We start from the raw sequence: 72,089 nt of genomic DNA, 5'->3' as shown, positions 1-72,089 counted from the left end.
TATTCATATTTGTCATGCAAATAATGAAACTATTTGGCACTTATGACTTGGCCACATTTCGATATCTCGAATGAAAATGCTTTCTTTTTTTATCTCATGATTTTAATACGCCTCATTGTGATGTTTGTTCAAAATCTAAGCACACTCGACTGCCATTTCCTTTGAAAAGATCATTTGATTCGAGTCATATTTTCCAATTACTTCACTTGGATGTATAGGGGCCATATAACACACCAATATACAATGGAGAACGTTAATTTCTTACCATAGTGGACGATTTTTCAAGAGCCACTTGGGTATACCTCCTACACTCAAAACTTGATGTGCTTCCTACCTTCAAAGTTTTTTTGCTTCTCATCCAAAATCAGTTCTCTGCCACTGACAAATTCATTCGCACTGAAAATGCCACTGAATTTTTCCAGGTTGAGTGCACTGCTCTTCTCAATTCATTTGGAATTATTCACCAATCTTCGTGTCCATACATTCCACAGCAGAATGGCCTTGTGGAACGTAAACACAGGCACATTTTGGAAGTGGCTCGTGCCTTGAAACTTCAGGCTTCACTCGCACACAAATATTGGGGTGATTGTGTTCTCACAGCAGTGTACCTTATTAACCGTATTCCTACCCCTCTTCTTGCAAATCAATCCCCTTGTGAAGTCTTATTTCATCGCACCCCATCCTATTCCCATTTGCGGGTGCTAGGTTGTTTATGCTATGCCTCGGTGCTACCTCGTGGTGACAAGTTTGTTCCTCGAGAAAATGCATGCGTTTTCCTTGGCTATTCATCTACTCAAAAAGGCTATCGAGTTCAAGATCTTGCCACTCTTAAATTCTTTATTTCTCGCGATGTTAGGTTCCATGAATCTATATTTCATTTTTCTCATACCTCAGCTCCTCCACCTATTTTTGATTTTTTGCCAACCTTTCCTCTTGCTGAGGATCTATCTTCTCCCACTTCCCTCATCCCTGAACACACAACTTCCCAAGTTGCCCCCTTGTCGCCACCTATCCGCAAATCATCCCGTGAATCTCGTCTTCCCATTTAGACTCAAGATTTTGTATGTACTTCCTCACACAACAAGCATCCTTCTCACCATTCCATATTAAATTCTATTAGTTACTCCAATATTTCTCCTTCCTATAGCACTTTTCTGTCCCACTTCTCTTCTGTCAAGGAACCTCACACCTACCAAGAGGCAATGCTTGACTCCCGTTGGCAAGAGGCTATGGCCCAAGAATTAGCGGCTTTGGATGCCAACCATACATGGGATCTTGTTCCACTGCCTCCTGGCAAACTTCCTATTGGCAACAAATGGGTTTATAATATCAATTATCATGCTGATGGATGTGTTGACCGGTTTAAATCAATCCTTGTTGCAAAGTGGTATACACAACTCCATGGGATTGATTACCATGATACATTCTCTCCGGTTGCTAAGATTACCACTGTCCGTTGTTTGCTCAGTATTGCTGATATTTGTAATTGGTCTCTTTATCAAATGGACGTTACAAATGCTTTCTCCAAAGGGATCTCGACGAAGAGATTTATATGGTCCTGCCTGAGGGTCTTCGAATTCTGTGGGGGGAGACTAGTAGCCTTCGAAGTGAGAGGGAGAGGTAAGTGAGGGGGAGACAGTATGACGGTTCACAAAGTCTTTGTATGGCCTCAAGAAAGCTTCGAGACAATGGAATATGAAGTTTGCTCAACACATGAGGTTCGCTGGTTTTAAACAGTCACAACACGAGCATTCCTTGTTTGTGAAATAGGAACATGATTTTATAACCATTTTATTGGTATATGTTGATGATACAGTTATCACCGGGAATCTTGAGCCTTTAATCTCGAGCCTAAAAGAGTACTTGCATTCTAAAATAAAGATAAAAGACTTGGGAACCTTGAAGTATTTTCTGGGGATTGAAGTTGCACGGTCGAAGGATGGAATCTGTTTGAGTCAAAGGAAATATACTTTGGAACTCATTTCGGAAGCAGGGCTTGCTAGTGCTAAGATCTTTGACACACCTATGGAGCAAAATCAGAAATTGACTACAAAAGAATATGATGATGTCATTGGACAAAAGAGTTCACTTGACCCTCTACTTGATGACCCTTTTTATACTGTAGGTTGATTGGGAGGCTGATATATCTTACAGTCACACACCCAGACATATGTTTTGCAGTGCAGTTGCTAAGTCAATTCATGCATAGTCCCAAAACATCTCACATGGAAGCAGCCCTAAGAGTTTTGAGGTACTTGAAGGCTGCACCAGGGCAAGGAATCTTGCTTTTTTCACAGAGCTCACTCGCATTGACTGCATTTTGTGATTCTGATTGGGGCACGTCCTATAAGTGGAATGTCGGTAACTGGCTATTGTGTTAAGTTGGGTGACTCTCTAATATCTTGGAAAACCAAGAAACAATCCACGGTTTCAAGGTCTTCGGCAGAGGCCGAGTACAGGGCAATGGCAAATACGACGTGTGAAGTGGTTTGGATTGTTGAGATTTTAAGAGACATGAGAATGAAGTTCAAGCTGCCAGTTATGCTTGAAACGTCCTCTACTTCTTTTTTTTTATATATATAAATCATAAACTCAAAAATTACTAATAAAAGTAACTTAACATTTCCATAAATTATAATAATTTAACATTTAAAATCTCAAGTGCCCAAAACCTCTAAATCGTCAACTAACAAAAAATCCTACATCAACCTTTAAAAAGATAAAATAACAATAAAATAAAGCATAAAAATCACTAATAAAATCATTAACAATAATCTTTTAAATATTTTATCTAACAAGCTAGTGCGGAATATAAATGTCCCTCGGGAATATACTGCCGCACTCGATCCACTCAAGCGTCAACGCCTCCTCAAATCATCAAATCCTGCAACATTCAAACCTAGTGAGTCTAATGACTCAACACGTTCTAAACATGAGTAGCAAATAATACATATACAATCACATGCAATAAAATCATACTTTTATTTAAAATAAATTTTTTTAACATAATTGAATCGTGAATCGTAAAATCATATAATCGTAAAGCTTTCAATCTTTTATCATTTTGGGTGAAGTTTGATCCTTGAAAGTGACTAGCTTTTATCTTCTGGTCGACTGATCAGTCTTCAGCTCCACATGGCCCATGGGGGCAGGCACTAGGCTCCGCCATGGAAATATGATCGCCGAGCTTCCTTTGGAGCCTTTTCCCGTAAACAGGCTCCCTCTGGGCCTTTCCCTCACAACGTCCCCACAAAACTGTAAGTTCACCGTTCCTTCTTAAAACGGATCCCCCACATATCATTTATCGTTTGTCACAGTCAATTCACATCCCTCAAAATATTTTTTTTACTTTCTTTTAAAAGCATAAAATATCATAAGCATTTTAACAGTAAAAATTGCACAGCTTTACCATAAATCATAAAATATCATATTTTCATAAAAATCATCATAATAAATCATTTAACAAGCATTATGACCCCTTCGGGACGCAGCCAAGCTTTTACGTATTACCCACATGTAAAATGACCGTTTTTTCTCCTAGATGTAAAATTTCTCGATTTAGACTTTTTCTTACTTTTAATTATATGGGCTTATCCCAAATAATTATTTAAGCTTGAATCTTATTTTCCATAATTTTACCCATCTTAATTCGAGGCTTTTCAATTAATTTCTCATTTAATAATTCGTGAGGCAATTAATTCCTGAATAAAATCAAACTTTAATATTTTCTTCCCAAACTTTAAATATAGACTTTTTATTACTTAAACTACCCTTGTGAGTCATGAACCACCCCCGTGGACCCATGGTTCCAATTTTTATTCAATAAATTTGAGATTTTGACCCTTAATCAAGACCACCGAGCCATCTCCTAATTTTGTCGAGCCACGGTCAAGCCACCTCAAGCCATACCCTAGCCAACCAATCTAGGTACCCTCTTGACCAGACCTAACCCCTTGAACCAGCCCCTAGCTCGTGCACGAGCCCTGCAACATGGACAGAAAAGCTGCGCGTGAGCTTCCTACATTCGCTAGGACTCTTAGCCATCTAGGACTCTCCTACTCGAGCCAACACAGAGTCCACATGACCCTCACCAACCTTTTACCACGCCCAGACCCAACTGAATCCAGCCCAAGCCCTGGACCAGCGCCGCGAGCCACCTGCACATGAAACAGCAGCCGCGCGCATGTGAAGTTTCCTCACGCTGTGGTCGAGCCAACAGCGAACCAAACTGTACCAACCCATGGCCCAACACCTGACCATCCTCCCTAGACCTTATTGGACCAACCCTGAGCCACCTAGCCCTAGTCGCGAGCCCCCTTGGCCGCTGCTGCCCTTACGCGCCTTGGAAGAGTCCTAGAACCAGTAGACTCTTCCTTGCACGCTACTCCTCGAGTCCTAGCCATGCTAGGAACCTTCCTAGCCCTAACCCACATCTAGCACAGGCCCCAACCCAAGCCCTAGCCAAGCCGTGAGCCTCCATGCACAAATCCGAGCCACTTGAATCATGTGAACCATTCCAAACCCTCGAACACCTTAGGTGCCTCTCTCCCTTGCTTATGCGTGATTCCAGCCTTGTTTTCTTTCAAATTTATTCATATTCTCTTCATATTTCATCCTAAGTTTGGCAGTGTACTCGTTGGAAATCATATCATGATCACATATACGTAAAAACGTTCAAAAATTTTGAAAATATTTTACAAACGTTTAACCATCGAACGTAAATATTTTTCATGCAAAAACAATTGAAACATGCATATTATGATTTGAATGATGCGTAAAGAGTTTATAAAACGTGCCTTTGTGTTTAAAACGCTCGAATATTCAATCGTCGACGAGGGTACGAAGTTGGACGAGCGGACGACGAAGAACCCTAGATTTTCCTTCCTTCAAATTTTTGAATTGCGTGTGTGAAGTGTGTTTAAAAATTTGGCTGGTTGTGTTGCTTGGGAAGCCTAGGTAGCATATTTATAGATTTTAAATTTGCATGTTAATGGGTTTTGGTTTTGGGCCTTCAAGTATGAGAGCAATTGGGCCTACTCAATTTGGTTAAATTGGGCCCAATAACATTTATTTAATTAAAACATAAAAGTTTATAAAATTTAGTTTTCAAAAATAATATTTTTAATCTTTAAAAACTCCTCGTTTGCCGAAAACCAGCTTTCCGAGAAAATCGAGCTCGACTCATAAAATAATTCGAACTCTAACATTTTTAGAAAAATTAAATTATTAGTTTTAGCAAACCCGTCGCTAAAGTTAGCGACAGTTTCAGCAAACCCGTCGCTAAATACGTTGTAAATCTCATCTTTCGACAACGGTTGTAGAAAACCGTTGTCGATTGTCCAAAAAAACACGCTAATTGACAACAGTTCTATAAACCGTTGTCTTTGACCCTAAATCAAAGACAACGGTTTTATAAAACCTTTGTCAATTACCCTAAAAACCATTGTCTTTGACCCCCAAAAGACAACGGTTTTCATAAAACCGTTGTCTTTTGATTAAAAAATACACCTACGACAACGGTTTTCACTAAAACCGTTGTTAAAAAGCATACGACAACGGTTTTAGTTAAAACCGTTGTCGTAGGTACGTTGTTGATTTTAATTTTTCTTTTAGTGAACTCTATTACTTCTTGAAGAACGCCATAAAAGTTTTTCCCTTCTAGCTACATCGGGAACAAGAATACAACTATTTTTTGGTGTTCGTCTCACATCTCGTTGTTCCTTAAGAAACTTAACGCCATTGATAATAGCACTGAAGCATGAGTACACAATGAAATTGGATCTATTAGGTAATGCATACAATTCATCTGTGGCCTCATATGACCCAGCTTCTCGCATTTCATTAACCTAAAAAATGTAGAGAAGTATGATACAAATATATCATTTGATTTGAAATGACTCAATTCAAATGCAACCTAATATTATTTAGGATTGAACAATTTATCATATTGACTTGAACATGTTATTTTACTTAACTTATCTCTAAACCACAATGAAAACTCAACTTCTTATTGTTGTTCCACATTCCGCACTCCCCTAGCTATTAGATTATTTCGATGTTTCCTACATGATATTTAAAATATTATTATTATTTGCATAATATTTAAAATAATAATATTAACTAACAATATGCATTTATATAAAATAATTAATTGAAAGAGTTATAGATGATTTAGTCAAGGTATTTCTCAATTTCTTGGCAATTATATAGAACATACCACTCTGCCTTACTTCGTAAAGAAGGTTCAAGAAATTTGGCCTCTTTCTTTCCTAAGGGGTCGACCAACATGCTTGAATATGGAAAGACCTCGAGACGGGTATGTGTTCACCCTTTCATCATTTCTTTCTGGTCGATTATATCAGGTTTCAATATCTCGAAAATACATAGTAAAGCCTCATTAACAATATAAGCTTCAGCAATCGACCCCTTTGGACATGCTCTATTGTTAACATATTGCTTGTAAAAACCCATAGCTCTCTCAATGCAATACATACATCTAAAATACAGAGGATCACCCATTATCGCCTCTTGTGGTAAATGAAGTATCAAGTGGACCATAATATCAAAGAATGCTAAATGGAATGTTCTTTCCAACTTGCACAAAATAAGAACAACATTTGTCTCCATTTAAGATCACTGACGTTCAAAGTCTTGGCACATATTTGTTGGAAGAAATTACACAACTCAATGATAGATCCACGAACTCCTTTCTTCAAGTATGACCTGATTCCTGCTTGCAATAAACGCTGGAGCAAAATATGACAATCAAGATACTTAAGTCCCAATATTTTACCAGTGATTTCATTGATGTTTTTTGATAAGTTGGCGGAAAAACCATCCGGAAACTTCACCGATTTGATAAATTGACAAAATAAGTGTCTCTCTTCATCACTGAATATATATGTTGTGTAACGTACCGTACTTTGAACATACTTTTAAAATTTGCGGAAAAATAAAAAAAAATTTAAATAAGAAATCAATTTTCAAATTGCCATAACACTAAACCGTTCATCCAAAATATTTGCAACAAAAGATCACAAATAAAGTTTGCTAAAAAAATACTTGTTTAAACATCGTAAACAAAAACGTGAAATCATAATATTAAAATTTTCATGCATAAAATCTTAAAACATGGGCGGTCCTCGGGTTTAGCCTCTTGCTCAGTCCAAGCCGGCTCATTGGTCCCCACCCCTCGTCTCCTCAAAGTCATCATCACCTGCATCGATCAAGTCTAATGAATCTAAAAACTCAACATGTTTAAACTGGAGATAACAAGTACTACATAATAAAACCACATGCATCTTTAAAGTAGGGCTTACATACTTGAAACTTGAACATAATAACATAAACATACTTGAAACATGAACGTAGTAGCATAAGCGTAGACGTGCCATCATCATAAAACTTTTCTTAAACATACTTGGATCAAACATACTTGATCATACATAACATCGTTTTTGATAAAACCGTCGCTAATATTTAGATGTTCAAAGAATATTAACGGCGTACATTGCACGCCGCGGATAGTTGTATTAACGGCATACATATGCACACCGTGAATAATAGTATTAACAGCGTGCACATGTACGCCGTGGATAATCTTGAACTTTCAACAGATTGCACGCTGCGGAAAGCCCATATGCGCGCTTGCACGCTGCGGAAAGCCATTTTTGTTGTAGTGGTAGTAGCATAAGTGTAGACGTGCTATCATCATAAAACTTTTCTTAAACATACTTGCATCATACATACTTGAGCATACATAACATCATTTTGCGTAGAGATATGTTTCAAAGCAAGAGACTCATACATAAATGTACCTGATCAGACAAAACAACAGTAATGGGCTGACAGAGAAAATCCACTACCACATACATGAGATCCCCGGTCATGCTTTACCGGGTGGATTGGTCCCTGGGCATGCTTTATCGCTTTCCAATCCTGATCTAAACCCGGTCATGCTTTACCGGGGTGGAGAGGTCCTCGGCCACGTTCACCAACTTCCAAACTCGTTCATAATTTGGTCACAAGACATTTAGCATACCTCAAAAACATAAACATATTTTCTTTTGCACGTCGAACATACTTACCTAGCATTGAGGGATTCGTTGGATCTCGCTTGGAGCCACTACTGCACATACTAACATGAGTTAGAACACTTATCTTTCATAGCTTAGACGTATAGTCATGCTCACACCCAAAAATGACAAATTTCCTTATGACGTTCTAAATCTCTCAGGACTTGACCTCGTTTAATCTTCGTACTTAATCATGACATCAAACCCCAAAAACAATCCCTAAAAAAAAAAAAATTTTAAAGGGGTACACGGACCCCATGTAAGGGTCCGAGTAGGGGTCCGGGTACATGCTGTTACATTGATTCAAACCCGTAAAAACACCCCAAACGTCCCCAAGCATCGACAAGCAACTTCAATACAACAATAACCTATAATTCGACATCATTTCGCTTCGTACGACTTCTATCACATCCCAAGCCATTCCCGATCCAAACGAACCACCAAATAACACCTAAATACATCCCAAAACATATCTAAATGCAGTAGAACAAGCCCGGCGGTGCCCAACGAAGCGTGCAACTCAAAAATTCAAGAACGCATTTTTAAAAAAACCCAATTTGAGCAGTCCCACGAAAACAATCATAAATCACTCATTTCTTATTCAAATATTTCAAATTTACTGTCAAATCGACGATATCAAAAAGTTCTATGATTTATATGTTGAAAGTTTTTCCAAAAAATAGAAAAAAAACCGCAGTATTAAAAATGACAGTAAATTTCAAGCTTTGAGATCCAAAAACGTTTCAAAATCGATCCAACACATTTCTGCTCAAACTTTGCATAACATACATGAATTTTCACGCATAATAAACAACAACACGAATAATATGACAAGATCGATGCAAGAATGAAAGAATATACATGCTTTTCTATATTTAAAATTACCGAACCGATGATATCGAAGCGGGAACGGTGCGAGGGTTGATCCGGGACGATCGTGCAACGATTTTCTTGAAGAAAACTTAACGAAAATATGCTGTAAAATTGAAGAAGGAGGGGGGCGGCTGCACTCTTGTTCTGAGAACCCTAATTTTCTCTTCAAAAATGAAATGAAATAGAAGGCCATCAATAGTGTGTGTATCTAATGTGTGTGAGTGTGTGTAAATGTGGGTGTGTGCGTGAGTTTGCAGTTAGATTTAGGAAAATAAAATGCTTAATTAAATAATTAACATACTAATAAAATGCTAAATCATCTTTACTTTACTAACAAATCCCAAATTAAAATTTAAAACACAACATTGCTAAATTTTGAAGGTTTTAAATTCCTAAATAACGAAATAAATAAATTTGAATTTAAAATGCTAAAAACTAAATAATTCATTTAAAATGCCCCTTTCTAACTTAAAATAAAATACCACATTTTAAAATTGCCAAAATCGTCGCCAATCTCTATTCCTCGATTCCGCATCGAATAATCGCGTGAAACGTAAAACTCAAGAGAACGTTTTAACGTGCATCACATAAACATAAATAATTTAAAATAATGCATCTGAATAAATCAAGCATCGTTAAAAATATATTTAAACTTGAATAAATAATTTAACAATTAAATAAATGCATGGGTTTTACGTGTACTGAATTTGGACTCTACAGTTCCTCCCCCCCTTAAATAAATTTCGCCCTCGAAATTAAACTTACCAAACTGTTCCAGGTAGCGAATTCTCATATCTGCTTCAGTCTGCCAAGTGGCCTCCTCCACTGCTTGATTCCGCCACGGGACTTTGACCAGCTTGGTCACTTTGTTCCGAAGTCTTCGTTCTTGTCGGTCTAGGATTTGGATAGGTCTTTCTTCATACGACAGATATGGAGCAAAGTGCAACGGCTCATAGCTCAAAACATGCGAAGGATTAGCTAGGTACTTCATCATCATCGAGACGTGGAACACATTATGTACACCGACCAAATTCGACGGTAGGGCTACACGATAAGCTAGTGTCCCAACTCTGTCAAGAATTTCGAACGGTCCAATAAACCTCGGACTAAGCTTGCCTCTCTTCCCAAATCTCATGACACCCTTCGTTGGTGCTATCTTCACGAAAACGTGATCACCTACGGCAAACTCAAGATTCCTTCTCCTCTTGTCAGCATAACTCTTTTGACGACTCTGTGCGGTCTTCATCCTGTCTCGGATCTTGACCACCACATCTGCAGTCTGCTGAGCATTCTCTGGACCAAGTTCTGATCGCTCACCGACTTCATCCCAATGAATCGGCGATCTGCACTTCCTTCCATACAGTGCCTCGTAGAGAGCCATACCTATGGATGATTGGAAACTGTTGTTGTAGGTAAACTCCACTAGAGGTAGCTTCAATTCCCAATTCCCATGAAAATCGATCACACAGGCTCGCAACAAATCCTCCAACATCTAAATCACTCGCTCAGACTGGCCATCTGTCTGCGGGTGAAAAACTGTATTAAATAGCAACTTCGTCCCCATGGCTGCATGTAAACTCTTTCAGAAGGACGATGTAAATCTCGGGTCCCTGTCGGACAACTTCGTCCCCATGGCTCTGCATACTGCGTCATGGAGAAAGTTTTCTTCACTTGCAAGAAGTGTGCCGACTTAGTAAGTCGATCCACTATAACCCAAATAGCATTGGATCCCCTTACTAACCTCGGCAACCCAACAACGAAGTTCATGGTGATATTCTCCCACTTCCACTCGGGGATAGGGAGTGGCTTAAGCTACCCTGCTGGTCTCTAATGCTCTGCCTTCACCAGCTGACAAGTGAGACATTCAGACACAAATCTACGGATGTCTTGCTTCATACCTGGCCACCAATTCAGAATCTACAAATCCTTGTACATCTTGGTACCTCCTGGATGGATGGAATACGGAGATGTATGTGCCTCTGTCAGAATATCTTCTCTGATCGAATCAACACTAGGCACTCACATTCTCCCTTTGTATCTCACAATACCATCGGACACTGTGTAGAGTACACTGCCCTTGGCCTCGTCCTTCAGTCTCCATTTCTGCAACTACTCATCCGAAGGCTGGCCCTTATGGATTCGGTCTAGCAAATAAGATTGGACTGTCAGATTAGACAGATTAGGAGCTCTGTCCTTAGGATAAACCTCTAACCAAATCTCTGAATCTCTTACTGAAGGGATCTCTGCACTGACAGCTGTGCTACGACTACAACTTTTCTGTTCAAGGCGTCTGCCACAACATTAACTTTCCCTGGATGGTTGCTAATTTCACAATCGCAGTCTTTCACTAACTCCGACCACCGTCTTTGTCTCATATTCAACTCTTTCTGCGTGAAGAAATACTTGAGACTCTTGTGATCGGTAAATATCTGGCATTTCTCGTCGTACAAATAATGTATCCAAATCTTCAACGCGAAGACAACGGCAGACAACTCAAGATCATGAGTCGGATAATTCTTCTTATGCACCTTCAACTGTCTGGAGACATAATCTATGACCCGACCATGCTGCATCAAAACTGCGCCTAAACCAATCTTAGAAGCATCGATGTATAGCACAAAATTGCCTTGCCCTGCTGGCATGGCTAACACTGGCACTAAAATAAGATCTTGCTTCAAAGTATCGAAGCTCTTCTGGCACTCAACGCTCCAAACGAATTTAGCATTCTTCTTGGTCATTGAAGTGAGTGGCACTATTATCGAAGAAAATCCCTGAATAAATTTCCTGTAGTAGCCTGCTAAGCTTAGGAAACTGCGGATCTCTGATGCATTCTGTTGGAAACTTAATTTCAGATGTTTGACAAACCGATTATTTATTGGATCTAACTGATCAAATATTCGATCTATACAGCTTGCCTAACTGAAGAGTATCGCGCATATTATCTAAGGCAACCGAACCCAGCTGAACTGAACTTTCGAAGAAAACCAACTGATCAGTTGAACTTAATTGAATTCTCGAAGACAGCTGACTGAGCAGTTGGAAACCGATCAGTTGATATATTCAGCCGTATGCTTCCTTCAACTAAACATGTCTCGGGAAAGAACGATCAACCGACAAAGAGACATAGAAGATTGCAACGCCGCACCTAAATCAATACAGCTTAGAACAACGCATTTCGGTGAAAGCAGTTAAGACGCCGCATCACAATAAATGAAGGAAACAATATCCAAAGAATAATCAAGTAAAAAATCAACGGATACAAAGATTCAAATTACTCTCAAGTTACCGTTGGAAAGGAAGCATATAAATAAGTGAACAAAGCAGCTGAGAAGATGAACCATCAACGCATTATTGAAGCTTGCTGTTACGCTGCTAAAATCACAATTCACAGCTCACGTATATCAGATATATCAATAGCATCTAAAGCTACACTTTGAGCGTGTTAGCACTTTGTAATTCAATCAAGAATATATCAGTTGTGCTAAGATCAGTCACGAACTGATAAAAGCTGTTGTATGCTAAGAGTTTAAGTTTTGGCAGTGTTAAGTCCAAACTGAAGTGGGTCAGTACAAGTCTTGCATTCGATCTAAGTCTTTTATTGGAAATCCTATCCTTGCAATAGAAAGGGTGACGTAGGAGTGATTGAAATCTCCGAACATCTAGAAACAATCCTTGCGTACTTTATTTCAGTTTTGTATTCTATCTTTCAGTCAGTTATTTTCCGCAACTACTCTTAGTTTAACTGATTGTCATTGATCAACAAGATTCCGAGAATCAGTTTGTCACCAAACTGAATTCAAAATTCGAAAAGATTCATTTTAATTGTTAGTGTTTATTCAACCCCCCCTTCTAAACACTCTTGATACGTTAATCGATCCTATCAAGTGGTATCAGAGCAGTTGAATCTTGTTCTTGAATACTTTTGATCTATAAACTTGCTAGCATGACTTCATTCAACTAAATTGACAACTGAAGATAAAAGAAAAGCCAATCTTGATAATGTGGCTAAAGACATTCTGCACAAGACGCTGGACAAAATAACTTTCAGCAAAATAAAGATGTGTAAGACAGCCAAAGAAATTTGGGAAAAGCTGATCCAGCTTTGTGAAGGAAATGATCAAACCAAGGAAAATAAACTTTCAGTTGCAGTTCAGAAGTTTGATAATATCAAAATGAAAGCAGGAGAATCAATGCACGAGTATGATGAAAGAGTAAGCAGTATCATCAATGAGTTAAATGCACTTGGAAAAGTGTATACAAACAAAGAGGTTGCACTGAAGGTAATGAGAGGTCTTCCCAAAGAATGGGATGTCAAAACTATGGCAATGAGAGAATCCAAAGACCTGAACCAGATTGAACTTCATGATCTATTTGCTGATCTTAAAGCTTATGAGTTCGAACAGCAAACCAGAGAAGGAGAACCATCCACACCAGCAGCCACAACTGCTCTAGCTGCTGTCAGAACAGAACCAACTAGTTCAGTTGAGAAATCTGCTGATCAGTTAAGCAATGATGCTGTCACTATTCATCGAAAAGTTTGGAAGGTTCATGAGAAAGAATCAAGGAAACTTTCTAAAGTCATACCAAAGAAACAACTCCAAAGATGAAACAAATGCTTGTTACAATTGTGGCAAATCAGGTCACTTCATTGCTGACTGTCCTAAACCCATGAAGGACAGTCAAGGCTCAACTGATGGAAGAAAAAAATCATATGAAAACAAAAGAAAACCCAAGGATGATAAGAAGTCCTTCAGAAAGAAACATGAGGTACTCTTAGCCGAAAAAAGCAAATCTAAATGGGCAGAAACTGACAGTGAGGAGTCATAACCAGAAAGCTCATGCAGCTCTAGTGATGATGAGGCAGACAAGTGCCTGATGGCTAATGATGCAGAAGAAGAATCATCTAGTCAACAAGTATTTGATTTCAGCTCAACTGACTTTACACGAGAAGAACTCATTCTAACACTACATGATATGGTAAATGAATATCAAAAGCTTGCATCATTATTCGAAAAAATCAAAGCAAAGCAAACTGATCCCACAGAAAATAAAACAAAAACTGATGAATCAGTTGACGGGTTGAGTCTGAAAAAGGAAATTGCTGAGTTAAAAGCAGAAAGAAACAAAGATCAGTTATTAATCCAAAAGTTGATTCTTGAAAACTCAAAACAGACTGAGCTCATTCAATCTTGCAACAAGTTATCTACTGCACTAAATGAAATGCAGAATTCACAAAAATCAGTTTCTGATAAAACTGGTTTAGGGTTCAACACTCAAGGAGAAATGTGTCTGACACTCAACCAAAGCTAAAAATAGACAAAGGGAAATATATTCACTTTGTTAAATCAGCAGTAGTACAAGAACAAATTGAGCCTAGTAAGCTGATTGAGCAACCAACTGTAAATATGAACAAGGCTAGAAGATATGGGATTGGTTATAGTCAAAAATCCTCAACTGATTCACAAAGTCAGTCATCAAAGAGGTTTCACAAAAACTATTCAAATAGCTACTTCAATTACTATAACTGCAAGCCAGTTCAGAAGAGATACAGACTAAACAATCAGTTGAATAAACCTAAAATACATAATGTATCATCTGTACACTACACACCATGCACACAAAAGCCGAGAAAAACAATTTGGAATACAACTACTGGAAAGTCTGTTAGACTAATCCAAGTGTGGGTTCCTAAGGGACTAATCAGCTCAGGACCCAAATAAGTATGGGTACCAAGTTTTATTATGTGTGTGATTGCAGATAACAGGTACAAACAAGAACTCAATATGGTATTTGGACAGTGGATGTTCGCGACACATGACAGGAGATGCAAGTGTGCTATCTCAACTGACCAAATACAGTGGTCCAAACATCAGTTTCGGGGACAATTCCAAAGGTAGAACTGTGGGTAAGGGTAAGCTTATCCATAGAAACTTTACTTTTAAAGATGTTCTATTAGTAGAAAACCTGAAGTATAACTTGATTAGTATCAGTCAGTTATGCGACAGTGGATTCTCAGTACAATTTGACAAAAATTCATGTTCAGTCAAAACTTCAACTGATGAAATCATACTAACTAGCAAACGTTGTGGAAACACATATAAAGTCAGTTGGAATGATCAAACTTATGCACCAGTTTGTTTTATTGCTTCCAAGTCATCTAAAAATTGGTTGTGGCATAAGAGACTAAATCATTTAAACTTTAAAACCATTGCCTATCTGAGTAAACATGAACTTGTAACTGGTCTGCCCAAAATAGCTTTTTCAAAAGAAAAACTTTGCTCAGCATGTCAGTATGGTAAACAAGTACGATCCTCTTTTAAAAACAAGGGTTGTAAATCTTCATCCCGATGCTTAGAACTGTTGCACATGGATCTTTTTGGTCCTATACCAGTCATGAGCTTAGGGGTAATGAAATACACCTTGGTGTNGATCGAGGAACTGAATTCATCAATAAAACTCTTTCAAATTTTCTAGAAAATGCTGGAATTAAGCATGAGCTCTCAGCAGCCAGAACTCCTCAGCAAAATGGTGTAGCTGAGAGAAGAAATCGGACCCTTAAAGAAACTGCTAGAACAATGCTTGCTGATTCTGGTATTTCTCAAAGGTTTTGGGCAGAGGCAGTAAACACTGCGTGTTATACTCAGAACAGATCAATGATTAATAAGAATCATATGAAAACACCATATGAGATCTGGCATGGAAGAAAAAGTGTAATTACTTATTTCAAAATATTCGGCTGAAGATGTTTTATCCTTGATAATGGTAAAATTTATTTAAAAGCGTTTGATGCTAAATCTGGAGAGGGAATATTTCTTGGATACTCATCAGTTAGTATAGCTTATAGAGTCTTCAACAAAAAAACCGTAAATGTTGAAGAATCAGCTCATGTTGATTTCGATGAAAATGAAATAACTGATAAGCCAACTGATCAAGTTGAGCTAGCTGATCGATTTACAGATATCAGTTTGGAAGATGATAGCAAAAATGAAAGTCACAGCAATCAAAACAGATTTCAAACACCTGAACCAGAAGTACTGGACCAATCAGATGTATATGAGTCGTTGCTGATGATCAGTTGTTAGAGCATAATGATAACACTCAAATACCAGTTGACGAAGCACCAACTGAGACTGAAAATTGTGTTCAGTTACCAACTGAAGAAATTGCTGATACAACAAATACTGAGTACAGATGGAAAAAATCACACCCACCTGAACTGGTAATAGGAAATCCATCAGATCCAGTAAGAACTCGAAATCAAATGCTAAATTTATTTATCCATTCAGCTTTTGTTTCACAACTAGAACCGAAGAAAACTGATGAAGCTCTTGCTGATCCTAACTGGGTAAATGCAATGCAAGAAGAGCTAAATCAGTTCACTCATAACAATGTCTGGAACTTAGTTCCAAGACCAATTTCAAAAACTATTATAGGTACAAAATGAGTGTACAGGAACAAACTGAACGAGGATGGTTCAGTTGTACGCAACAAAGCAAGATTAGTGGCACAGGGGTATAGGCAAGAAGAAGGAATTGACTATGATGAGACGTATGCTCCAGTTGCAAGACTGGAAGCAATCAGAATTTTCCTTGCTTATGCATCACACAAGAAATTCAAGGTATATCAGATGGATGTAAAGAGTGCATTTCTGAACGGTCAACTGCAGGAAGAAGTATATGTTGAACAACCTCCAGGTTTTGTAAATCATAGTTTACCTGATTATGTTTATCATTTGAACAAAGCCATGTATGGTCTTAAACAAGCTCCCAGAGCTTGGTATGAAACCCTTTCAAAATTTCTAACTGATCATGATTTTCCGTAGGATCAGTTGATAAGACTTTGCTTAAATTTTCTAAAAATAATCATATCTTACTTGTTCAAATTTATGTTGATGACATTATATTTGGGTCAACTAAACCTAAATTGTGCGAAAAGTTTGCTAAGTTAATGCAGGACAAGTTTGAAATGAGCATGATGGGTGAACTGACATTCTTTCTTGGACTGCAAGTGAAGCAACTGGAGACTGGTATATTCATCAGTCAGACTAAATATACAAAAGAATTGCTAAAGAAATTTGGAATGGAATCATGTTCAGCTGCAACCACTCCCATGAGCTCATCAGTTAACATGGACACTGATCAAGGGGGAATATCAGTTGAGGCGACGCTGTACCGAGGTTTAATTGGTTCATTATTATACCTAACTGCCAGTCGTCCTGATATTGTTCTTGCAGTTTGTATGTGTGCCAGATTTCAAGCAAATTCTAAGCAATCACATTTCTCAGCTACCAAAAGAATTTTGAAATATCTTAAGGGCACACAAAATGTCGGATTATGGTATCCTAAATATTCTTCTTTCAATTTAGTTGGATATTCAGATGCAGATTATGCAAGATGTAAGCTAGATCGTAAAAGCACAAGTGGATCTTGTCAGTTTCTAGGAGACAGACTGATCTCTTGGTTCAGCAAGAAGCAGACATCTATAGCTACCTCAACAACTGAAGCAGAATATCTAGCTGCTGGTAGTTGCTGTGCACAACTGATCTAGATCCAGCAACAACTGAGAGATTATGGAGTAATTACAAATGAATCGCCCATATTTTGTGACAATACGAGCACAATTGCCATTACCTATAATCAAGTTCTTCACTCAAGGACAAAGCATATAGATGTCAGACACCACTTGATTAGAGATCATGCTTTGAAGAAGGACATTCGACTGGAGTATATATCCACTGAGCAACAAGCAGCTGACATCTTCACCAAACCATTACCCGAGACTAAGTTTTCTTACTTTCGCAATATTCTTGGTTTAATTGATTTATCATAAGAAAATTGTTAATGTTAATTTACTAATGAAATTGTCTGCAGAAAATAAGGACACAACAATAAACTGAAAATGATATGTTATTAAGAATAGAAACGATTCCATCTTACAGTAGACAATTCAAAACCAACTGAATCCTGCCATTCTGTAATAAATTGTTCAATTCATAAATTCGGATTCTAGAGAATGATTTAGTTATAGAAATCTTCTTAATCACATGCCACTCCTTCCACAACATTGCTTGTAACAGAACCTTGTGATCGACAAGCTCTGTAACATGTCTCACTTCAAATCGTTCCAAGTATANAATGTCAAAGAAGTTGAAGAGTCTCAAGCCAACAAAGCTTTTTCTCAATTACCCAGGCTTCTTATCTATCAGTTGCTTATTTGATATCAGTTTGTTAATTACCAGTTGATTCATTTTTTCAACTGATATCAGTCTGGTTTTTAAATCTTAACTGATTTTAGTTTACAGTCAACTAATATTAGTTCTTTAATAGTTCATTTGTTCAGTTAGTAATTCATTTACAATAACTAATGAAACTACCAATTTGCAAGAAAGAAAAAGACAAAATTAACTCAGATAAATATTTTATTCAAGCATAAACATTAGCTCGCATTACAGCATAATATTTTTCCTCTACATCAATTATCTGCATCTTCAACCAAGTGGATAAAGGTGGAGTGGACGTCTTGGCAAAGCTGTGTGAATAAGCTATGCGCCTCAAGATCTTCAATTCCTTCCGGAGCATCAGCTGATGATTATGACCATCCTTAAAGACGTCAATCCACTCAGCTATGTGCAATTGCTCCCGCACCTTCCTCAGCTCTGCCACCCATTCAAGAGTGGTAGCCTCTCCAGTGTTATACAAGAACTCAAGTTCTTGTAACTTCTCCCAGTACTGAAGATTCTCATAGAAGACTTCATCTTCTATCTCAGCCTTCCTGGCCTCCAGAGAAAACGGCGAAGCACTCGAGCTACTCGCACCAGCCATTTCTTTTATCTTAAATTTTTCACTAATATGACTGAAACTAACTGTGTTACTTCTATTTATAGCCGAGAGTTATGGAAGCTGAAGGGCCGTGCACGTTCCAACAAACAATAAATTCCTTAAACTTTAAATTTTTTTTTATTGTCATTTTTAATTATTTTGCGCACCCATTAAGGGGGAATATCAGTTTTTGAAAATGTTAACTAAGAGGACAATTGTTTGTGAATTCTCAACTGAAATAAATCAGTATCCCAACTGATTGTTCAGCTGGATGTTTTACAAATCTTCCCACATAAGTTAACAAATTAAAAACTTATTATATTCCAAATCAACTGACGTGACTGCAGTTTCATAACGTGGCCTATTTTAAAACCACTCACTTTTTGCACACACGCTTATAGCACACGTACACATATTATTATTCAAATTTTTTTTGGACTGACACGTGTCCTATAATTCAAACAGTCACGAACATAAGTACTTTACCCGCCCCATTTCAGTTCTTCTTCTTTACGCTTATCCAAATTTCTCAGAGCAAAAACAAATTCAAGCATTCTCTTTCGCAATAAATCATTCAGTTCAAATGGCAAACCAGATCCCAGCTCACATGTTGAATGCTATGGCCATTGATTTTGACTCAGTTTTATCAGTTCAGGAAGCTGATGTTAAGAACGTTTTTCTGAAGATTGAATCTGTTGGTCTCAGAATGTTTTTGGGACAATCTTCCCAGGAGATCTATCCGAAGGAACTTCTTGATTTCTACTCCAATGGTTCTGTCAATCCCGATGGTATCATCACCTCTACTGTTAATGGTCAATTGTAGACCTTATTTGAAAACTCTTTTGGAGAAACATTTTTGTTGCCGTCTGATGGATTGGCACACCTTGTTGAAGTCAAAGCATCAGATGTTGAAGCTATGCAAACTCTTCTTTCTGTTGATGGACGCAAAATCAAGGTCTCTGATCCAAAGAAAGAACTGAAACATGAAGTTCAGTTACTGGCTGATATTGTAGCCAAAGGGCTATTGGCAAAGGTAGGATCCTTTGCTGCTTTAACCTTGGAAAAATTTCAGGCCCTTGCTGTTATTATGGCCGACCGACGACTCAACTGGAAGCACCTCATCTTCAACACTTTGAAGAACATGTTTCAATCCAACAAGCAGTCCAAGGGATTCCCTGTTCAGTTAAGCTACCTGATGAAAGTTAAAGGATTGGTGGCTGATGATTCAGAGAGATCATCTAAATTCAAAATTTTCAATGCCAAAAATTNTCTCCGATTCTGATTCACTTATAATCAACTTTCTCTTTGTAGTCTTCAGTTGAGTCAGCGCTTTTGCCCTTTTTACAGACTTGGGAGCAGCCTGTTGAGCTCCAATTANCCTCGAACAACTGACCCATCAAAGAAGGAGTCAGTTAGGATCATGTCCTCTCTGAAAACAGTTAATCGCCCTATTTTCTTTGCTCCTGCTCGACCAAAGGGAATCTCTATTCGGGAGACAGTGGAAACTACTCGTTTAGGATTGAACATTCCAAACATTCTCACCGACAAGAAAGGGAAGGGCAAGTTGATTGAAGAGCCCAGGACAACATATGCAGTTCAAACCCATATCGACCTCATTTGGGAACAGGTAAATGCATTTGCCACAACCAAACTGAAAACTTATGACGCCTGAACTATGTACAGAACTCATACTTTTGCAAAACAATTAAAGAGAAAGTCCCAGCTTAAGAAGTTTATCAGGCTGGAAGAAATTGTCTTGAGGATAGTCAAAGCTGCCACTATCGTGCAGGCCTTGCAAAGAAAAAATTATTTCTTTGATCTAATAAGATCCAAAAAGTTGGCACAACTGGTTGAAGAGCTGAAAACCAACTACATTCCTACGAATCCAACTGCCTACAATGATCGAGCAGTGCTTACTCAATTGGATTCAGATCTTACCTCTTTGCACTTACAGATAAAATTCTGGGAAAGAGATCAGGAATTGATCATTCATGGAGGGCCTTCCGAAGAAAAAGAAGAAGAAGAATCCACATCACCGAATAAAGAACAAGCTCAGGATATGCCTCGATCCTCTGTTGCTGATCCTCAAATGTACTCAGAAGCTGACTTGACACTTGTCAATATTGATGAAATTATTCAGTCAGTGATTCAAGAATCTCAAACAGAGGAACTTGTTTCTGTCTCAGTTGATCACTCAACTGATCGAGCAGTTCTAGAGGATCCCGTCTTACCTGAAGAGCTTGTTCAGCCTACTGATGTGCCAGCTCAGTCACCTGGTCAAGAAACTACTGAAAATGTGGAGGCTCAGTTGCTACATTCTGAAAATATTCCAACTGACGAGCCAGTCCTCGTTTCAGCTGAATCTCCAGCAGAAGCACCAGTTCTTGATGCTCCGACTGAAGATACCACAAATTTGCCTATTCAGCCGGACAATTCAGTTGCTACTCAGGATCTATCTTCTCCTCCCCCAGATCAAATTGGAGTTGCTGAAATAATTGTTCCAGAACAGACCATTGCAGAGACAGTTATAACTGACAGGACCTTAGTGGTCTTTGATCCAGTCTCCGAAGGACAAGCACCTGGAACTTCTGGACATTCACCACCTCATTCATCTAATGATCTTGAATTAGTTCTTGACGAAATTCAAGATATTCATAATAATATGCATAAAATTCTCTCTGCCATCTCTAACATTCAGCATACTCAACTCGTCCATTCTCTGAAACTGGAACATGCAGAAGTATTTAACTCAGAGAAACTGAAGGCAGTTCAAGCTACCGTGACCTCTCTTTCCTTTGCAATTGCTGAAATAAAAAAGAATAGAAGTATAGAAAAAAGTCTCTCAGCGACTCAAGACACTATCACCAAAAGAGTTGATGCGGTGGAGACACTCGTATCAAGAAAGATAGACTTCATGCAAACCACTGTGCTCAATACAGTCGCAGACGTAGCCACTTCTGTCAAGATTCTTTCAACCGATGTTAAGAGATTATCTGTCAGAATGGAGGCGTTTGACAAAAAGAGGGGAATAGATCATCAGATCAGCAGTTCAATGGAGATCAGCTCAATAGATTTGATACAATGTAGCTACAGATTATTTCATTCAGATTATTTCATTCTTTCATTGTACGAATCTGTACACAACAGTTGATTATTTTATCTACAACGAACTTGAAGATCATATAAGCTTCATTGATCAGTTATTTGTTGCTTAGTTTTGTCAAACACCAAAAAGGGGGAAATTGGTGGAAACTTAATTTCGGATGTTTGACAAACCGATTATTTATTGGAACTAACTGATCAAATATTCGATCTATACAGCTTGCCTAACTGAAGAGTATCGCGCATATTATCTAAGGCAACCGAACCAAGCTGAACTGAACTTTCAAAGAAAACCAACTGATCAGTTGGAAACTGATCAGTTGAACTTAATTGAATTCTCGAAGACAGCTGACTGATCAGTTGGAAACCAATCAGTTGATATATTCAGCCGTATGCTTCCTTCAACTAAACATGTCTCGGGAAAGAACGATCAACCGACAAAGAGACATAGAAGATTGCAACGCCGCACTTAAATCAATACAGCTTAGAACAACGCATTTCGGCGAAAGCAGTTAAGACGCAGCATCACAATAAATGAAGGAAACAATATCCAAAGAATAATCAAGTAAAAAATCAACGGATACAAAGATTCAAATTCATCTCAAGTTACCGTTGGAAAGGAATCATATAAATAAGTGAACAAAGCAGCTGAGAAGAAGAACCATCAACGCATTATTGAAGCTTGCTGTTACGCTGCTAAAATCACAATTCACAGCTCACGTATATCAGATATATCAGTAGCATCTAAAGCTAAACTTTGAGCGTGTTAGCACTTTGTAATTCAATCAAGAATATATCAGTTGTGCTAAGATCAGTCACGAACTGATAAAAGCTGTTGTATGCTAAGAGTTTCAGTTTTGGCAATGTTAAGTCCAAACTGAAGTGGGTCAGTACAAATCTTGTATTCGATCAAAGTCTTTTAGTGGAAATCCTATCCTTGCGATAGAAGGGGTGACGTAGGAGTTATTGAAATCTCCGAACATCCAGAAACAATCCTTGCGTACTTTATTTCAGTTTTGTATTCTATCTTTCAGTCAGTTATTTTCCGCAACTACTGTTAGTTTAACTGATTGTCATTGACCAACAAGATTCCGAGAATCAGTTAGTCACCGAACTGAATTCAAAATTCGAAAAGATTCATTTTAATTGTGAGTGTTTATTCAACCCCCCCTTCTAAACACTCTTGATACGTTAATCGATCCTATCACATTCTTCGGCTCAATCCATTCTTTAACTGCTGCCACCTTGGCTGGATCCACATCAATGCCAATGCTAAAAATTATATGACCCAAAAACGCTATTTTCTACAACCAGAATTCACACTTACTAAATTTTGCAAACAACTTGCGACTCTACAAGACCTGCAAAACTGTACCCAAATGCTAACAGTGCTCCTCATGGGTCTTCGAGTATATGATAACTCTGTTCTTCGTCAGTAAGAACTCTGTTCATGAGGTCCATAAATTTCGCCGGAGCATTCGTCAGTCCAAACGGCATCACTAAAAACTCGTAATGACCATACCTGGTTCTGAAGGCTGTCTTATGAACATCTGTATCTTTTACCTTCAGCTGATGATACCCCGATCGAAGATCTATCTTATAGAACATTGTAGCTCCCTACAACTGATCAAACAAGTCCTCGATCCGTGGTAGTGGGTATTTATTCTTGATCTTTACCTTGTTCAGTTCTCGGTAATCCATACACAGCCTCATGCTCCTATCTTTCTTCTTTACGAAGAGTACTGGTGCCCCATGGTAAGAAACTAGAGCGGATTAATTCTTTGTCTAGAAGCTCTTGAATCTGCTGTTTGAGTTCTAACATCTCAACTGGATCTAACCGGTACGGTGCCTTAGAGATTGGCACGGTGCCTGGCACAAGGTCAATGGACAACTCCACCTCTCTCTCTGGTGGAAGGCCTGTGACGTCATCCGGAAAGACTTCAGGAAAATCTCTGACTACTGGTACATCAGATACTGACGGAGTGGGTGCGTCAGGCGCTGAAACAATAATGGCTAAGAAAACCTGACAACCCTTGTGAATAAGTCTCTGTGCCTGCATACAAGAGATAATGCGAGGGAAACTTCTCCATCTATCCGGCTCAAAGAGAAACTGCTCCATGCCTAACGGTCTTACCAACACTGACCATTTCTGAAAGTCAATAAGAACTATGTTCTTCGTCAGCCAGTCCATTCCCAAAATGATATCAAACTCTGGCATCGGCAAAACAATCAAATCGGTGTACACTAGGTGGCCCTGTAGTTCAAGATCGATGTCTCTGACCACACTTGTAGCTGATAACTCTTCCACTGATGGGACTGTCACTGAATAACTCACGTCGAGCCCAATGGAATTGATGTCCAAATGATTAGCAAATGTCTCCGAAATAAAAGAGTGTGTGGCCCCTGAATCTATCAGGGCCTTCGTGACTACTCTCTTTATTAAAATATTTTCTGAGAGACGTTGGCACAACACACAAAACTTATATCCCAAAAATTCTAATTTTAACCTCAAGCGTAGTAGAAATTTATATCCCAAGTCACCAAAATATTAACTAACGCACTACTAATCCCAAAAAAAATTCAAAACATGCATAGCAAGAATAATGCGGTGCTAAAATAAATAAGTTACCAGTCAGCAGGGTCGTGTCTGGGTTTGCCTCCTCTGCCTGCATGGCGAACACTCTACCCTGGGTCGGCTGCCTCCACTGTGGGCAGTCCTTCAACATATGATCGCTGGCTCCGCACTTGAAGCATTTGCCCGATCCAAATAAACATTGTCTCGGATACTGACGGTTGCACTTCGGGCACACTGGGTACTCAAAGGGTCTCTGAGGAGCCTTCTGTTGAGGAATAGGACCTTGCCTTTTGGCGGTCACTGAAATGGCCACTTCCCCTACTGCCCCTGGAAAGGCCTCTTAAACTGGGGTCGCTGCTGTTGAGGTGCCTAATAGGGCCTCTTGCCCTGCCTATCGACCTCAATGTTCATCTGGTCATGCTCTGCCGCCAAAGCTCTCGATATGACAACTGCATAAGTAGTGGGACCAGTAACTCAAACGTCACGGCGCAAGATCGGTCACAACCCATCCATAAAATGCCTCAACTTCTCCCAGGCATCATTCGCAATCAGGGGTACAAAGTGACACCCCCTCTCGAACTTCCTCACGAACTCAGCTACGCTGCTGTCTCTTTGACGCAATGTCATGAACTCTCTGGTCAGGCGAGAGCGTACTTCTTCAGTGAAGTACTTGGAGTAGAAAACCTCCTCGAACCCATCCCAAGTCAGTGTTCGCAAGTTCACTGACACTGATGCGCTCTCCCACCACAGTCTGACGTCCCTTATCAGTAGAAATATGGCACACCTGACGTTGTCTGCATCCTGCAGCTCCATGAAAGCGAAAATCACCTTGATGGACTTAATCCATCCTTCAGCTATCATCGGGTCAGTAGTCCCGAGAACTCCTTAGGATCCATCCTCCTAAACCTCTCATAAACCACCTCCGGTCTGGGCCTCGCCCCTGTATTCACTACAGACTGGTTCCCCGCAAACTGTGCGAAGAACTGAGTCATCCTTGCAAGCATCTGAGCCTACATATCTGTGGACGGACGAGAAGGAGTGACCCTCTCCCCATCCTGGGCTTCCCTATTCTCATCGCCTGCTTCACGCACAATCCTGCGTCTGGGAGGCATACTGTTCCAAAATTTTCCCAACACGTAAACCCAACATGCATGAACATAATATCATAACATAAGATGCACGCAATTCGGATTTAAATAAGCACATGTTGAAATCATGACTCGATGCTTATTACATGAAATAATTTAAAATCTTAAAACTAACAGACTTGAGGTGTGGCTTCGTGAGCTTCTCGCAACTGGCAGTAGGCATAACTTTGACGAACCGTATCTTAACATACTAGTACTTTAACATTTGCGGAAAAATTAAAGATTTTCTTATTAAATGATTTATTAAAAATATTGCTCTTAAAATAAATTAACAGTCAGCACTCATACTAAAATAAAATTAATATTAAAACTCCATCATTTAAAATAAATCACCAACATCCAATTAATACTAAAATCAAAAAACTATACTAATTAAATTTAAAAATAGTCTAACAAATTATAAATTTAATTTGCTTATCACCAATCCTAATAAATCAAAGGTCGGAGTAAATAATTTAAAAGAACGTGCGAAATAATATAACTTAAACTAAAAGGTCCTCGGGTTTGCCCTGCCACTGGCCCGAGCCTGCTCATTGGTCATCGCCTCTTGTCTCCTCAACTACATCATCTGCATCGATCAAGTCTAGTGAGTCTAATAACTCAGCATGCATAAACCGTAAATAACGAATAATACGTAATAAAAATCCATGCAATTTAAACTTAGCTTGTACATAAAATATTATAGGCATAAATATGTATAACGTGACTTGCTTGCATAAACAATTTCATAAAATCATAAAATCATATTTTTCATACTTGTTATGCATAATCATAAACATAAATAATTTTACGTAGAGTTCTGTTCAATGCAAGTGGCCCATACACATAAATCGTTTGATCAAACTTAAACCACAGTACTGGGTCGGCAGGGATCACCACAGCCTTTCGACTAGATGTCCACTCCCACATACATAAATCCCCGGTCATACTTTACCGAGTGGAGAGGTCTCCGGTCATACTTTACCGCTTTCCAATCTCGTAACATAATTTGGCCACAAGACAAATCGCATAGCTCAAAAATAATTATTTTGCACGTGATACATATTTACAAACATCTTGACTTCGTTGGAACACCCTGGACTTGCTGCCGTAACCTTAAAATTTAAATCGCTAAACTTAGCACAAAACCCAAACGTACACATACGACTCCCAAATTAATTAAAACAGCCTACGACTTACCGAACGAATCGGGGCTCGAACCATACTTAGATGACATCCTAACCTACTGTACAATAGCGTAAACTATCCCCAAACAATAATCGAACCAACTTAACACAACCTACGATCCATAGAAACCAAGCTGCCCCAAGGAAACACGCTATGACCTTTATACGCTTCTAAAGACTTCACGCTTAAACCGACTCGAATCGAACCCGAACCAGGCCCTAGACTCAACCCTTAGACATAACTTAAGACCATAGTTAAGCCCTTTTTAACTCAGGACCAGCGCCCAAGCCTAAAAACATCAGAATCTTGACAGCAGCTACATGAGACTCAAACTGTGTAGCTTTCATGTTTCTGGTCCTACAGCTTTCTCTAGCCAACCAAGCCACAAAACACCTTAATTAGGCTTATCCTAGGACCCTTAGAGGCTGCCTAAACCATAGCCAAGAGCCCCAACCAGCCCCTGACCGAAACCATAAGGTCAAACACCTACAGCCCCTAAATGCACCCCAATTATGTGCAGTTGTATTTTTTTTTCCTAGTTCCAGCAACCTAGCTGCCACTCCGGCCATGAACCATCCTAACAAGACTCATATTAGGACCCTAATACATGTCCCAAACCGTATCCAAGAGCCCTGGTCCAGCCCTTGACTGAATCCCAAGGCCGAACGGCTACAACCCTTCCATGAGACCACTTCTGTACAGCTATGTGTTTCTGGTTTTAGTGCTCTACCCAACCATCCAGCCCATGAACCACCACTACAATACTCATCCTAGGACTCTAACTCACGTCCCTCACCATAGCTACGAACCCCAAACCAGGCCCTGCATGGAACCGTTCGACAAAACACAAGAATATCCCTACCCGATAGCATGACAGCAGCGGCGCCTTTTCTTAACCCATGCCATACCAGACCTTGTCTAGCCCTTACCAGCCATCAACCATGACCCAAAACACACCCCAAATCCTAGCCATACAGCCGCAGCCATGTCTAGAGGGGTCCATCCGAAGTATTGATCAAGAAAACCATGAAACGTATGAAACATGCCAAAAATTTTCAGAAAACGGTTTCGATTGTTTTAATATCATGTTTGCATATAAAAATTAATTTTCATGCATAATTTGTATCAACATACATTATATGACAAGATCGATGCGTAAAAGAAGGATTAAAACATGCCTTTGCATTTTTTAAACGCTCGAACCGTCGAATATCGTCGCGGGGAAAGCGGTGGGCGATCGAAGGGCGTTGTGCTGCGTTTTTCTTGCTAGAAAGTGGCTAAAATAATCAAGTAATATTGTGGGAGTGATCAGTTGGAGGTTCTGATGGAAGAAGAAGAAAAATCTCCCTACCCAAGCCTTGGAAGCTCACGGCAAAAGTGTGTGTAAATTGTGTGTGATGAGTGTGTTTACGTGAATTGTGACGGAGAGGGCTAGGACTCTTTATTAATTTACTTAGGATATTAAATAAGTCTTTTAGTTTTCAAAGCAAGCGACCCATACATAAATGTGCCTGATCAGACTAAACCACAATACTAGGCTTGCATGGAAAATCCACTACCACATACATGAGATCCCCAGTCATGCTTTACCAGGTGGATTGGTCCCTGGTCATGCATTACCGCTTTCCAATCCTGATCTAAACCCAGTCATGCTTTACCGGGGTGGAGAGGTCATCGGCCACGTTCACCGACTTCTAAACCCGTTCATCATTTGGTCACAAGACATTTAGCATATCTCAAAAACATAAACATATTTTCTTTTTCACGTCGATCATACTTACGTAGCGTTGAGGGATTCGTTGGATCTCGCTTGGGGCCACTGCTGCACATACTAACATGAGTTCGAGCACTTATCTTTCATAGCTTATACGTATAGTCATGCTCACACCAAAAAATGACAAATTTCCTTGTGACGTTCTAAATCTCTCGGGACTTGACCTCGTTTAATCATCGTACTTAATCATGACATCAAACCACAAAAACAATCCCTAAAAAAAATATTTTTTTTTTTAAAAGGGGTACACGGACCCCGTTTAAGGGTCCGGGTAGGGGTCGGGTACATGCTGAAATTTCGCATTTTGAAGGAAAAAGAGCACGGACTCTGTGTCCGGGTCCGGAAAGGGGTTCGGGTGGCCTCTGAACTTGCAAACTCGCGAAAATTCACTAACTTATTGATTCATTCTTCCAATTCAAGCCTAGGGACCATGAACCAACACCTCGAGACTCATCCTAGGATGCTATTACACTGATTCAAACCTGTACAAACACCCCAAACGTCCCCAAGCATCGACAAGCAACTTAAATACAACAATAACCCGTAATTCGATATCATTTCACTTCCTACGACTTCTATTACATCCAAAGCCATTCCCAACCCAAACGAACGTTCAAATAACACCTAAATACATCCCACAACATATCTAAATGTATTACAACAAGCCCGGCGGTGCCCAATGATAAACATAAAAATTGTACAGTAATTAAATGTTTTATAATATAAATATATAGTTTTTGTTTTATTAAATGTTTAAATATTATATGTTTTATAATAAATTGTATAAAATATAAGTTGTTGTGTAATTACAAGTTTTTAATATTTTTTACAAGTTCGATAGAACAAGAATAAACTTGGCGTTGCAAATGGGATTAAGATGATTCTTGGACCTGTAGAAAGTTGATTGTAATATCTACAATATTGTTGACAAGCATGAGATAAAAATCCTCTCACAATTGGGATCAAATTAAGCAACAAATAAAGTTATCAAAGGAGTGGCAGTTTTATCATGCTCTAGTATTTTGACCATATCTCTCAAATTACTTGGTCAAATGGTTTGAAAAAAATACCACAACTAAACAACTCAATTATCCACATGTTTCTTTTTATGTGAAAAAGCAGATTCGGAGAATAAAATTTTCAAAAGTGATGTGTAATATAATATAATATCTTGGAACACCAATGAAGACTTATGTGTAAAAAAATAATATTTTATTTGTGATTGTCTCCCTAAATTTGGCTATAAATAGGGGTGCATTGTAATGTATTGAGATATCCCTCATTCTATGAATAAACCTTTGAGTTCATAATATTTCTCTCTATATTTTTCTTTTATTTCTTCATTTAAATACAATTAGCATGTTAATTTCATATTCAAAGTTTTACACTTTGAATAATGAATAGCTAACTTCCTAAAGTTGAGATGATAAGGTGAAACTCTTGGCATGATAATAAGGTTATTAAAAGGTAAGAATCTATGTTTTATATTATTTAATCATTATTTATTGTTTATGTTATATTTATTTCTTTAAGCATTTTTATACCCTACTTATAAGTGGGAGTTTTGATTTATTGTTGCTATATGTTACACTAAATTCTTGGAACCATTTAAATGTTAGTTTGGTATTATCAACCATTTAAAGTGGATGCCTTGATTTATTATATATAAATATATTATAATATTAAATTCTTGGAACCATTTAAATGTTAGTTTGGTTTTACCAACCATTTAAATTGGATTCCTTGATTTATTATATATGAATATATCATAGTATTAATTTATTGGTACCATTTAAATGTTTGTTTGGTTTTACCAACCATTTAAAGTGGGAACCTTGATTTAGTGTTTACAAATATATATAGCACAATAAATACTTGACCACATTTATAAGTTTTGGTATATATTATATACTTATAAGATAATAATTTATAACATAATATAAATATGATTATTTAATATATTGGAACCATTTTATTAAGTGGATTTCAATATTGTTCGTTAATGTTAACTTTATTAAAATACCAAGAGTGGATCCTTTAATCTCAACTACTTAAATTAAAATTTGAACAATTAAAATTTACCCATTAAAGATTCAAACAATTAAAATTAAAAAGAAACAAAAACAAAAACAAAACAAAAAGACATTGTAGTGGACTTGTAATTACCTTAGCTTCCCTGTGGATACGATATCGGACTCACCGAATTATACTACTTGTGGACAACCTGCTCTTGGGAGTGCAACAATCAAAGTGACAACAAGTTTTTGGCGCCGTTGCCGGGGAAGTATAATTTAATTTCAAGTCTATTTAATTTTGTTTATAGTTTATTTTTCTTTATTTGAATTTTTATTGCTTTTGTGTGTTTTTATTCTTTTGCATTTGCATTTGCATGAGCATTATTTGGTCACGTACACTTAGTGGTCGACTCATTCGAAATAACCCTTTATTTTCACAAAACATGGCGGAAGAACCCATCCAAGAAAATGAAGATGAAATTCAATCTCAACATGATCATGATAGACGAAGAACACTTAGAGATCACATGAATCCTACACGTACTAGTGCACCTTCATGTCTAGTTTTTCCCCCCGATGCATCTCATTTCAATTTTAAGCCTGGTATTATCCAACTTTTACCCAATTTTCATGGCTTAGATTCTGAAAATCCATACATGCATTTACGAGAGTTTGAAGAAGTGTGCAACACATATAATGATCTAAATTGTAGCATGAACACCATTCGACTTAAGCTTTTTCCTTTTTCTTTAAAAGATAAAGCTAAAACTTGGCTACAAAATCTTAGATCGGGATCCATTCGAACTTGGGATGAATTGCAACAACAATTTTTGAAAAAGTTTTTTCCATCTCATAGAACAAATTCTTTCAAAAGGCAAATCATCACTTTCACTCAAAAACAAGGAGAAACTTTTTATCAGTGTTGGGATAGATATAAAGAATTGCTTAATCTTTGTCCACATCATGGTTTTGAAATTTGGAGAGTTGTTTCTCAATTTTATGAAGGCTTAACACCTAAAGATAGGCAAATGGTTGAATTTATGTGTAATGGAACATTTGAAGATAAAGATCCAAACGAGGCAATTGAGTATCTCGATTCATTAGCTGAAAATGCTCAAAATTGGGACACTATAGGTACAATCGAACCATCAAACAAGATTCAATCTCCCACATCTGGTGGAGGTATGTATACCCTCAAAGATGAACATGATCTGCAAGCTAGATTTACCTCTTTGGCAAGAAAAGTTGAAGCACTTGAATTGAAAAAGAATGGTCAATTAAAATCTGTTCAAGAAATTGCGTGTCACATCTGTGATACAAGTGATCATTCTACAAAAGATTGTCCCACTTTGCCCTCTTTTAAAGAATGTCTCCATGAACAAGCCAATGTTTTGAACAATTTCAAAAGGCCAAATTTTGAACCATTTTCTCAAAATTACAATCCAGGTTGGCGAAATCATCCAAATTTTAGTTGGAGGAATGATAATGCTGCACAATTTTCACAACCACATTTCCAAAATCAACAAAATTTTCAAAATTATGCACCTTATGTTCCTCCACCTAAAAGGAATTTGGAAGATATATTGAATTCTTTCATTGCAAAGCAAGAGTCTATCAATACTCAAACTGCTCAAACCATGACAGATTTGAAAGATACTCTTGCTAAATTTGCATCTGCACTTAATGTTCATGAAAAAGGTAAATTTCCTTCACAACCTCTGCCTAATCCCAAGGATCATCATTCACAAACTGGAACTTCTGGAACTCAACCGATGGATCAGGTAAAATCTGTTATTACCCTTCGAAGTGGTAAGGTTGTGGAAAAATCCATTCTTGAACCTTGTGAAGATGATGATAAATCAACTCCAAAGGGTAAGGAAGTGGAACCCATAACTTGCGAAGAGGAGGTTCAACAGACAGTGTCACCACCATTCCCTCATGCATTGAAAAATACAAAAAAATCAAATTTGAATTCTGATATATATGATATTTTTAAACAAGTAAAAGTTAATATTCCTTTATTAGATGCAATAAAACAGGTACCATCATATGCCAAATTTTTGAAAGACTTGTGCACTGTGAAAAGAAAATTGAATGTGAAAAAGAAAGCATTTTTAGCCGAACAAGTAAGTGCAATCATTCAAAATAATAATGCTTTGAAATACAAAGACCCTGGTTGTCCTACTATTTCTTGTATTATTGGAGAACGAAAGATTAAAAAAGCCTTGCTTGACCTTGGAGCTAGTGTGAATTTACTTCCATATTCAGTTTATCAAGAACTCAATCTAGGCGAGTTAAAACCTACTTCGGTAACACTTTTACTTGCTGATAGATCTGTTAAAGTGCCAAGAGGTATGGTAGAAGACGTGTTGGTCCAAGTTGATAACTTTGTATATCCTGTCGATTTCATAGTTTTAGATACACAACCTATCGAAGCTTGTAATGCAATTCCTGTAATTTTAGGTCGTCCATTTTTAGCAACTTCTAATGCTCTTATAAATTGCAGGAATGGAATAATGAAGTTGTCATTTGGTAACATGACCTTGGAGCTTAATGTGTTTAATCTTTGTAAGCAACCACATGACAAAGGAGATGAAAGTGAAGATGAAAATCTTATTGAAACTCTTGTGGAAGAAAACATTCAAGAAGGGAGTACTCGTGATCAATTAGATATTTGTTCAATTGAAACTGTTAAAGAAAATATTGAAATTGATCTTGATGATTTTATCAGGTATCACTCGTTACCAGGATCAGAGAAAGAATTTGATGCAAAATATGAGAACAAAGACGAACCACCCATATTGGAGTTAAAACCCTTGCCAGAAGAATTGAAGTATGCATTTCTTGGAGAAGATGAAACATATCCGGTGGTAATTTCTTCCAAACTAGCAAGTGATGAAGAAGGTAAATTAGTTGATATGCTTAAAAGACATAAAAATGCAATTGGTTGGACACTAAAAGATCTCAAGGGCATTAATCCACTAATTTGCACTCACAAAATTCACTTAGAAGAAAATGCAAAAACATCTCAACAACCACAAAGGAGATTAAATCCACACATGAAAGATGTTGTGAAAACTGAAGTTCTCAAACTACTTGATGTTGGGATTATCTACCCTATTTCTGATAGTAAGTGGGTAAGCCCAACACAAGTAGTTCCGAAAAAATCTGGCATCACAGTGATAAAAAATGAAAAAGGTGAATTGTTAACAAGTCGAGTCCCATCTAGTTGGCGGATGTGTATTGATTATAGAAAATTAAATGACGCCACTAGAAAAGATCATTTTCCATTACCATTTTTGGATCAAATTTTAGAAAGAGTAGCAGGTCATCCATACTACTGTTTTCTTGATGGATATTCAGGTTATTATCAAATTCCCATTGCACTCGAAGATCAAGATAAAACTACATTCACATGTCCTTTTGGAACATTTGCATTTAGAAGGATGCCATTTGGATTATGCAATGCCCCAGCAACATTTCAAAGATGTATGCTAAGCATTTTTTGCGACATGGTTGAAAATTATTTGGAAATTTTCATGGATGATTTAACTGTCTTTGGGAATACATTTGATAATTGTCTTGAAAATTTGGAAAAAGTTTTAAAAAGATGCGAGGAAAAAGGTCTTATTTTAAATTGGGAAAAATGTCATTACATGATTACTTCTGGAATTGTTTTGGGACATGTCGTGTCATCTCATGGAATTGAAGTTGATAAAGCAAAAGTTGATGTCATTGCCAATTTACCCCCTCCAAAAACCATTAAAGAAATTCGCTCATTTTTGGGACATGCTGGATTTTATAGGAGGTTTATAAAGGACTTTAGTTTAATCTCTAAACCCATTTGTAACCTCTTAACAAAAGACAGTGCATTTGAGTGGACTCAAGAATGTCAAAATGCTTTTGATAAAATCATTCGACATTTAACATCAGCTCCTATCATGCAACCTCCTGATTGGTCTTTACCATTTGAAATCATGTGCGATGCGAGTGATTATGCAGTCGGTGCAGTATTGGGTCAAAGAAGAAACGGTAAGCCTTATGTGATATATTATGCAAGTAGAACTTTAAACAATGCTCAAATGAATTACTCCACAACTGAAAAAGAACTACTTGCTGTAATATTTGCATTAGATAAATTTCGTTCTTATTTGATTGGATCAACAACTATCGTGTTTACTGATCATTCTGCTATTAGATATTTGTTGACCAAACAGGATGCAAAGCCACGACTGATACGATGGATTTTGTTGCTCCAAGAATTTGACATTGTGATCAAAGATAAAAAAAGAACCGAGAATGTCGTAGCCGATCATTTATCGAGACTAGTAACAGGATCATCTTGTGAAATGACACCAATTAACGATAATTTTCCTGATGAACATCTATTTTCAGTTACTACTACACCTTGGTTTGCTAACATAGTAAATTTTCTTGTGACAGGAAAAATGCCACCGCAATGGAGTTCTCAAGATAAAAGAAAATTTTTGAATGAGGTAAAAAACTTTTATTGGGATGATCCGTATCTGTTCAAGTATTGTCCGGATCAAATTTTTCGACGTTGCATACCCGACAATGAGGTAAGTAGTGTCATTAAATTTTGTCATTCAGAAGCATGCGGAGGACATTTTTCTTCAAAGAAAACAGCTGCAAAAATCTTGCAGTGTGGATTTTATTGGCCCACTTTGTTTAAAGACACCCACGAAATCTGCAAGATCTGTGAAAATTGTCAAAAATTGGGTGCGATTTCAAAAAGAAACATGATGCCTTTGAATCCTATTATTGAAATTGAAATCTTTGATTGTTGGGGAATAGATTTTATGGGACCTTTTCCACCGTCGTTTGGATACTTGTATATTTTAGTTGCAGTTGATTATGTTTCCAAATGGATAGAGGCAATTCCATGTCGAACAAATGATCATAAAATCGTCATCAAATTTTTAAAAGAAAATATTTTTAGTAGATTTGGAATTTCTCGAGCCATGATAAGTGATGGGGGAACTCACTTTGTTAATAAACAATTTGCTTCATTAATGAAAAAATATGGTATTACTCACAAAGTAACTACTCTTTATCATCCTCAAACAAATGGACAAGTTGAATTAGCTAATAGGGGGATAAAGCAAATTTTGGAAAAAACTGTTAACTCAAATAGAAATGATTGGTCTCTGCGACTTAATGATGCACTTTGGGCATATCGAACAGCTTTTAAAACATCATTGAATATGTCTCCCTATAGGTTGGTTTATGGAAAACATTGTCATTTGCCTGTGGAATTGGAACATAAAGCTTATTGAGCGATCAAAACTTTAAATTCAAGCATGGATGATGCCAACAAATTGCGTAAATTGCAACTTAATGAACTTGATGAACTCAGAAATTACGCGTATGAGAATTCAAGGATTTATAAAGCAAAAATCAAATCATTTCATGATAAAATAATTTTTAGAAAATCTTTTGAGATTGGTAAAAAAGTTTTGCTTTATAATTCTCGACTTCACATATTTCCAGGAAAATTACGATCAAGATGGACAGGCCCATATGTTGTAAAACATGTGTATACTTATGGAGCTGTGGATATTGAAAATCCTAAAAATGGTGATGTTTTTAAAGTGAATGGACAAAGGCTTAAACCATTTTTGGAAAATGAAATCTTTCAAGAAGAGTTTATTTCCCTTTCTGATCCTTGATTTTTTTTGTGTTGATGAAACGTCCTGCCCTTTTTATTGCTTGATTAACCCTTAATGACATGGCTGCCCCTTCACGCAATAGAGCAAGTTTTCGAACCCAAAAATCATGAATACAAAACATGCATGGACAATTTTCGATATGCAACATAAACATTAAGCTATTCATAATACAATTTTCTTTTAAACGATAATATGGTGTGATAGAAGAGAAAAAGAAGAATCATGGCATGCCTTTGCGTTATTTACGCTCGAATATACGTTGACGACGAAGAACGGGACAAGGAGACGATGGATAGGAGGCTACCCCCTTGAATGCCGGAAGTTCTTCTTCAAAATATGAGTATGTGTGGCCGTGTGTGTGTGTGTGGTTGGGAGGGTTTTTTCTGAATTCTGAAGTGGGAGGCGTGAGTTGGATGCAAGGTGTAGGGTTTTAGGAGCTTTAATATAGTTAAATAGCTAATTAATTTGCTAACTAAGCTTAGGCCTATCAAGCTATTAAATTAAGCCCATTAGTCTAATTAGGATTTAAATAAAATATTAACAAAGTTTTTGTTAAAATAAATTTGTGAATTTATTAGCCGGGTTGCCAAAAAGCTCGTATTTTAGTTGAAAACCATCACCGATAAAATTTACGTCCCGACGTATAAAATCACCTCAAAACCCCTTATTTTCAAAAATATGAAAAATCATCAACCATATTTTAAATAACTAAAATTAATTATTTAATAAAAATATTTTACGTTTTTCAGCCCTCGGTCTCCGTTCCTCGATCGCAACTTGAATATTCCTTAAAAATATAATTTTATGCATGATGATAATAAAATCATTTTTAACATGTAAGCATGTATGTCACATTATCAATTAGCAATCAAAATCAGTTAATTACTCATTTTTCATATTTCCTAGATTTGCATGCAGTTGGATTACGTTGTCTTAATTTTGGACCTTACAATTCCTCCCCCCCTTAAATAAAATTTCGTCCTCGAAATTAGAACTTACTGAATAGTTCTGGATAGCGACCCTTCAAGTCCCTCTCGGTTTCCCAAGTAGCTTCCTCTTCCGAGTGATTCAGCCACTTGACCTTGACCATTGGAATGACTTTGTTTCGCAATCTTCTTTCTTGTCTTGCTAAGATCTGGACAGGTCTTTCTTCATATGTCATATTTGGAGTTAATTGAAGAGGTTCATAATTTAGCACATGTGACGGATTCGACATGTACTTCCGCAACGTTGAAATGTGGAACACATTGTGAACTCCTGCAAGTGCTGGTGGCAAAGCCACTCTATAAGCTAGCGTACCAATCCTCTCCAAAATCTCAAATGGACCAATAAATCTTGGGCTTAGTTTCCCCTTTTTGCCAAAACGCATAACACCTTTCATGGGTGCTATTTCACAAATACGTGATCTCACACTGCAAACTCTAAGTCCCTACGTCGTTTGTCTGCATAACTCTTTTGTCGGCTTTGCGCCGTCTTCATTCTATCGCGAATTTTGACTATAAGCTCGGTAGTCTCTTCAATCACATCTGGATCGATCTCTCTTCTTTCACCCACTTCGTCCCAATAAATAGGAGATCTACATTTCCTTCCGTAAAGTGCCTCAAAAGGAGCCATCCCGATTGATGATTGATAGCTATTATTGTAGGTGAACTCCACTAGAGGTAATTTTGATTCCCAACTGCCTTGGAAATCAATAACACGTGCTCGAAGTAGATCTTCCAAAATCTGTATAACTCTTTCTGACTGTCCATCGGTTTGAGGATGAAATGATGTACTGAATAATAATTTGGTCCCCATCGCTGCATGTAGACTTTTCCAGAAAGATGACGTGAATCTCGGATCTCTGTCAGAAACAATGGATACAGGAATCCCATGCAGACGAACTATCTCTTGAATATACAAGTCGGCGTACTGAATCATGGTGAAGGTCGTCTTGATAGGTAGAAAATGCGCTGATTTAGTAAGACGATCAACTATCACCCATATAGCATTAAATCCCTTAACTGTCTTCGGCAATCCCACGACGAAGTCCATGGTGACATTTTCCCATTTCCACTCGGGAATAGGGAGTGACTTCAATTTACCTGCTGGTCTTTGATGCTCTGCTTTAACTTGTTGACAAGTCAAACACTAGGATACAAATCTCAGAATGTCCCTCTTCATGCCTGGCCACCAATATAACTGCTGCAGATCTCTATACATTTTCGTGCTGCCCAGATGAATGGAACATGACGTGTCACTAAAAACCCATAGACGGTCTCGATAACGGACCAAGCCATCCACTACTGAATATAATTCCCGGCCCTTGGCTTCATCTCTAGCTCTCCACTTTTGCAACTGCTCGTCAGTAGACTGCCCATCACGAATTCTGTCTCTCAGAGTCGACTGTACTGATAATAAGGCGAGATTAGGGGCCTCGCCCCTAGCATACACTGTAAGCTCAAACCGCTGTATCTCGGACTGCAACGGTCTTTGGAGTGATGAATGCGTGATAACTGCTGTTTTTCTACTCAATGAGTCTGCCACTACATTAGCTTTCCCCGGATGGTAGCTAATGTCACAATCATAGTTCTTTACCAATTCGAGCCATCTGCGCTGTCTCATATTCAACTCCTTTTGGGTGAAGAAGTATTTCAAACTCTTACGATCGGTGAATATCTTACACTTTTCCCCATAAAGGTAATGTCTCCAAATTTTTAGTGCAAAGACTACTGCTGCAAGCTCAAGATCGTGCGTGGGGTAGTTCTTTTCATGAATTTTCAACTGTCTTAACGCATAGGCGATAACCCGGTCGTTTTGCATCAGAATTGCGCCCAAACCAAGTTTAGAAGCGTCGTTATAAAGAACATAATATCCTTGCCCCGATGGCATAGATAACACTGGTGCTGAAATCAAGGCTTGCATTAACCTTTCAAAACTGTCTTGACACTCGGATCCCCAAATAAAATTCGCATTCTTCTTAGTCAAGGATGTCAATGGTACTGCAATGGATGAGAATCCCTTGATGAGTTTGCGATAATAGCCTGCAAGTCCCAAGAAACTGCGAATCTCGGTGACACTCTTCGGTACTGGCCACTCTTTCACTGCCTCGACTTTGCTTGGATCAACTTCAACGCCATTACTAGAAATGATGTGGCCTAAGAATGCCACTCTATCGAGCCAAAACTCGCACTTGCTGAATTTTGCATACAGCTTCCTGTCTTGTAGTACTTGCAATGCTGTCCTCAAATGACGACTATGCTCCTCTTTTTTCTTCGAATAAATCAATATATAATCGATGAAGACTATAATAAACTGATCCAGATACGGCTGAAATACGCGATTCATGAGATCCATAAAGATCGCTGGTGCATTAGTCAGACCGAATGGCATGACCATAAACTCGTAGTTCCCATATCTAGTACGGAATGCTGTCTTGTGCACATCAAACTCTTTCACTTTCAATTGATGGTATCCAGATCGCAGATCAATTTTTGAAAATACTGCGGTTCCTTGCAACTGATCAAATAAATCTTCAATTTTTGGCAGTGGATATTTGTTTTTGATAGTGACCTTGTTAAGTTCCCGATAATCGATGCAAAGACGCATACTACCATTTTCTTCTTCACAAATAATACCGGTGCGCCCCATGGAGAATAACTAGGGCGAATGAAACCCTTGTCTAGCAATTCTTGGATTTGATCTTTCAATTCTTTCATTTCAGCGGGTGCTAGACGATAAGGCGCTTTAGATATAGGAACGGTGCCCGGCAATAGATCAATAGAGAATTCCACTTCACGGTCAGGTGGGATACCAGAAACGTCCTCGGGAAAGACGCTAGGAAAATCCCTCGCAATATCAACATCTTCTAACTTCTGACTGGTAGATGTATGTGTAGTAGTGACACATGCTAGATAAGCTTGGCATCCACGCTTAATAAGCTTCCTCGCACACAGACAAGAGATGATGTGCGGCATTTGTTTGTTTCTCGCCGCCTCAAAGACAAAAGGTTTACCACTAGGTGGCCTAATAGATACTGATCGCTGACGAAAATCAATCGAAGCTCCATTCGCTGATAACCAATCCATCCCAAGTATAATATCGAACTCGGGCATGGGAAGCACAATAAGATCTGCCCGAACAACATCCTTGAATAAACGAAGCTCCAGATTCTTGACAATTTTAGACGTGAGCATTTGATCACCGGATGGAATAGAAATTTTGAAACCCAAACCCATATCTTAAGAAGTAATATTCAGTCTTTTGATGAAGGTTTCAGATATGAATGAATGTGTAGCTCCCGAGTCTAAAAGTGCATAGGTTGCTACACCTTGAATGATAATCCTCCCTGCGGTGAAAATGTCTTTTAAATCTTTTCGTGTTGAATCTTAAGGATTTACCATCATTGATTCCCAAAGTTACATGAAGAATTTGTGTTGAACTTAAACCTATCTTGGAAAAATTGCACTTTAGTCCCTCAACTATTGAAATTTGCATTATTGACCCAAAGTTTTCGAATATTTGTAATTAAGTCCTTATTTTATTGCAAAAATTTTGATTTAATTAGTCCTTTAGAGTTTCGAAAATTTCATTTTGGTCCTTAAGAATTTGGTAATTGCATTAAAGCCCCTTATCTTCTTGGTTAATTGTGTTTTGGTCCCTTAATTATCGAAAATTGTACTTTAGACCTTAAAATTTCAAAATTTGCACAATTAACCCCCAATGATTTGAATTCCTCTAAAAATCCTTTGGTTATGATCTTCTTTAATTTTGGCCCTAAACTTTTTATTGGGAAGCATTACATCCTTCACATAAAATAAGGCACAAAACTCAAGTCATTTTCTAAGGTTTCTAAAATCATAACTTAAATCTAACTAAGGTAGATCATGCAACCTAATTTCCTCTAGGTTAAATCTTGTTCCCAATCAAATTCTAATAACCAATTTAACATTTCATGCAATAGTAAGCAATATAAAAATGTCAAATGACTAGGTTACCCGTGATAAGTGTAGTGTCTGCCTCTTCCTCAGCTTCCTCGGCATTCATAACATAAGCTCGGGCCGTAGTAGCTGCTTTCCTCTTTGGGCAGTCATTGGCTTTGTGTCCATCCTCCTTGTAGTAGAAGCATTTAAATGATCTCCATTCACACTTGCCAAGATGTGGGCGGTTGAACTGTTTGCATAGTTGCCTCTCAGCAGGCTTCGGTGCTCCCGGATTTTGTGGCTTTGGTGGCGCTGGCTTCTTGACTTGACCTTGGGGCTTTTGGGGCCCTTGAGGTCTAGGAGGACCAGTATTCGGCTTCTTGTTGGATTGATTGTTATTCTGATAGTGCTGTCTCTTACGCTGAATCTCAAAGTCAATGTCCTTCAAGGACTGCTCATCCTGATATGCATAAGTAACTGCCATAGCATAATTCTCCGGACGCATCATCATAACTTTATCCCGAATGGTAGGTCGTAGGCCATCCATAAAATGTCTAAGCTTTTCTTCCGCATCCCTGGCAATAAGGGGTACAAAGTGACAACCCCTATCAAATTTCTTCACAAACTCAGCAACAGTAGCATCACCCTGACGGAGGGCCATAAATTCCCTCTTTATTCGGCTCCTAGCATCCGGAGTGAAATATTTCTCATAGAACTTTGTCTTGAACTGTGCCCAAGTGAGTGTAGTAAGGTCAACACCATGCTCGGCTCTTTCCCACCATAAAGAAGCGTCGTCCTTAAGAAGATAAGTAGTACACCTCACCCGGTCCGCATCTCCCATATCAAGATAGCGAAAATGTACCTCAAGTGAACAAATCCAACCCTCTGCAGCAAAAAGATCGGTAGTGCCAGCAAATTCCTTCGGCCCTAGCCTCCGAAACTGCTCAAAAACATCCTGCTGTGGCCTAGTCGCCTGCTACTGCTGCATCTGCTGTAACTGCTGTTGTAACTGTTGCTGTTGTAACTGCTGCTGCTGTAACTATTGCTCGAAGACACGAGCCATACCTACTAATGCACGAGTAGCAGGATCCCCCGGTGGTGGTGGTGGTGGTGGTGGTACATTTCCTTGTTGATTCACACTGTTCTCTGCTTGGTTTCCATTAACGGGGGCACGTCTAGGAGGCATTTTTATCTGAATGTTTTCCAAATTCTAACGTAACCAACATGCTATTAAATCTAAGTTTTCTAATCATGTGACATAGCCTATCCTATTTAACAATTTAAGCATTCCAGCATAAATACTCAAGAATCTAATAGACATATAACGTAAACATAATATTCACATCATCATGCAGGTAATAACATATTAAATCACATAAAGCATGTAAAACTTACAACTTGAGGCTTGACGACTGATCTTTCCGGCGCTGATGGTGTCACAACCCTTTACAGGACCTTTGCTCTGATACCAACTGAAACGTCCTGCCCTTTTTATTGCTTGATCAACCCTTAATGACATGGCAGCCCCTTCACGCAATAGAGCAAGTTTTCGAACCCAAAAATCATGAATACAAAACATGCATGGACAATTTTCTACTTGCAACATAAACATCATGCTATTCATAATACAATTTTCTTTTAAACGATAATATGGTGTGATAGACGAGAAAAGGAAAAATCATGGCGTGCCTTTGCGTTATTTACGCACGAGTATACGTTGACGACGAAGAACGGGACGAGGAGACGATGGCTAGGAGGCTACCCCCTTGAATGCCGAAAGTTCTTCTTCAAAATATGATTATGTGTGGCCGTGTGTGTGTGTGTGGTTGGGAGGGTTTTTTCTGAATTCTGAAGTGGTAGGCGTGAGTTGGATGCAAGGTGTAGGGTTTTAGGAGCTTTAATATAGTTTTAAATAGCTAATTAATTTGCTAACTAGGCTTAGGCCTATCAAGCCATTAAATTAAGCTCATTAGTCTAATTAGGATTTAAATAAAATATTAACAAAGTTTTTGTTAAAATAAATTTGTGAATTTATTAGTCGGGTTGCCAAAAAACTCGTATTTTAGTTGAAAAACAATCACCGATAAAATTTACGTCCCGTATAAAATCACCTCAAAACCCCTTATTTTCAAAAATATGAAAAATCATCAACCATATTTTAAATAATTAAAACTAATTATTTAATAAAATATTTTACGTTTTTCAGCCCTCGGTCTCCGTTCCTCGATCGCAACTTGAATATTCCTTAAAAATAAAATTTTATGCATGATGATAATAAAATCATTTTTAACATGTAAGCATGTATGTCACATAATCAATTAGCAATCAAATCAGTTAATTACTCATTTTTCATATTTTCTAGATTTGCATGCAGTTGGATTACGTTGTCTTAATTTTGGACCTTACAGTTGCATTTAATTGTGTTTGTTTTTATTTCAAGTTTCCTTAATCTTTTTATTTTCCCTGTTAAATGACGGATAATGGTATTCCGTGACTCTCATAGTCGGTTTAATCAGTTTCCCATAATTGATGATACAAAAATAAAAAAAATCATTTCTTTTCTTTTCAAAATGGATGAAATTCTCTCAAAAATTTGTAAATATTTTCCCTCTGTTTCTGAAAATGTTCTAAAAAAAATTTATGCAGGAAGGTGTGAAAGATTGAGGTTGCTAATACAAAAAGGAATTCCAGAAGATATTCGTCTTGTAATAGAAGCTAAGGTCCGATTAGGAGGAGAAGTTCCACAATCATTGCTCATTCGGTATTTGCCTGGATTAAGAAAAAGAACTTATGCGAAAAAACGAAGGGCCAAAAGTTTAGGGGTTTGTCATAAATGTGCAAGATGGACTTGTGACAAACGATGCAGATCTTTAGGATGTGTTTCCAATAACAGAGAAGATAAAATTGGTTTCATTAAGAATGGGCTGAGTAAGGAGTCTTTAGATAACATCTTATTGACTCTTGAGACGCATTCTATTGAACATGTGCATATTGAACTTCTCCGTTTGTGGAAACAATTCCAAGATGAGCGTCATAGTCTTGGGAATCCGACTAAAAAAGATCATGTTTGCCAATTTATAAGAAAATTGAATGGGAAGCATATCCTCGACTCATAGAAGGCGTAGAAGCCGTTTCTGGACATAAAACCAAAGGAAAATTGTGAGCCACAATCACACTACTGTTTACATGCATGTGTGTCATTATTGTTTTTACTGTTTATTCTGTTTACAACTGTGACCCATAGTTTTGTCCTGATAACATATTACCCCTATAAAATCTCTCATCTTTCTCTCTATTTTCGCAAAAAAAAAAAAGAAGAAAGTAAAAAAAACATGGCTGGAACCTCTGCACAATCATTGAAAAATATTTGTGTATTTTGTGGGTCGGGTCTTGGAAAAAATGAAGTGTTTGTAGAAGCAGCGAATAATTTTTGAAAGATATTGGCTGACAGAAAATTTCACTTGGTATATAGAGGAGGTAATATTGGGTTAATGGGATCTGTTTCAACATCTGCTCATCTTGGAGGTAGTCAGGTTTTGGGTATTATTCCTACAGCTTTAGCTGAAGGAAATATTACAGGTGTTACGATTGGTGAGAAATTAAAAGTTTCTTCTATGTATGAAAGAATCACAAAAATGATTAAAAATTCTGATGCTTTTATCGCACTACTAGGTGGGTTTGGTACATTAGAAGAAATTTTTCACACTGTTTCTTGGGCACAACTTAATATCCATAATAAACCTGTGGGCTTGTTGAATATCAATAATTATTATGACAGTTTGTTGACATTTCTTGATAAAGCTGTGGAACAGAATTTCATTTCAGAAAATTCACGAACNCGCTGATGGTTCTGGTTGGAAGATGTTTGATGTGAAATTTCAAACATTTGCAATGGATCCTAGAAATGTGTGTCTTGGTTTGGCAACAGACGGTTTTAATCCATTTGGTACCATGAGCACGACTTATAGTATGTGGCCTGTTATGGTGGTTCCATATAACACACCACCGATTTGATAAATTGACAAATAAGTGTCTCTCTTCAGCACTGAATGTATATGTTGTTGGTTCTATTTATTTCCATCTTTGCAGAGATGCACTCTTTCCTAATCCCCATGTTTTGAGGATCTAGTCTTTCTTTTTCTGTGTCTTTTGATTTTTCTTCTATTTTCAACAAGGTTCCAAGAACACTATCACATATATTCTTCTCAATGTGCATTACATCCAATTTACGTCGAAGTGGTAAGTATTTCCAGTATTCAAGATGGAAAAATATACTTTTTTTCGACCAATTAAGTTTCGAACGCTTGCACTTTATATCCCTATACTGCTTATGCTTTCCAAAAAGACCAACATGCAAATGTTCTAACTGAGCTAATATATATGTAGCGGTTAATTCTTTAGGAGGAGATCTTGTTTCCACATTACCATCAAATTGTTTACTTCGCCTCATTTGATCATTTAAAGGAAGAAAACGTCTATGCCCAATGTAAGCTATCTTACTTCTTATGCCTTTTGAAGGAGTTTCTTCGTTACAAGTTGGACATAATTTATACCCTTTTGTACTCCATCCAGACATTAAAGCATATGCAGGGTAATCATTGATGGTCCACAAAACTGCTCCACACATTAAGAAAGTATCATTAGTCGTCGATGCATCTCGAGTATTCACGCCTTCCCATAATTTTTTAAATTCTTCGATTAGCGGCTGAAGGAAAACATCCATGTCTTTTCCAAGAGATGTCGGTCCAGGTATTAATAAAGACAAATCATGTTTTCGGACTTCATAAACTTTGACATAACTTGGATGTAATGCACATTGAGAAGAATGTATGTGATAGTGTTCTCGGAACCTTGTTGAATATAGAAGAAAAATCAAAAGACACAGAAAAAGAAAGACTAGATCTTCAAAACATGGGGATTAGGAAAGAGTTACATCTCTACAAATATAGAAATAAATGGAAGAAGCCACCAGCAACATGTAGAGCCCAAATTCAGTACACGTAAAACTCATGCATTTATTTAATTGTTAAATTATTTATTCAAATTTAAATCGATTTTTAACGATGTATGATTTATTCAGATGCATTATTTTAAATTATTTATGTTTATATGAAGCACGTTAAAATGTTCTATTGAGTTTTACGTTTCAGGCGATTATTCGATGCGTGATCGAGGAATAGAGACCGACGACGATTTATGCAATTTAAAAATGTAGTATTTTATTTTAAGTTAGAAAGAGGCATTTTAAATTAATTATTTAGTTTTTAGCATTTTAAATCCAAATTTATTTATTTGGTGATTTAGGAATTTAAAACCTTTAAAATTTATCAATGTTGTGTTTTCAATTTAAATTTGGGATTTGTTAGTAAAGTAAAGGTGGGTTAGCATTTTATTAGTATGTTAGTTATTTAATTAAGCATTTTATTTTCCAAAATCTAACAACAAACTCACGCACACACCCACATTTACACATACTCACACACGTTAGATACACACACAACTCTTGGCCTTCTATTTCATTTCATTTTTGAAGAGAAAATTAGGGTTCTTAGAACAAGAGTGCAGCCGCCCCTCCCTATTCAGTTTTCCAGCATATTTTCGTTGAGTTTTCTTCAAGAAAATCGTTACACGATCGTCCCGGATCAACCCTCGTACCGTTCCTGCTTCGGTATCGTCAGTTCGGTAATTTTTAATATCAAAAGGCATGTATATTCTTTCATTCTTGCATCGATCTTGTCATATTATTCGTGTTGTTGTTTATTATGCGTGAAAATTCATGTATGTTGTGCAAAGTTTGAGCAGAAATGTGTTGGATCGATTTTGAAACGTTTTTGGATCTCAAAACTCAAAATTTGCTGTCATTTTTAATACTGTGATTTTTCGGTTGATTTTCTGGAAAAAATTTCAACATATAAATCGTAGGACTTTTTGATACCTTCGATTTTACAGTAAATTCAAAATATTTAGTTAAGAAATGAGTGAGTTATGATTGTTTTTGTGAGACTGCTCAAACTGTATTTTTTTTAAAAATGCGTTCTTGATGTTTTTGAGTTGCACGCTTCGTTGNGAGTGCAACAATCAAAGTGACAACACCCAACGAAGCGTGCAACTCAAAAACATCAAGAACGCATTTTTAAAAAAAATACAGTTTGAGCAGTCTCACAAAAACAATCATAACTCACTCATTTCTTAACTAAATATTTTGAATTTACTGTAAAATCGAAGGTATCAAAAAGTCCTACGATTTATATGTTGAAATTTTTTCCAGAAAATCAACCGAAAAATCACAGTATTAAAAATGACAGCAAATTTTGAGTTTTGAGATCCAAAAACGTTTCAAAATCGATCCAACACATTTCTGCTCAAACTTTGCACAACATACATGAATTTTCACGCATAATAAACAACAACACGAATAATATGACAAGATCGATGCAAGAATGAAAGAATATACATGCCTTTTGATATTAAAAATTACCGAACTGACGATACCGAAGCAGGAACGGTACGAGGGTTGATCCGGGACGATCGTGTAACGATTTTCTTGAAGAAAACTCAACGAAAATATGCTGGAAAACTGAATAGGGAGGGGCGGCTGCACTCTTGTTCTAAGAACCCTAATTTTCTCTTCAAAAATGAAATGAAATAGAAGGCCAAGAGTTGTGTGTGTATCTAACGTGTGTGAGTATGTGTAAATGTGGGTGTGTGCGTGAGTTTGTTGTTAGATTTTGGAAAATAAAATGCTTAATTAAATAACTAACATACTAATAAAATGCTAACCCACCTTTACTTTACTAACAAATCCCAAATTTAAATTGAAAACACAACATTGATAAATTTTAAAGGTTTTAAATTCCTAAATCACCAAATAAATAAATTTGGATTTAAAATGCTAAAAACTAAATAATTAATTTAAAATGCCTCTTTCTAACTTAAAATAAAATACTACATTTTTAAATTGCATAAATCGTCGTCGGTCTCTATTCCTCGATCACGCATCGAATAATCGCCTGAAACGTAAAACTCAATAGAACATTTTAACGTGCTTCATATAAACATAAATAATTTAAAATAATGCATCTGAATAAATCATACATCGTTAAAAATCGATTTAAATTTGAATAAATAATTTAACAATTAAATAAATGCATGAGTTTTACGTGTACTGAATTTGGGCTCTACATGTTGCTGGTGGCTTCTTCCATTTATTTCTATATTTGTAGAGATGTAACTCTTTCCTAATCCCCATGTTTTGAAGATCTAGTCTTTCTTTTTCTGTGTCTTTTGATTTTTCTTCTATATTCAACAAGGTTCCGAGAACACTATCACATACATTCTTCTCAATGTGCATTACATCCAAGTTATGTCAAAGTTTATGAAGTCCGAAAACATGATTTGTCTTTATTAATACCTGGACCGACATCTCTTGGAAAAGACATGGATGTTTTCCTTCAGCCGCTAATCGAAGAATTTAAAAAATTATGGGAAGGCGTGAATACTCGAGATGCATCGACGACTAATGATACTTTCTTAATGTGTGGAGCAGTTTTGTGGACCATCAATGATTACCCTGCATATGCTTTAATGTCTGGATGGAGTACAAAAGGGTATAAATTATGTCCAACTTGTAACGAAGAAACTCCTTCAAAAGGCATAAGAAGTAAGATAGCTTACATTGGGCATAGACGTTTTCTTCCTTTAAATGATCAAATGAGGCGAAGTAAACAATTTGATGGTAATGTGGAAACAAGATCTCCTCCTAAAGAATTAACCGCTACATATATATTAGCTCAGTTAGAACATTTGCATGTTGGTCTTTTTGGAAAGCATAAGCAGTATAGGGATATAAAGTGCAAGCGTTCGAAACTTAATTGGTCGAAAAAAAGTATATTTTTCCATCTTGAATACTGGAAATACTTACCACTTCGACGTAAATTGGATGTAATGCACATTGAGAAGAATATATGTGATAGTGTTCTTGGAACCTTGTTGAAAATAGAAGAAAAATCAAAAGACACAGAAAAAGAAAGACTAGATCCTCAAAACATGGGGATTAGGAAAGAGTGCATCTCTGCAAAGATGGAAATAAATAGAACCAACAACATATACATTCAGTGCTGAAGAGAGACACTTATTTGTCAATTTATCAAATCGGTGGTGTGTTATATGGAACCACCATAACAGGCCACATACTATAAGTCGTGCTCATGGTACCAAATGGATTAAAACCGTCTGTTGCCAAACCAAGACACACATTTCTAGGATCCATTGCAAATGTTTGAAATTTCACATCAAACATCTTCCAACCAGAACCATCAGCGGGGTGCCTTAAAACATCACCATCTTTTAGCCGCTCAGCATCATGCCATTTGATATCTCTTGCAGTGTGTCTATAACTATACAAACGCTTTAATCTAGGAGTTAGGGGAAAATATCGCATCACTTTTTTTGGTATTTTTTTCCCTTTCGTATTTTTGTCAACCCATCTACTCACTCCACGTGCATGACAATTTTGAAGCCCAACATTCTCTTTCCAGAAAACAACACAAACATATTCGCATACATGGATTGACTAGTACCCCAATCCGAGTTCACTTAGCTTTCTCTTTGCCTCATAGTGCGAGCTAGATAATAATGCTTGAGGAAATGTCTGCTTCAATAACTTAAGTAACATATCAAAAGATTTGTTACTCCATTTGTTTAGTACTTTCACATGCATTAATTTTATCAAGAAATTAAGCACCGAGAAATTTACACATCCCAGATACAATTCTTTCTCAATTTCCTTCAACATATCATCGAAATTCTCAGTTTGCAAACCTTGATGTCGAATAGGCTCGCTGGATTCTCCAATCTCTACTAGTCCAGTCAAATCAGCCACAACATCTGTCATTTCATTTTGAGCATCACTATCAGATAAAACTTCATGCTCTATCGGTGGATGTTAATATTGCTCACCATAGTAGTGTTAGGACCAATGGAATCCAGATATTTCCACATTGGTATGATATTGTCCACTTTAGGTTTTAACCCTCATGGTTTTGCTTTTGAAACCACCCAAAAGGCCTCATACTAATGGAGATATCATTCCATCTTTATTAACCCATGATCTTTCTCTAGATCTTTCAATGTGGGACTTTGGTTGCATCCCAACATGTAGTCCCACACTTTGTATGATTGTTGTATCCCATACTTTATTAGGTGTATCTCTACTAAGCGCAACGGCTGATACAGATGATTCAAACAAATATTATGTGGGCATCTTATTTTTCCCTCTTCATTGACGTACTCGATAGCTCATGTTACAAACGTCCAAACACCAATTTTATATTCGAGAGACATTTGATTCATTACACTCATCCAACTTTTGTCAATCGTCATTTTGAAAAACTAGAGTCAGCAAATATATACATTTAATTTCATTCAATGACATGAAAATCAACAAAACTCCATACATTACCGTCTACCTCATTATTACTAACTAAAGAACAAATTATTAACTTCTAACAAATGATCCATGGACATTTTTAAAAAAACTACTAACAAAATTATCGAAAAACCAAATAAAACAAAGGAAAAAAAATGTTGTATTCATGTCTTAAACACATGGGACATATATTGTAATTCAATATATAATACAAAGGTCACATAGAAATTAAGCAACATAATGCCGTTAATTGAAATTCTTGCATAATGAACAATATTTAGGAAAAACAAATCAAGATTTGAAAGATGAGTCCCAAATATATGACAATTAATAAGTACAAAGAAATGAAGAGTTAAATTCCCAGTCCCAGTTAATGTCACTAGTGGAGGATCAAGAGGGGGGAGAGAGATGGACATATTAAGAACTTGAGAATTATAGCCACAAGAAGAGAGCAACCACAAGAGAACCAAATATGGACAAATATAAGAACTTCACTGATACACACACAGCAATAACAAATACATAATCAAGAATACACACACAGCAATAACAAATACATTTTCTCTTAATATATTTCAATAATTTCCTACTAACCAAATCAAAACACTCGACAAAAACCCAATATAATGAAAAATTAGTGGCTCAAATTCGGATTGAAATACATATAATCGGGCTCGAGCTCGATTCAAAGTTCAAAAATTTAAAATGTTTTGCTCGCGAGTTTGGTGCGAATGTGGGCTCGGGTTCGAGTTTCGACTTAAAAGATTCAAATATGCTCGAAATCTATTCGAATCATTAAATGCTCGAAATTTATTTATTTAATATATATTTATATTATATTAATAAGATTTCAAAGCTCGCGATCGGCTCGCGAACTATATATCGACCAAACAAATTTGGGCTTGAGTTAAGCTCAAATTCGAATTAAGTATATTCAGAGTCGGTTTAAAAAGCTGGTGAATAGGCTCAGCTCGTTTACATTCCTTGACTTGGTTAAAAAATAAAAGCTATTCGACGAAGCACAAAGGTCAATTAGTCATGTTGAGAAAGGACACTCCATGTTTTAGCGACGTTGAATGTACGATGCATTGTGAAATGTACCAATGAAATAACTTTTCCCATCAAAACTTTCGGCGACTCTTGCTACGCGTCGTGAAATGATTTACCAGTTTTGTGACGCTTTAGGATTATCTTTCTGCGACGCTTTAACTGAATCATGTTGCCAAAGGACCCAGAACGTTGGAGGAAAAATTTCCTGCTACGTGTCAGCGATGTTGAGTGTGCTCTACGTCGCCAAATGCTTACATTTTGTGACGCATTAGCTTTGTTCAATCACCAAATAACCCAAAATAAAGATGAGAAAATGGACGCACATGATTCGCTATTTGAGCAACGCTGAGCACATTATGCGTCACCAAATGATACCATATGACGACGTTGAATGTGTGGTGCATGCATCGCGATAGGTCAGATTTCTTGTAGTGTAATGATATTCATTACAATAATAAAGATTATAAAAAGCTTTCTATGTAAATACTGCATTTTATCAATTTGTACTAGGTTTAAAGAAAATCAAGTGATCAACAAAAGAAACTTAAAAAATAATGAATATATCTTTAATTTTGTGAGACGGTCTCACGTATCTTTTTCCGTTAAACGAGTCAATCTGATTCATAGTTAAAATAAAAGGTGATTTTTTCATGTATAAGATCCGTTTGAAGACCCGTTTCCACAAAATTGACTCGTGAATCTGCCTCACGTGAGTTTTTCGTGCAAAATAATTACCTATCGTAATATTGTATTAGTTATTTATCATACAAAAATAAGTTACCTAATCAACAACCCAAAATATTATCATAAAATACCCATTTTTTAATTAAAAAAAAAAAAGAAACAAAAAACTATCATGGTTAATATTGTACTAGTTAACTATATAAAAAAAGCTTGAAAATCATCTCTAAAACTTAATTTTAATGTATTTTTTAAAAAAAACAATAATTGAATTGAAGGACTTCAATGCCGTGAGGCAAAGGAAAATTACGTGTCCACGGTGGCTTAGACTCGCTTGGATATTAATAATTAGGAGCATACCGGGAATAGATCCTCTACTGTGGGGATGCTGTGGCAAAAAAAAAAATTTAAATAGTTTTTTCTATATTTATTTTAATTTTTTTTAGTTTTAATTTTTTTTAGCTTTTTGTTTTAATCTTTCTTTTACTCACTCTCAAATTTTCAGTTTTATTAATCTTGTTTAAGATATATTATAATTTTTTCTTTTGTCATTTTTGGACTTTTTGTTTCCCTCTTTTTTTTTCAAATTTTGTTTATCTCGTTTTCTTTAAAAGTAAAACATTTTTATATTTTAATTTTAGTTCTTTTCACACGTTTGATTCGTCAATTTTCTTTTTTTAATTCTCATTAATTTTTAAAAAAAAATTACAATAAAGGAGGAGAAGACTTCAATATAAAAATTCCTATTTTCTTGATCATTTACATGTCCAATTCTTTTCTAATTTTTTGACTACCTAATTTATTTATTTTGAAAATAAAATATATAATTTTTTTTTTCTATATTGACATATTTAATCAATTGGTACATTAGTATATAGTATATAAGCTAAGTATAAATTATAACAAGAAAAAACTATACAATAAAAATTGACAAGATAAAAAGAGAATAGAAAATACTTTTTTAAAAAATAGAATGTATACACAAAAAGGTCAAAAAAGAAAACAAAAAAGATTTAAAAAGAAAGTATTAATTAAAATATATAAAAAGACAAAAAAAGAAAAAAAGAATAGAAAATTGTGATTGATAGTCTAAAACGACATCACAGTCTCTTTTGTGACGATGCCTACAATAAAGACAATTTTGAAATTAAATTTTTTTTTTTGCCACAACATCCTTTACTGTAGGGATGTCCATAGTAGAGGATCCATTCTCGAACATACCTTCTCAAACATGATTTTAATCAAGTTCCGCTTCTGTTAGGTATGTTTATTAATGGAACTAATTAAAAAAATACTCCATTTATTGAAGGGAATGGGGATACCACAAAAAACAATAAATAATTAAAAAAAAGAGATCTCGTGACAAAATCAAATGGATATATATATATATATATGAAAAAAATTATAATTTCGGTCATTAACTTACGTTTTTTTTTTCTATTTTTGATTATGTTGTTAAGATTGGGACTTATACCTAAGTCAATCTCAAAAGTTAGATCAAAGAAGAATGATTATCCAATTTCATATTTGCAACTGCTAGGGATTTTATCTAATCGACGTGGGACAACTAACACCCTCCCTCACGTCCAAGAATGAACATTTGGACAGCGAAATTTACAAATGACCCAACTATGAGCCGAACGAGTGGCTCAACAATAAGAGTCAAACACATAACGGTGGAACCTGTGCTCTGATATGATGTTAAGATTGAGACTTAGATCTAGCTCAACCCCTAAAGCTAGCTCAAGGAGGGAGGATTGTCCAAGCCCATATATGCAACTCCCAAGGATTTTATACAACCGACGTGGGACAACTAACACCCCTCACGTCCAGGAATGAACATTTGGAACGTGAGGTTTACAAATGACCAAACTATGAGCCGAACGAGTGGCGCAACAATGGGCAGTAAAATACATAACATTGGAATCTGCGCTCTGATACGATGTTAAGATTGAGACTTGGATCTAACTCAACCCCAAAAGCTAGCTCAAAGAGGGAGGATTGTCCAAGCTCATATATGCAAGTTCCAGGGATTTTATCCAACCGACGTAGGACAACTAACAGTTATCAATTAATTTACAATCATAATCCGCTAATTTGCAGTTTTTTTTTCGATTTTAGTATTATTTTTATCAGAATGTTGACAAGACAATGAAAAATTATTACGTGACCTCATAAAATTATGACATGACAATTGACAATAGATACTACTGAAGTATCCGATGTCACATTAAAACTCTAATGAAAAAAAAACTAAAATTGAAAAAATCGGGTACAAATTCGGGACACAATCTAAAAAGTGGGGAACATGCAAGTGGAAATTATAAGAACATAATAATGAATTGTCCCCAAATTTTTTTAGTGCATTCTAGTTTACCTTGAATCCTTCATGTTAGGAGTAAATGTTTTAGTTATGATTGAATCAAATTCAAATCAAATATCACATAACAAACCTGAGGGAAAAAAAATCTAAAATAAATTAATTGAAGTCTGATAGATAAATTTATCCAAACAAATTTCATTGTATATTGAACCATTTCTAGCTAAATAATAATTTGTTTATAAAATCCCCAATTTTTATTTTCTTGCACAAAAAATACGAAGATGTGGATCCACGTAAACGCCTTGTTCTTCGTATCTTGGATCGTACAATGAGTACCTGAAAATACCCAATTCAATTTTATTGTATTATATATTCCGAAGCATGAAATAATTGTTTATATTTATCCTATTTTTTTGTATTTTTTTCTTAATTATCGAATCGCTTATTTAATTTTTTTCTTAATTATGAATGTTATTAGTTTTCTTACATAGTTAACAAAATGTAATATTACAATATATGAAATTTAGTTATTTATTTTATGCCCACACAAATTATTATTAGCTTAAAAAAAATAACTTTTCGAAAACAATTTTGTAGAGTTTCATAAAAAAAATTTTATGAAATTAAGTTTATATTANTTTAAAAGATTTAAATTGATTAAATGTGAATATGTGATGAATTACTTGAGTATTTAATTTTTAAAAAAAAACGAATAAAATGGAAATATTTTAATGGACATTTGTTCATACAAACCTTCCCTCTTGAAGCTGGATCTAAGTTTCTGCTATCTGTCGCAATATTCATCAATGGATTTGGAGCCCCTTGCGGAATTCCCATAGAGCTAAAATATATAACACGAAAAAAAATATTATAATGAATCCAATACACAAATTATTATCTGTGGGGAAAATAATCTAAAAACCATCATATATAAGTTGTCTAGATAGAGTTTCCGTCTTTTAATTAGTTCAAATTTGGTATTATATATTACAATAAATTAGTCAAAGTTTTCGTCATATTACTGATTCAATGTTGAATATTGTTGATATATAAGGATGAAAATCGGATTGAATATGAAAAAAAATTGTGGCCATCAAGCCCAAATTATATTTTAGATTACCAAAAAAACTATGTATCGACCTAATTACATAAATATTTTTTGAATTTCCTCACTATATATAGGGATTTTGTCTTTTGAAAAGAATTTCAGATTTAAAACATAAATTTTCTCTTATAAAGGGTGAGTTTTGTCACCTTCTTATATTCAAAAGTTTACGAAAATCCTCTAGAAAATAGACGTGAATCTCCTATGATTTTTAAATATATTATATTAAGATGTAGGTTTTATTTTTCTTTAATATTTAGCATCTATCAGCTAGGGAAAAAATTTATAAATTGATCGTCAATAGAGATAATGTTTTCTTTCAATTATGAAAATAATCTATTTAAAAAGTATACTTTCTTGACAAGTAATGTGTAATATTTCAGCCATTAATTAAATTTACCTAAATTGTGGGATTGGAGTTACGGGCATCGTCGAGTTTGTTGTTTGGTTCAATAAATCCCGATAGGACTGTTGTGCGTTGAGTACTTCAGCTAAGGATGAGTAATTAGCATCCAAAAACGTTTCAAATGGCATCTGCATTGCATGAACACATATCAAATAATCAACGTATGTTGAATCGAGAGGTTAAAAATGTTGAGGGAAATCAGGCTAATTTTGAAATATTGATTATGGATAAACTATTGTTACATATTGATAATCTTTATCAACATGGAGTGTGGGTATGTTTTTCAAGTTAATTACTACAAATTGTATCATAATTAACATGTCTTAGTCTATCATGTCATAAATTAGAAGACTCGAGCAAATAACCTGAAGCATTCACTCTCGAGCTCTGTCCGTGCTCGATGATGTTGGCGTTAACCATATAAGGATTGAAAAACTTTCTCTCAGATACCTTGTTATTTTCTTCAATACGAAACCTAACAACCCAGTCTTCCACATTTATCTTCTTTTATTTATGTTTCAAATAATTCTAGAAATCTTTCCAAGTCGGATGCAGTTTTTCAATGATGACTGCCACTTGAAAAGTTTCATTCAACACCATGCCTTCCGCATGNACGTCTTATTCCTAGACTTCGGTCCTATCTGTATCGAGTGTCTACAATCGGAGGAAATCTGCTCCTATGCGTCGATACCACCGAACATCTAGAAATTTGACAATTCTGCCAATGACTCTCCTATCTTAAATGCTTGAATATAAATCAATAGACAAAGCGTGAACATAAAAAAAATAAACAATCTAGTATGTGATTTTGGGAAACTCAAATCAAGTCTAATTCGAGTTGTATCTTCCCGCATTCACATGAATTATACCTTTCGTTGTCGTAGTTCTTGTCGTAGTCGAAAGTTTGGTGTCGAATCAGTCAATATCAAATCTGAAATGCCAATGTATAGATGTATTCTATCAATATACAACTCAAACAAGTCTTGTACAAATCATTATTCAATCTCGGTACAATTCGACGGCATATCGGCGTGATCTTGCAATACCGATCAATTCAAATCTCAACATATATCAACAAGTCAAATCATCAACTCATAAACAGCACAATATACTCATTATGTAACGACCCATTACAGGCCCAGTGAACTGCCCATACGGCCCACTGCCCCAATCGACCCAAGGCTATCCCGATCTTGAGCTCTGCTCTATGGGCCTTGGCCTTTCTATGGAACTCTTCCCTCACGGGCTTTCCATAGGCGTCGTATGGGTTACTCATAGAACTCTCTAGCCCATGCACTGGAGTCTGTGCCTTCCCAGACTCGAACCTGAGATCACATGGATATATAGATACTCAGCACAAGTCTGGTACCAATTGAGCTAGATCGGGATAGTCTTGGGTCGATTGGGGCAGTGGGCCGTATGGGCGGTCCACTGGGCCTGTAATGGGTCGTTACACATTATTATCTTAAAATCTGCATATCTCAACTCAATACATGTTAAAAACTGTAAAAATTGCATATTATATCTGTTCTTCGATCCGGTTGCGAATATACGTTCACAATAATCATAAGAACACATAATCTCAATCATATCAAATTTCCCCAACCTCTAAACTTCACTTCAGGTAGGAAATAAACAAGACTTACATCCTTACGAAGCTATTGAAGAGAGGAGCACAAATCTAGTCTCGGATCGCAATTTGGTTAAACGGATTTGTCACAACCAAGTGTTGAAGAGAAGAGGAAAAGCTTGGAGCTCTCGTTGCTGGTCTGCTGAATGAGGAAGAAATGAATCAGCACTAAGTCTATATATATATATCATGCCATGTGTCAACTTGAGAAGTAAAGGTGGATTTCTCGCACAGAGCACCGCGGGTGCGTTACCTTTACACCGCGGGTGCGCTCAAGCTACGGCAATCCTTCAACATTTCAAAATCGACGACCGCGGGTGCGGTATGTCTTGGACCGCGGGTGCGGTGACCCTACTGTAATTCTTCACGTTTCATGAGTTACAACCGCGGGTGCGGTATAATACTAAGCGCGGTTGCGGTCACTTCTTCATGCAACATTTCATATATATATCACAATTCAAAAGTCTCCAACGAGAATCTCGGGCATTACAAATATCATGTAAGATCACTTGGAATTCTTGAACCTGACTAATCACTATTTCGGAGTCGAGAATTTTATAGTAGAAGATTCGGTCAACAATAAATTTCTTGACCCGGAATCCTCGTTTTATATTTCCGATCCAGAGATTCTCACAAATCTCGAGTCATTTTCTTTTCACTATACACATTATATAGTGAATCAGTCAAACCATTCATTACATAATTTCTACAAAAGAAATCTGAATGGTGTCATGCATCAGCAACAATAAAATTATGCATATCTCCCTCACCCTCAATAGGGTTGGGAGCATCCTCAATCAGAAATCTTGACTGGTTCAAGGTAGTGAGATGAAAGAACATCTTCTGCTGCCACAACTTGAAATTCGACCGATATATCGAATTTATCTGTTTGTCAGCATAGTTCACTGACATCACAACAGTAAGAACAATGACATTAGAATTAAAGAGTGTGATCTTTGGCTCATTCGAGTCATTCGATCCACTAGACATATAAAACACAAATCAAGTAATGAATATTTCAAAAACCGAATATGTTTTAAGTTAGTTGAGAGAAATGAGGATAATTTCGAAATATTGATTATGGATGAACTGATGTTACAATTGAAAATTATAATATAATTAATAATAAAATAAATTAAACTTGAAATAATATTTTAATTAATGCATATCGATCCTAAAAAGATAAAGTTAAAAGTAAACGACACCAAACTGAGTCTTATAATATGTTGCAATTTCTTGAAACATATTCGTCCCCTCTTATAGTGCTCTGAGGTTCACTGTGGACAATTGTTTCTCAAGATACAACGGTGATACATACAACAACTTAACACAAAGTCTGATGCAAGTGAAATGAACAATACTCGAAGTTTATCATGATTTAGAAGAAATAGCAATGACAGAAGTCGAGAGAAGAAGAGAGTTTAAGAGAAAGTTCTAAAAGTTCTTTCGAGTTATTCAAGTTGTTCATTTGAAAATAGGAGGATATGTATATATATGTATAGGAAAAAGGTTGATCCTTTAGGGTGTGAAAGGTTTTTAGAAATGTTTATTTGACATTTCATTAAACAAATGTTATTTGACATTTTAGAATAGATTATTTGACATCTCATAAAATCAAAGATCATTTAATCTTTCAGAAAAGTAAATGTTACCTTTCAGAATACCAAAGAATATTTGACATGTTAGAATACCAAAGGTCATTTGAAACTCATTTTTTATATATATATACATATCATTTAATTAAAATTGATATGGCGCAAAGCCCACTACATGAACTAATTAATTTTCCATTCACTATAAAAATAAACTCAACAAAAAACTTGTTTATCTTTAAACAATATCTCAATTTGGATTTTTTGGATGTTGATATATAGATAACTAAAACCATGTGGTTTCAGTACCGTCGCTAATTAATGATAACGACGGTTTTAAGACCGACTCGATAGCCAGCATTGGAAAGTGTTAGCGACAGTATTTTGGAAAACTGTGGAAAACATAAAAAACCGTCGCTAAATTAATCATGGTCTTTTTTATGAGAACCGGCTCTAATTTTTTGGAATAGACGTGATTACATGAACATAAAAACGTAAAAAAAATTCGTCTAACGCTATGTTGTTCGAGTTGTGAGGAGCCCGATTTACTCTAAACAACTAACTCGGGTTTGGAGTCTTGTGAATTGACATAGACTGCAACATTTCCCATATTGAGATCGACCCGATTTGACTTCTAAGCACGAAACCAAATCATAACACTAGTAATTCTTGAAAATTACGATGCTTACAGAGATCAATGGCGCACTAGAAATCAACGGCGGTGTTAGAGCTTTTGGCAACTCAATATTTGATTGCTTAATCGCAGTTATTGTTTCTGTCCATCTACGCCATTATTTCACATTTTTATTAATTCAATCAGTTAAAAACTATGAAAATGCAAGAAAATAACGATTATGTATGTCTACATATATATATATATATATAGCGACGATTATGTGTGTGTGTGTGTGTGTGTGTGTGTGTGTGTGTGTGTATATTTGTAACCTGTAATTGGTGGCATCATCAGTTGGGAAGACTTGAGGCGATGGTGACCTTTTGGTTGATTCTGGGAGCTCCATTTCTTCACTGAGAAATTAAATTATATGAAAAATATTTTTTAGAATATATATAATTAATTTCATATAAAGAAATTTTTGAATTTGCAAATTCCATTGTTCGAAAAATTTAATCCGCGCCGTGAAAATGAAGTGAACTACAATCAATCATAGCATAAATTAACCATTAATTTTAAACATCTCAATTTGTATTCTTGATCATAAGAATCAATTTTTTTTTAAACACGAAATTTTTTTATAGAAAGATATAATCGATATAGTGAAGTGAAAAGTGTATATAATTAAATTCAAATTATCTAATTAGATGTGGTTGAATATGAAGAAATATGAAATAATGAATATCTGATTTTATTTTTGTTTTTATTTTTAATCAGAGTGAGTATAAAAAATAATGAGTTTGTATAAAAATACGTGCAGCTTAAGTAGGCAAAAGGGAATCGAATGTTTAGAATTTTAAAATTTTAGATTAGATTTTGAATTATGTGATCCGCCTGTTTAATAACAATCCATGCTAAAATCTAAAAATATTTAATGCGAGATTTGCCTGATTTGTTTTGTTTAATTTAAGAATCTTCAGAGTAAGATATTATTATTTTTTCTTTGTTTTGAAAATGAATAATAAACAAAACTTAAATTTTTGAATTCAATTCGACTTACCATTGCCAGGATGGACTTTCATTTCATACATTTACATGTCTACTGTTAGGTTCGAAAATAGAGTTTAGATTGGTAAATAAATTCTTTTACTATTTTAAGCAAACTCGAGTTGGTCTTAACAGTTCTTAGTTGTTAGTTTTCTTTCTCAATCAATTAGACGCAACTAGCTGACTACTAGAAAAAAAATTGAATGTGCGGAAAAAGGTGGTATTAGTGAGCTAATGTATTGTCTTTGCAAGAACTTTTGACAAGTTATAAAGATAAATAAATGCAGCAGAAATATAATTAACACAAAGATAACATAGATAAATAAATACAGCAGAAATATAATTAACACAAAGATAACAAAGATAAATAAATGCAGCAGAAATATAATTAACACAAAGATAACATAGAAGTTCGAAAACAACACAAGACATGTAACACCCCGAAAATTTAAATGTACACGCGAACCACATGCATACAAGTTATTAAATTCATTGTGCATTTCAATTAATTGTTTTAAATTTATAAATTAATTATGTTGTGCATGTCGACATATTTAAAATATATTTTTTCTACATAGATGCATTAAAATGTATTTTTAAAAGTTATTCAAGTTGCGATCGAGGAACGGAGACCGAGGACTGAAAAAAACAGAAAATGTTTTTATTTGTTAATTTTTTTAATTATTTAAATTAAGGGTGATGCTTTTTCAATTTTTTGAAAATAAGGGGTTTTGAGGTGATTTTATACGCCGGGACATAAATTTTATCGGTGTTGGTTTTCAACAAAAATACGAACGTTTTGGCAACCCGACTAATAAATTCACAAATTTTATTTAACAAAATAATTTTTAAAATCCTAATTAAGCACTAATGGGCTAATGGGACCAAATTAACATGGTTAATGGGCTTAAGCTAGCAATTAGAGTTTAATCAGGTTTGTAAGCAATATTTAAAGTTCAAACCCCCACACATTGCACTCATACCTCACGCCCCATTCTATTTTCATCAAATCAAAACTCTCCCCATCAGCATAACAAATTCACGGCACACACAATATCTTTGAAAAAGAAACTTTTGAAGGATGCTAAGAAAATCAAGCCAAGGATCTTCGGGTCGTCGTTCTTTGAATCGTCAACGTTAAATCGTGCGTTTAACACGCAAAGGCACGCCATATTCTCCTTTTACTCATCATCACACCATATTATGTATTTATGTTTGAATTTGCATGAAAACAAGTTGCAACTTTGAAGATTTTCGGATATGCATATTGTGTGATTTTTAAAACATGTATTTTGATCCAAAAATCATGAATTTCATCTACCTAAGGGGCTGACATGATTAGGATGTGTTAGGGCCATGTTTTACACAAGTTTAAGAGTTCCTAAAACACCCCAAAACGCTGCACAAAATAGAAACACAAAGTTGGAAGCACCTTTCTGTCATGGGGTTCAGGGGCTCGGTTTTATGAGTTGCAGGGCTTGGCTTTGGTACGGTTGGGACCAGGGCTTGGCTAGGGTCCGTGAGGGGGAATGGGAGGAGTCTTAGCCATGCTAGGACTCGAGACCAGGGGCTGGGCGGAGTCCTTGTCAACAAGGAATCCCACCCTAGAAGCTTCAAGGGGGCGCTGGAGTATGCTGGTGCGCAGATGGCTTAGGGGCTCAGCCACAGGGCTTGGGCTGGGGTAGGTCAAGTGGTTAGGGTCCTAGGAGAGTGCTTGGTGGGCTGGTTCAAGGGGTGGCTCGATGGTTGGGTGGCTAGCAACAGAAAACGTGAGGGTTGCGTCATAGAGTCACGCACAGGTTGTTGTCTTCTTCAAGTGGCTACCCGCTGGTTCTAGGGGCTGGGATGGTCTGGGTCGAGTCTGAGTGTGGTCTAGGCTCGGTAAGGGTCGGTGCTGGTGGATGGTTAGGGGGCTGTAAGGTTCCTAGAGGGAGAAGAGTCCTCTCGTACCAAAACTCCTCACATGCACACACACATGCAAACAGGTCATCTGTCCAGGAGGTTTTTGAGAGAGCCAGGGCTGGTTTTTCGGGCTGGGCTTGGTCAGTAGGGTCTCTAGGTGGGTTGTCTTGGGTTTGGCTTGAGGTGGCTTGGGCGTGGCTCGAGTAAATCGGGAGATGGCTCGGGTAGTTTGTTAGGTGGTCAAAAACGAGATTTTACGGACAAAAATTGAATCCATGGGTCCACGTGTGTGGCTCATGACTTGGAAGGGTAGAATAAATAATAAAAATGCTATGTTTAAAGTTTGGGATCAAAATAATGAGTTTTGGATTTATCCGAGATTTAATCGCCGCACGAAACGTTAATTAAAGAATTAATTGAAAAGCCTAGTTTTAATCTTTATAAATTATGAAAAATTATATTTAAGCTCAAATAATTATTAAAAGCATAAGTTTTTAATTTGGGAATTTTATATTAAGGTTTGGTTTAATTCGAGATTAAAACATGTTAATATGTCTTATTTAAAGATGAATTTAAAAGTCATCAATTTAAGCCAAAAAAATATGAGAAAATTCATGTAAGCTTAAATAATTATTTGGGACATGTTAGAGTCATTGGAACTAAGAAAAAGTCAAAAACGTGGAAGATTACGTCCAAGGATAAAACAGTCATTTTACACCTAGAAATTAGTAAACGTCATGACATTGTCCTGAATGTTGTTTTACATGCTAATATGATTATTTCAAATGTTTATGCATTTTTATGACGTGGATTTTAAATGTTTACGACTTGTTATGTCAAAATGTTATTTTAAAAGGTTATGATTTAATATGTTAAAATATTTATTTTAAATGTTTATGATTTAAATGCATATTTTAAATGTTTATGATGTTGAAATGTTTATTTAAAAGATTTATGGATTTTTATATTTTGAAAGGTTTCTTTTAAAATGTTTATGGATTTTTATGAGGAAAACGATAACGTTAAAAGAATTGTTGCTTGTTTGTTTTTAAAAGGAAAATGATATTAAATGCATGATTTTATAAAGTGATGAAAATGTAAAACGTTGAAGGAAGTGAAGTAATTATGACTATTGAGGATATGGGGATAAGAATGGGGATATCGTGAGGGAAAAGACCCTAGAGGGAGCCCATTTATGGGAGAAGGCCCCAAAGGGAGCCTGACGATCGTATTTCCATTCGATGAGGATAGGCCAAGGCCCAGTTGACCAGTGAGAGTGTTGCTGGTGTCCCCGCCGTCTAGTACAGTGGTTTCATGTAGATGGATCCATCGACTTTTTTGAGTATTGAGGAAAGTCACAATTAACGATCTGAATTCAATAAAAAGAAAAAATGTTTATGCTCATGATGAAAGAATTTATGTTATGAAATGAGGAAAAGAAAAATGTTGAGGTTTATGTTATGCATGTTCATATGAATATGTTGAGGATGATATAAAAATGTTTACGAAAATGTTTATGAAAAGTTTATGAAAATGTTTATGTTTAAAGTTAATGCATCGTTATGAAAATTTTTTTGTTTAAAGTTTATGCATCATGCCAATATTTACGAAAATGTTCATATTTGAAGTTTATGCATTCTCATTAAAACGATATTTTAAGTACAAGTATTTCCATTGTTGTATGTGATATGTATATGTATTACTTGTTATCAAGATTATGGTGTGTTGAGTCCTTAGACTTACTAGGTGTGATTGATGCAGGTGATTATCATAAAAATGTTAATGAAGGTCTTGATGGTTGACTTTGCTGGACTGAAGGTGCACATAACCCGAGAACCGGCGCTAGTTTTCCGCACTAGTTATGATTTATGATTTTAAGTGATGTTAAAGATATTTTATGACTTTTATTTATGTTATGAGTGGTTTTTGAGAGGTTATAGTATGAGCTATACTTTTCAAATAACGTTTTTAAGTTTGGTAAAATGTTTGACGATTTTATGTTTTAAATTATTTTCCTTTGATTTTTAAATATTAGGTGGTTGTTTAGTTTTAAAATAGTGCAAGGTATTTTTAAAGTATATACATGTATGTTTTGAATTATGGAAATAAAAAAAATTTTCTAGCACGTTTGAAGGAAACGAATAGCAGATGTTTCAAGACATCATAGAAGTTCGAAGGAGAAATTTTTCTACGTCTCCATTTTTCCAATCAAGGAAATAATTCACTAGAATACTTTGTTTTTACAGAATGATACTTGATGTTCTACGTCTCTCTTTTTCTCCAATCAAGGAAATAACTCACTAGAATACTTTTTTTTTTTTACAGAATGATACTTGATGATCAAATATAGCTTGAATTGTGTGCTAGGTTGAACAGTTTGACAATAAATAGATAAAAGTATTCGAAATCTTTTTTAAGGTAAATTGCATGAATATTTCAATGAAATTCTTGGTTCTATCTTTAATTGTGAATCTTACCTTTAAGTAATTGAACTTCTCCGACATTCAAATCTCTTTCAATAATCAAATTGTATTTTTAGTTGACAAAAAATTAACATGTCTTTTGTCTCATTTTATTTAATAGTTCGTCGCAATTAATGTTTCTTGGCATCTAACCAAATATGACAACTAACGGCTATGATAAAGTTGATTAATGAGGGACAGTTTTCGTCTTAGTAAAAGACATTCTTGAATCACTATTAGACGTAGACTAATGTGCATGATTGATCAATTGATTTATGATTTGTGCGGTTGATATGTAAAGAGAGTGACTTGATGTACAAGCTTATCATCTAGAGATCAAATGTAGCTTGAACACGCTTAAGCGATCCGACTTGAGTCTTGGTAGCAACTTGAGCTAAAAAATATCATACAGTTTGACAAAAGTACAACGAGCTGGAAGAGAAGACAGTCCAGCTTAAAGTCTTGAAAGAATATGCGATTCCGCTTGAGTTCAGGGCATCCAGATCAAAATATCTCACTTCTACAAATGGATTAATCAATATCTTGATTTAATTTGTTTACGGTACGACCTGCTCGTTAACACTGCATAGACCTTTATTTATGGAGCTATTACGCGAATTCAATTCGGATTACCATTGCTAGATTGGGGATTAGATTTTCACAGATTTACATAATCTACAAATGGTTTAGTTTATAACCTCAACTTCATCGACACACACACACACACACACACACACACACACACTAGTAATTTTCTAACAAATTGTGTGTAAAACTTCGAACAAAATACAAATATATAAATAATTCTTAATTTTTACAATATAAATTAAATTTAAAAATTAATAATAAAAAACTTATATATTATTTTAAAGAATAAAATTAATTATTAATTTTTATTCTTTTAAAATAGGAGATGAATTTTAAAAAGTAATGAGGTATTTTAGATAAAGTAAAAAAGATTTCACCATCCACATATTCCACACTTTGTTCTTTATAGTTTGTATTATTTTAAGTACTTTTTAAACAATAAATGAAAATTTCCCGCTGATAATCTTTATAGTTTGTAGATATATATATATATATATATATAGTTTTGAAACAATAAATGAAATTTTCCCGCTGATAAATTAAACATTATATGAAAAAAAAGAAAGGATTTTTAAAACATATTTGTTTTTAATATGTAAAATTTTAAAAAAATATGATATATTTATTTATATTGTATTATTACCAGAAAAATATAAGAAAAATTTAGATAAAGACAACGTTATACCAACATAATATACTTTATATTAAAATAAAAATTATAATTTACATTAAATTTATACACACACGCAGAGTGCAATTATATAATATTCATGCTAATTAATTAAATTAAACTTATTGTTTCCAAGTTCATGATAGCAGCCGGCAACACCCTAGATACAAATGACATTTGTAATTCCTATGTTGGGAGTATTTTTAATGTAAAAACTATACATAATGCATAAGAATTTAAATTGAGAGGTACAACTTGAATATATTTTTAAAAAACCACATTTAAAATTTTAAGTTTTAAATTTTTGAATGGTGAATCCTCTATTTATCCATATCAAATCAAACGATGCATGTACAATGAGAGTTACACATTATGTTACAAAGTGCACTTGAAATTACAAAACTATCCTAAACGCATTTTTAAAAAATTTTCCAAATAAAATGTAAGGATAATTTTGTCATTTCAAATACATTTCGAAACATAATTTGTAACACTCATTATGCATATATCACTTTCATTATTTAAAAACCGTCTGTCAAATAATATTGCCAACAAATATTTAAAGGAACTTGACTCCATTTATGTGGCCCATTTAGTGAGAGCTAAGCTTTTTCTCTCTAGGGTGGCAGCTAGGGTTGCGGCAACTATGAGAGCTGGTTTCCTGCTTGTGCAGGCTTGATTCGTGTGATCTTTGGATTCATACGTTGGTCTTTTGTTCCATAACACAGTGGCTCCGTTAGAGATTTGATTCATAGAGTGGCTCGTTGCATCACAATACAATGGATCCAGATAATATTGTTCGATTGGTGAACGAGATGCAACTCTCCCGCACATATCCGAATGAAGTCGTTGATCTGGAGGGAGCAGACGTCTGAATCGGGGAGGAACGATTATCTTGATGTTTAGTGGCCAAAGTATTCTCACCAAAGGCCATTAATCGGGAAGCATTTCGACAGCATATGTCTCGCATTCTGCAGATTGAGAGGTGCGTGATCATCGAAGCTACAGGTGAGAATACATATGTTTTTTAGTTTTATTCTCTTTGTGATCGGAAAAGGGTATCGAACGAAGGCCCTTGGAATTTTGCACGTAATTTGATATTGTTTAAAGAGCCGACTGGATTGAAAACCCGCGGTACATGACGTTTGAGGAGACCAATATATGGGTTCAATTCCATAATACTCCACTAGTGTTCATGAATGAGGAACTGTTAACAAAGCTAGGCCGCCAGATGGGACAGGTAGTTGAGGTGGACCGAGGAGAGAATGGGTCATTCCTGGGTCGCTTCGCTAGAATTAGGGTCCGTATCAACATAACAAAACCCTTGAGAAAGTGTTTGCGTATTAGTGCCACGAGAGAGGATGGGGAATCGATTATCCTACTCGTATATGAAAGACTCCCAGACTTTTGTTATGCATGTGGAAGGATAGGTCACTCTCATCGAGATTGTGATGAAGAATCTGCTGATAAAGTGCATCTTGCATTTGGAGCGTGGATGCGGGCCTCTTCTCATGTTGGGTGCAATAATTGTCCTTGCTTTGTAGAGCGATCGAACCGTGGTATTTGAGCTGATGTGCGGTTTAAAAGATTTGAGTTGCACCATTACCACCAACTATAGCTTTTGATAAATCGGAAAGCGTTCGGTCCTACATCTCATGTAGGGAGTACTAGGGGAAATCGAAGTGGAGGGGTTAAACAAGATAGACCACGCAATGATGAGAGATCTCATCAAGACACGGACCAACATGAATTGCAAGCTTTAATCAATCTAGACTCAGGAGTAAAAGCACCTGAATCCATTGAACACCAGCAAAACGACAGATTTATCATTGTGCTGCATGTGGAAGGGAGCATGCCTCAGGATGGTTCCAAGGCAGGGGTTGAGCTCACGCCTATGTCTGTACCTGCGTCTCAGCATCCTTCAGCCCAGTCTCAGAATGTTGGGAAGATTACGAATTCCATCATATCAGAGTTGGCAAGCAATGGATTGAAACTAAGTACCTTTCCTCCCGCTGGTCCGAAACAGTGGAAGAGAAGAGCAAGGGAATCAAGAACGGTGGTGCTTAGTGCTTCAGATTCGTTTTTTGGTACAGGCACGAAGCGGGGTGTGATGCATTTTGATGGTACAGTATCTGAGGAACATACTAGCCTTACCAAGAAACGAGCAAGAAGTAGGGATACGGCTTCAAATTGGAGCGATATTGCGACGGGGTTGCAAAAACTTGGAATACTCGGGGGCTTGGGAACCCAAAATGAGAGAGGTTAATTGCAGATGGTGGAAAACAAGATGGGCTTCTCGGGGTGCTTTCTAGTTGACTTTCGAGGACGAGGTGGAGTACTTGCACTACTCTGGCAGGAATAAGTTGGAATTATGATTAAATCCTATTCTAAGGGACACATTGATTGTCTAGTCCATGAATCAGAACATGAGTGGCAGTTCATTGGATTTTATGGTCATCCCACAAGTGACCATGCGCCATTTCTCATGGGAACTATTGCACCATCTTAAAAGTATAGCAGAGCTCAAGAACATGCCTTGGATTGTAGGTGGCAATTTCAATGAAATTTGTTTCGGTAGTGAAAAGTTGGGTAGCAATAGACGAGCGCTGAGACAAATGCAGGATTTTCGGGAAGCGCTCAAACTCTGCGAACTCCAAGACTTGCACGGTACATGGGAGCTATTTACGTGGGTTAACAGAAGAGATTCTAACCACATTATCTTTGAAAGGCTAGATATATTTGTGGGTAATATGAAGTGGCGTATGCTTTTCCCAGCGGCTCGCGTGATATCATAGGAATTCTACCATTAGGATAACAGACCAATTTTCCTGACACTACATGATAACAGATTGCAAAATCGAAAAAAAAAGGAAATCGAGAGTTGACATTTCGGTTTGAAAAGGGATGGTTGATGGAGGATGAGTATAATAAGGTGATTGAGCAAGAGCTCACTGATTAGCTAGGATGCAGAGAGGCTTCGTCGGATACCAAATCAGCTCAAATCCAAACGTGTCCACTTAAAGCTAAAGGCATGTACACACTGGTCCGATAATGTAACACATATAAAAAGTCTCGAAAGTGAGATCGAGAAACCAGCGACTCAGGAGGAGATGTATTGGAGACAGAGGAGCAGAATTTCTTGGCTCAAAGATGGGGATCGTAATACGAAATACTTCCACTCGAAAGCTTCTAATCGTCGAAATCAAAATTCAATAATAGGTTTGGTCTCAAGTCATGGAGACTGGTGTACAGAGAAGGAAAGTATGTCAGAAATTGTGTTGGAGTACTTTGAATCATTATTCACATCAGCTAGCCCATCAGAAGAGGAGATTGGACGAATATTAGATGCAGTGGTACTGCAAGTTGATAATCATTTGAACCAAGTACTATGTGCTCCTTTCACTGCAACTGAGGTTAGATGTTCTCTCATTGATATGCATCCTGATAAAGCCCCTGGCCCCGAGGGTTTATCTACTCTCTTTTACCAGAAGTTTTTGGATGTAGTTGTTATGGATGTCACAGATGCGGTACCCCGAGTGCTCAATGAGGAAGCCTCACTCGAGGCATGGAATGATACACTTGTTATTCTCATTCCAAAATAAAAAATCCGATGCTTCTGAAAGACTTCAGACCAATTAGTTTATGCAATATATGTTACAAAATTGTCTCCCGATCCCTTACCAATCGGTTCAGGCTAGTTCTTTCGAAAATTATTGAGGCCTCCCAAAGTGCTTTTATCCAAGGACACTTTATTACATATAATATTATTGTAGGCTTGCGTACTACATTGGCTGAGAAATTGGAAAAGTGGTCGTAGTGGATATGCAGCTCTTAAACTGGACATGAGTAAAGCTTATGATCGCGTGGAATAGGAGTTTCTGCAGCTTATGATGATACGATTGGGATTTGAGAAAAGTTGGGTTCAGAAAGTGATGAATTGTGTCAAATCTGTCTCATATTATTTCAGAATAAATCAGGCAGTGGCTGGTCTTATTAAACCGAGTCGCAGACTGAGACAAGGAGACCCTATTTCTCCTTATCTCTTTGTATTGTGTGCCCATGGCCTCTCCTCTCTATTTAATGCATTTGAAAATCCAGGGGTTTAATCAAAGGAGTAAAGATTGCACCTACTAGCCTGTCAGTGTCTCACCTATTCTTTGCAAATGACAGTCTAGTACTCTTTAGAGCGACAATGGATGAAGGAGCAAGGGTAAAGGAATGTTTGTCCCTTTATGAGAAGGCATCGGGGCAACTCATCAACTATGATAAGTCGACTTTATCATTCAGTCCCAATACTCATCATATGCTTACGGATAAAAAATATCTTGACTATTCCTGTGGTGCATCAACATGAATTATATATGGGTATACCTACAGTATCTTTGAGAAGTAAGAGACTCCAATTTAAATACTTGACAGATAAAGTGGTCTAGCGAATTCAAGGGTGGAGTAACAAGTGTTTTTCCACTAGGGGAAAGAAGGTTCTCATTAAATAGATTCTTCAAGCTGTTCCCACTTTTTCCATGTCTTGCTTCAAGATACCCACCAGGATCTGTGAAGATATTGAATGGGAATGTGCGAATTTTTTGTGTGGCGTTGATAATGGTAAGAGAAAAATGCATTGGCGTACTTGGGATTCTCTATGCCAACGTAAAGGTAGGGTCGGACTTGGATTCAGAAAACTAAATGAATTTAATAGAGCTCTGCTAGCTAAACAATAATGGTGCCTCATCCGTAATCCTGAGTTTTTAGCTGGCCGAGTGCTGAAAGGCAAGTACTTTAAAAATGGGCTGGTGATGAAAGCGAGTTTGGGTAGTAATCTCTCTTATATCTGGATATCGATCCTATGGAGCAGAGAAGTCCTTGTGAATGGTTAGCTATGGAGAGTTGGTGATGGTAAAACAATCAAAATCTTCGGGGACAAATGGATATCGAGCATGAAAACCAAAATCCATGATGCTCGTCCCTTGGGAACCGGAGGATACGGTAAGTACTCTTATCAGGAATGGAGACTGGGATGCTGACCTAATATATTCTAGCTTTAATTCATATGCAGCCGGTGAAATCCTCAAGATCCCACTCCCTGCTGCTGGGGTGAGTGACTCTGTATTCTGGAGACATGATGCTAAAGGCCAATATACAGTGAGAGATGGGTGCCGTCTCCAGCGTGGGTTATTCTCAACTCCGGAACATCAGTCGGCACATCCCAACGAAGAGTGGTGGTCGTTTATCTGGAGCATATCTGTTCTACCAAAAATCCGAATATTCTGGTGGAGTATTTCACTTGATTGTATTCCGAATAACTAAAATTTATCTCGACATCATGTCCCAGTTAATGAATCTTGTAGTTTGTGCAACTACCATATGGATTCAACTCTTCATGTTCTATTCTTCAGTGCTGAAATCAAACATTTGTGGAAGAACACTTCCTTTGCTCTAGTTCTACGAGATGCCG

At 36.4% G+C, this 72,089-nt stretch overlaps 1 pseudogene; it reads left to right on the top strand.

The window, feature by feature from the left end:
* Positions 1–13,457: 13,457 nt before the first annotated feature.
* Positions 13,458–45,152, top strand: LOC140982091 (uncharacterized; annotated as a pseudogene).
* Positions 45,153–72,089: the final 26,937 nt, after the last annotated feature.

The sequence above is a fragment of the Primulina huaijiensis genome, chromosome 8 (assembly GCF_012295235.1).
Source record: "Primulina huaijiensis isolate GDHJ02 chromosome 8, ASM1229523v2, whole genome shotgun sequence".
Taxonomy (NCBI): Eukaryota; Viridiplantae; Streptophyta; class Magnoliopsida; order Lamiales; family Gesneriaceae; genus Primulina; species Primulina huaijiensis.
Note: the sequence above shows the minus strand (reverse complement) of the source record. Positions and strands in the feature narration are given on the sequence as shown.